The following is a 72,089-nucleotide window of genomic DNA, read 5'->3' as shown; positions in this document are numbered from 1 at the left end:
AAACATGATTAGAAAAATGAAGCCTTGTTTATAATAGGATGGGGATGCATCAAAATATCATGAGAGAAATGTGGTGGAGAAAGAAAAGCACATTATTATAGAGTTGCATTTTTGTGGGAACTATGGATAGTGTGGAGTTGGGGAGAAGGAAGGCAGTGAAGGGCAAATAGCCTGAAACGTAAATAAGGGTTAAGGCCTTGAGGAATGTGTATGCTGTGTAGTTGCAGCTATGTTGCTTTGTAGGGATGGGGTTAGATTTACCTTATAAGTAGTCAGGATACAGGCCCCAGACCCTCTTTCTAGCAGTCCTTCACAACTTCCCTCCTTGGTTTTTGTAAGGCGTTAATCTTTAGGTTGCTCATCATTAGGGTGAACAGCAGGTTCTGAGGCTTGATAAGGGTTACACAACCCATTTCCGTCCAAGGATGTTAGATTTTTTACTCCCCAGGTATGCGGCATGCTGTGCGACTATTCGTGCCTGAACCTACTGGTTTGGAGAATTTAATTGTGCACCTCAGATAGGCGGTTAGTCTGTGCCCCGGTCTGCCATCAGGAGGTAGAGTGACGGCTATTGGGAACAGGGTGAAGTCCCAGGTGCGCACCTGGAGGTCCCTGCTTATTTGATTTGCCGAGAAATTACTATGTCCAGCCACATGCAGCTGAGCTCCACTTGTTGTTGGCATTCACCGGCCCAAACCATATTCCTAGCAGGGGTTATTATTATTACTCCTAGTTAGATTGCCTACTTCTATTTACATTTTGTTTGATTGTTCAATGCGCTGTTGCTATGTTTCACAATAAATGTGGACTTCGGCTTTTCTTCCCCACTGATTATTCTGTTTATTAATGTTATTTATTTAAGATATGAGTTAAAGGTCAGTATAGAGACTGTTTTTATAATGTCCTGAAGCAACTACAGGAGGATGGGGGATTTAATCCTTTATGTATAATTACAATAAGGGTGCATGGACATTCCTGAGGCAGTCACCTCAACTTACCAAATCACTGCCATCTACAGATAAAATGTTTTCTGATTTTATTACTGTGCTGTTGCTTACATATATAAATTTGTTAAATCCCATGCAAATGAGTAAATCACATTGTTCAAGTGAGCTTCAGAGCAGCAATGAACATATTTGTCATTGCTAATTAACAAATAAAAATAAAGATTCTTTGGGACCTTGTATGCAATTTTTAATGTTTTGGGTAACTACCGTTTGTGATTTTTGATGTATAGAGATACATAAGAATTTATAGATTCTCCCATTCCTGGCAATATTTGAGTGCAACTAGGATTTCTTTAGATGTGTACTCTTAGGCATACTTGGGTACACTTTTGTTGTTGTTAATATTTCTATATATATATATATGCCTCTTATTTTACCACGTTGTAGGATCGCAGACTATCCTATCCCCAATGTCACAACATTACTGTCCGCATTATAGATGATCATTGCATAGTATGGTTCTTTGATATTTCCCCTTTTATAACATGGCAGTGCTATTGATTTATGAAGGATAGCACATTATAGAGCATACTGCTCTAACTGTCAAAGGCTATTAGCGCTCTCATTAGGACTTTAATTAACATGGTACTATCTGTGAAAGGTTATTTGAACTTTAACATTGTGCAATGTTTATGTTATGTTGCTAGAACTGTTATACAACAAGCTATATTGTATGTACCCAGATCCTTTGTACCCAGATCCTTGGGCTATTACTCACATTATGCCTTACATTACACAGCATTGTATATTTACTACTGCGTTGCGGCACTTGTCAGTATATATTTTGTTTTTAATTGTGCACTGACGCTCGCGACTTAGTGTCCGGTTGGCATGACGGCAACTTCCGGGTCACGGCCGTGAACGCTGCACGGGTGCTAGATGTGCAGGGCTATAAAGGGGGTTTATGTGATTGTGCTTATTTTGACAATGGGGAAAACCCTGAAATGTTAATAAAATACTTTGTATTTCTTTGGACCAAGACCTTGTGAGTGACTTCCTTATTACTTGGACTAAAGATATATATATATATATATATATATATATATATATATATATATATATATATATATATATTATCATTAATATGTTTATATATAAAGATATATATAGATATATCTATAGATATATAGATTTTGATATATATATATATATATATATATATATATATATATATATATATATATATATATATATATATATATATATATATATATATATAGAGAGAGAGAGAGAGAGACAGAGAGAGAGAGACTGAGAGAGAGATAGATAGAAAGCTATAGATATTCTCATTTTCTGTTATCTTACTTTTTTATTTTTTAAATTATTATTCAATAGTTATGCTATTAACAATTGAATAATCATTTATACTTTGCATATATTTATTAAGGTGCGTCATGTTTGTCGACAATTGAAGATTCTACTTCAATTAATTTCTAAGTATAATACACTGGATAAATTACACTTACATCTCCTAATCAGCGACTATATAGCGCTCCGGTTCTCTGCACCTAAGGTTGCTAAACCTGTGGAGACATTGGCGGCACGTTCTCAGGATCCCAGACACGCGCCTCATCCGGCACATCATTTCATCTAGAATCTGATCCCTGTGTTTGTGTCTTATTCCTCGCACTCCCCCGATTCTCCTGGGGAAGTACCTGTCCATGCCATAAACAAGTATGACCAACTCCCCATCTGTGAAAATTGGTGTACGCGACACAAATCGAAATATTTTTTAATGCGACACAAAAAATACAAAGTATAGAGCTATCTGATTATTTATTGACAATATCAATTTTGTTTTTGATGTTTAATTAGAGGAAAATATTAATCATGTTATATGTAACAGCAAATCAATAATCACATTATAAGCGTCATCAAAATCATAATTATATCTGCGTTACAAATTTACCATATATTCGGTAACAATATCAAATTATTATATCTGCGTCACAAAAGAACCAAATATGTTTTAAAAAAAAAAAAAAAAAAAAAGATTTTTAATACTTATATTAAATGTATATTGGTTATTAGTATTATTTTGGTGATTGTAATTTCAAAAATAGAATAAAAGGGATTGAAAAACAAAGAGACCCCATAGGCCTTTTGACTTCCAAAATCATAAAATGTATATTACATGACATATTAAAATAATTTAATAGAAACTATATGGATAATAGTATATATATATATATATATATATATATATATATATATATATATATATATATATATATATATATATATATATATATATATATATATATATAATATTCATTCTCTGGAAAAACTGGCGTCACCAATGGCGCACAAAGTATAGGAACTTATATCAAGATTTTGATGATTGGTGATTGATTAAATTACTTCCAATAGCATCTTGATTGGCTGATTTAAATGATCACGAGTCATCAATTCCCAATAAAAAATGATAGATAATTCAAAAGATTGTGGATTGTTTAGCAGCTGGAATTGTCTGTTGAGCAGTAGTTTTGAGCTTGGTAGTTGTAAAGTTGCAAAGATTCTTGAAACAGACATATATTTAGTTTTATTATAATGGCGTCTGCATAGTCTGGTAAAACTAAATCAGGCCATAATATACAGTTTAATTTTCAGCAGAACCAGATTCTTGTAACTCTGCAGCATTATGACTTCTTATATAGTGCTAAAGCACAAAAGACCACTTCTTCAAAGAAAAATGAAATCTGGAAAACAATTGCTGATGTTTCTGCTGAGTATTGCAAAAAAAGATTTTCTGATGTAAAGAGGATTTTGAAATCCAAGTTGGCCAGAGAAAAAAATGTGACACGTGAAACAGGCGATGGCACCGCATATATCGCCGAACTGTCGACATATGAAAATATGCTCATGGAGAGGTTGGGGGACAATCTGGTGCAGGGCCTTGAAGATTTTGAACACGACACTGACGCGTTGACAGGTAAGTACCATGCGTCACTCATGACGCAAATGTTATGAATGCTAATTACTTGATTTCAATTATTATATTAATCCTTGTTAATTTGTTTTAAACATTAATGTATTACAGCATCTACTAGTGCTGCTTCTGCTGTTGCCACACAGGCATTACCTGTTGTTGATCCGGTGATAATAGTTACAGACTCCAGTCACAGTTTCTCCTCAGCGGCAACACTGCCAGATATTATGTGCAGCACCCCTGAACCAGGTGTTGGAAAAAACAACAGGTATGCCAGTTAATGTTAGCTGTTGTTTAATATAAATTGGAATTGAGATTTTATTTATATTTTATATTTAATATTCACTTTTAATTTATTATCCATTTTTTTTAATTTTAGTGGAAGTCAGAAGGGATATGGGGCCAGCTCCAACCACTTCCATATCCTCCTCAGGTAATACAATTAATCCAACAGCTGAATGTTGTAAATGTGCTAACTTAAACAGACACTGAATGCCATAATCATTAATTAGTCTGACTCTATGAAATCACAGTATTAAAGGGACAGTCTACACCAGAATTTTTATTGTTTTAAAAGATAGATAATCCCTTTATTACCCATTTCCCAGTTTTGCATAACCAACACAGTTATAATAATATACTTTTAACCTCTGTGATTATCTTGTATCTAAGCCTCTGCAAACTGGCCCTTTTTTCAGTTCTTTTGACAGACTTGTAGTCTAGCCAATCAGTACCTGCTCCCAGATTACTTCACGTGCACGAGCACAGTGTTATCTATATGAAATATGTGAATTAACACCCTCTAGTGGTGAAAAACTGTTAAAATGCAATCTGAAAGAGGTGGGCTTCTAGGTCTAAGAAATTAGCATATGAACCTCCTAGGTTAAGCTTTCAACTAAGAATACCAAGAGAACAAAGCAAAATTGGTGATAAAAGTAAATTGGAAAATTGTTTAAAATTACATGCTCTATCTGAATCATGAAAGTTTATTTTGGCCTAGACTGTCCCTTTAAACAGACACTGAATGCCATAATCATTAATTAGTCTGACTCTATGGAATCACAGTATTAAACAATATTTTTTTATTTTTTTCTCTTAAAGATTGTCTGATAGCATAGTGTATTAAAGTTTGGAGATTTATAAAAGGAGAAAAAAATAGAAAATGTGACATACTTTATCTTGTGATGCAGCGTGTAATGTAAAGGGTTAATCAGTATTAGGGCACATTGAAAGTTTTTAAAATATAACTGTGTGTGGAAAATCCAATGAAGGGACGTTACCTTCAACATTTTAATGCACAATGATGAATTACATCAATTTATATAGATTATTAGTGCCACTGCATATTAAACGCCACATCTGTTCAGTGCAGAAGAGGTCATTGTATCATGTGAACAAATAACAAATGAATTCATTACAAGATGGCTCAAACGAGTGCTGTGTTTAAAATGCTACTGCACAGTGCTTATTTAACTACCCTTTCTTTAAAATGCTCTACTTTGGATTAAAAGCATTGTTGCTAATGCATGTATATTACCATTTTTTTTAATATTATAACATGAAATACATCCATATAATTTTTCTATTTTGGATGTAATATTATTTTAAAGGGACAGTGAAGTAAAAAAAAAGAAAGAACAATGTTTTAAATAGGGCATGTAATTTTAAACAATTTTCCAGTTTACTTTTATTACCATTTTTGCTTTGTCCTCTTGACATTCTTAATTGAAAGCTAAACCTAGGACGTTCATATACAGGTAGCCCTCAGTTTACGCTGGGGTTAGGTTCCAGAAGGAATGGTTGTAAATAGAAACCGTTGTAAATTGAAACCCAATTTATAATGTAAGTCAATGGGAAGTGAGGGAGTTTGGTTCCAGGCCCCTCTCAAAATTGTAATAAGTAACACCTAATACATTATTTTTAAGGCTTTTGAAATGAAGACTTTAAATGCTAAACAGCATTATAAACCTAATAAAATAATTACACAACACAGACTTTACTTGCATTTTTCTGCAAACAGTTATTTCTATGCATTCCAATCTGGACTGATTTATAGACAGGAAGATCTTGTTCCTTTGAAAGCTGCTCGACAGCTCAGGTCTGGTTACACTGATTAATTTCAGCTTGCTTGGCTTGCATATCTTTGCTGCAACACAAGCGGACAGCTCCACCTACTGGCTATTTTAATCAATGCACTGCTTCTCAATGCTTTTCAACAGCAGTCACATGACTGAAAAAAAAGGTTGTTAATCTGAAACGGCGCAAATTGAACCGTCTTAAATCGAGGGCCACCTGTACTAATTTCATAGACCTTGAAGGCTGCCTCTAATCTGAAAACATTTTGACAGTTTTTCAACACTAGAGAGCGTTAATTCATGTGTTTCATATAGATAACATTCAGCTCAGGCACGTGAAGCTCCTAGGAGTTAACACTGATTGGCTAAGAATGCAAGTCTGTCAAAGAACTGAAATAAGGGGGCAGTTTGCATAGGCTTAGATATAAGGTAATTACAGAGGTAAAACATGTATTATTATAACTGTGTTGGTTATGCAAAACTGGGGAATTGGTAATAATGGGATTATCTACCTTTTTAAACAACAAAAAACTAAATTTATGCTTACCTGATAAATGTATTTCTTTCTTGACATGATGAGTCCACGGATCATCATTAATTACTGTTGGGAATATCACTCCTGCCCAGCAGGAGGCAGCAAAGAGCACCACAGCAAAGCTGTTAAATATCACCTCCCCTCTATCCCACCCCAGTCATTCAACTGAAATAAAGGAGAGAAAGGAAGCAACAAGGTGCAGAGGTGTCTGAAGTTTATAAAATACTTACAACCTGTCTTAATAACAGGGTGGGCCGTGGACTCATCGTGTCAAGAAAGAAAGAAATTTATCAGGTAAGCATAAATTTTGTTTTCTTTCTAATCACACAATGAGTCCACAAATCATCATTAATTACTGTAGGGAATCAATACGCAAGCTAGAGTACACAGATGATAAGGGAGGGACAAGACAGGAAACCTAAACGGAAGGCACCACTGCTTGAATAACCTTTCTCACAAAAATGACCTCAGCCGAGGCTAAAAAGTCAAATTTATCGAAGTTTGAAAAAGAGAGAAGAGGGGACCAAGTTGCAGCCTTGCAAAACTGTTCCATAAAGCTTCATTTTGAATGCCCAGGAAGAGGAAAACAACCCTCGTAGAAAGAGCCGTTACATACTCGGGATGCTGCTGTCCAGCAGTTTCATAGGCAAAGCAAATGATACTCTTCAGCCACAAAGAAAGAGAAGCAGCCGTAGCTTTCTGTCCCGTACGTTAAATAGAAGACTGAAGAAAATCCTTAGTCGCCTGTAAATAGAATTTTAGTGCACGAACCACATCCAGATTGTGTAGAAGCCCCTCCTCCTGAGAAGAAGAATTAGGACACAAGTAAGGAACAACAATCTCCTGATTAATGTTCCGGTCTGGAACTACTTTAGGGAGAAACCCTAATTTAGTACATTAAAAAAGGAGACTCTGAACAGATGAAATAGTGACAAGAAACAAAACTTTCCCAGATAACAACTTAATATCGACTCAAACGAAGCCCCTAGAAGAACTTTAAGAACTAATTAAGACTCCGAGGAGTAACTGATTTGAATACAGACCTGAGCCAGAAAATATTTTTGTTAATCCTAGTATTGATGAGATTTATTTAGACTTAGAAAATTTGCTTCTTAAAGAAATTAAACTCACTTTAGAGACCAAATACATTCAGAATTACATTGATCTTAAAATTGTACCAAGGGGTCTTAGACTTAAGAAAAACTGTACCTTTCCTTTACCAGATCAATTATCTAATGACTGGTTTGAAACTCTAGAAAATGCCTCAATTAACCTAATGAAAATAATCATTAAGACTAGAAATTCACAACTAACTAATATGGAAAAAGAGATAGAAGTATCTAGAAATAGACTAAGCACCATAGAGCTAAACGAAGAACATAAATACACACAATCAGAAATTATGAAAAGAATCTCTGAATCTAAAAGTAACATCACTGCTCAAAAAAATTACAAATTTAATAGAGACCTAGCTGACTATAAAAATGAGGAAGATGATATCAATACAGATACTAAACTCATATCAAATGAGCTTGAAAATATAAGTGACAACACCACCTCACATACACACAGAAAAGAGTTAGCTTATATTTTCAGTAAAGGGAAAAACACACATACACCTAAAGCTGAAAACATGAACAAACACTTCAATTCCACTCATCAGACCTTCATTAATAGGCACCAATACCCAAATAGAGCACATAATCATCACAATCATGATTCTAAAATAGGAAGAAACTATTCCAGAACCAACTGGAGAGAAGATAATAACTCTTACTCTAATAAACCATTTAATAACAAAGAGTGGCACACACAACAATTTCATTATAGACACCCTCATAGAGAACAAAATTTCAATCATAACAGACACTGTGAGACACTCAGAGAACGATATTATACAGATACAAAACCTTACTATAAAACTTATTAGAATAGATATCATACCTCTAACCCCTCTGACAAAGATCAGTATTTTCACCACCAAGAGTACAATACTAACAATACAACTAATCAGAATCATTCATATTATTCATATAATTAGAATAAATCATACAATTATAATCGCAATTGGAGACTGCCTTTCCAAAATAGATTTTCACCACTACAACAAACACCTCGTCCCAATATGAATAGAACATATCCAAATAGGAGATATCCGGACACCATAACCTCAGAAAACTCTTTTTTGGAAACAGATTTTTTAGGCGAATCCCCCGCAAAAGCGGGGACCTCAAGAGATTTTATAGAAATAGCAAAACCACAAAAACACCAACAAGGAAAACGAAGACTAGAGGCAGAAGAGGGAGAGGAACCCGTAAACAAAACACTGAAAAGATAGACACAGATAATAAACCATCAGGAGTGTTTAATCTCAGCAAGTTTACTATTAGTGAAACCCAAGAAAAGGTACTAAATAAGGGCCTAACTTTTGCCCCTTCCTGTAAGCTTAACACATTTGAGACTCTTATTAATATTAACCAATACATTCGGAAGTTGACACTAAAGAGATATTTTTTTAAAAACCCCATACAAAATAAAATCACACACAATAGTGACAACTACATCCACACAAATCTGAAGGCAAAATCTACTTTTTTTCCAACACAAGAAAAGAGTGAACACATCAAACTCTTTGAGCAAAATATTAAAAAAAAAGATTTAGATCTTTTAGATCAAACTTAACCAAATAGAAAAAATCTAAGTAACAAAGAAATAAATACATTAAAGGAATTACAGACTAACAAAAATAGTGATAAAACAGATAAAGGTGGTGGCATAGTCATAATGGGCACCAGCTACTACATAAATGAATCATATAGGTTACTACAAGATACAACCACCTATACCAAACTCAAACAGAACCCTCTAAACCAAGAGGAACTGAAACTAGGTTCTTTACTTAAAGACGGTAGTGAGAAAGGCATCCTTAACAAATCCGAACTAGAATTCCTAACCACACCACACCCAAAGACTCCTACCTTCTATTTCTTACCGAAAATTCACAAACATTTACAAAAACCTCTGGGCCGTCCCATTATTTCAGGGATTGAGTCCCTCACATCAAATTTATCACAGTACGTAGACTATTTCCTACAGAAATATGCTATTAAGTTACTAGCATATTTATGTGACAACACATTTCCTAAATCAGATGGAAAACTTAGAATGGCACAATAACTATATTCTAGTAACGTGTGATGTTAATTCATTATACACAAATATTTTGCATCATATAGGACAAAGAGCGGTCAAAACTTACCTAGATAGAGATAAAGTCCTTCCTTTAACACAGAATAAATTTGTATTAGAGTGTATTAATTTAATTCTCCATAATAATAGTTTTCTTTTTAAAGAAGAGGTATTCTTACAAACCAAAGGTACTGCAATGGGCACAAGGTTCGCCCCCAGTTATGCTAATTTATTCATGGGACATTTCAAAGATATATATATTGGTGATGGTCCATGGGGGGCGATCCTTGTGCACTATTGTAGATATATAGATGATATATTTATTATTTGGCGAGGTGATATTGAAATTTTGGATACGTTCATGTTAGACATGAATTCCAATGAGATGGGCATTTCCTTCACCCATGAATATAGTAGCCAGAAGATCCATTTTCTGGACATAGAATTGAACATTATTGCAAACAAAATACACACTAAAACTTACTTTAAAACAATTGATGCTAATAATTATATACACTCTGACAGTTGTCACTTAGACCAATGGAAATCCAACATCCCAAAAGGCCAATTTATGAGAATTAAAAAGAACTGCTCATCAATGGAAAACTATCAATTACAATATCAAGTACTTACTAGAAGATTTATAGAGAAAGGTTACGATCCTAAGACAATAGAAAAAACACAACTAGAGGTGGCAAAGATTGAAAGAGATATACTCCTAAAAACAAACAAAAAAGTACTAACCAAAACCATGATGATCTTTTAATTCCATTCATCACTGATTACAGTTCACAACATATAGGAGTTAAAAAAAATCTTGAAAAGACATTGGAACCTAATTAAGCAAGATCATGTACTAGGTGATAAAGTAAAAAATCAACCTGAGATTATTTTTAGGAAAAAAAAAAATCTTAAAAGTATATTGTCTCCAAGTGAATTTAAAGAAAATAAACCACACATAGATAGGGACCTTAGGGAAAAATAATGAATAGGCTTTTACCCATGTAATACATGTAAAGCATGCAAATTCAGCACCAAAACTAAAGAGATAAGATCATCTAACAATAGCTATGTTACCAAGATTAAGCAATTGATTAGATGCTCAGATAAAAATATAATATACTGTATCCAATGCTCTTGCAATTTACTTTATTTTGGCCAAAGTAGTAGAATGTTACGTGATAGAATAAGAGAACATAGTCTCAAAATTGAACATGGATCTGTGGAAACCAATCTTTATTTCCATTTCAAAGAAATACACCTAGGGAACTTGAAAGACTTTAAATATTGGGGTATCAAAAAACTCCATTTAGGAGTAAGAGGTGGTAATTTGAACACACTATTATCTAAAAAAGAAGCAGAATGCATATTCAAATTTATAACCCTTCACCCCCTAGGTTTAAACTCAGAACTAGACCTTAGCTCTTTGATCTAAGCGAATTTATAACCTCTACCCTTATACTTGATAGTAAAATTTTGATATAATATACTTTATCTGTTGCCATATCTCCTATGATTCTCTTTGCTATAAGTCCAAAATGAAACCCCTTTATAGGTACTTCCATATAATCCATAAATACTTCATTATTCATAAGGTTCAATGTAATATCTTACCTTCATACCATATATACACATATAACATTTTCGAACCCTTATATATATATATATATATATATATATATATATATATATATATATATATATATATATATATATATATATGTTCCTTCATATATATTTTATATATTATTATTTATATCTTCCTTGCATCTATTATTATATCTATATCTTTTTTTTATATATATATATATATATATATATATATATATATATATATATATATATATATATCTTATATTAACTTTTATCTTTAATTATATTCTTATTTCTATTTCTATTATTATTATTTTTAATTTTTGTTTTTAATTTTTTCTATATATACCATCGATACATGTGTATTATACTTTTCTATACATACATTTTCTATGTCAATTCTTTTATCCACCAATTTCTCAGATACCAATTTTTTATATGTTAATTTGGTATATATCAATTATATATATATATATATATATATATATATATATATATATATATATATATATATATATATATATATATATATATATATATATATATATTGTATATATTAGTGTATATGCATATTCTGTATATTCTTTTAGGTCTGTGCATAAATATATATATATGTTTTATACATATTTATTATATATATATTTTTTAGAACATATATACATATATTTTATTTTATTTTTTATAACATATGTTTTTCAGATTTGCAAATATATATACATATACTTAATCAATCCCATTTATATAATCTTACATATGATATATTTTTATTTTTTCTTCTATCATATAGATTGAACAATAAATTGAATCCCCACTCCTTTAAACTGAATATCCAGATTTAACCCTTACTGCTATACATAATATCTGTTTGCATACATTTTTACGAATATATTATTTGAAACATACATCTTTCTTTATTCATTACTCTGGTATACTTTACATCCTCTTATCAATTGATCAGGACACCTTAATTATACTGTTTCACTCACACTCGTTAAGCTACTCACAAATCGTCATCAATTCCCCCTGTATTTGTCTGTAAAATTTTGTGTCTTATCGTATTGTTTCTCCACTGTACTGTTATCCTTGTACCCATGGGCAGCGCTGCGGAATCTGTCGGCGCTTTATAAATAAAGAATATTAATAATAATAATTGTATCACTTAATGTTTGTGCTAAATACTCTTGTTAATATAATTGTGTTAAAAATGTTAAACATCAAATGTGTATATATATATATATATATATATATATATGTATATATATATATATATATATATATATATGTTTACTGTTGTAAATAGTACTCTAACATTATTGTAATATGTCACGTTCATTACGGAATGGAAAATGAACACACAATCTTTTCGGGACTTTATCAGGACACAGCATTATCTATTTAAATCAGATAAAGTCCCTAGTGAGCATCTTGATAAAGGCCCAGGCGGCTGAAACGCGTTGCATTTGCTCACACAGACACTACCTATACTTTGGATTAAGATGGTAAGGACTTGTAGTAGGCCAGGTACTTTAAGCTATTTATAAATTCTTGAATAGTCTCTATAAGTGTAATTCCTGCCCCAGGATCTACTAGCCCACCAACTCTGACCATTTCCTCTTAAACAGGGATTTTACAAGGAGCTGTCAGTCACTTTACTATAATGAAGATTTCACAATGGGCTGTCAGCTATTCCTTCACATCGATTCATTCACTTTGACCCTTTGACACCAGAACTAATCTACGAACAGACCGTGAGTTGTTGCCAACACCTTGGCGCTCAAACAAAGCACTCCGGTCCCACTTATCTCTTCTAATGGCAATATAGCTACAGTTTCGATTCCAACGAGGGACTTTGTTACTAGTATTTGATACTGTAACATTACTTCCAAGAACTCAACGTCACCTCTTTCTGAGGAAGCTTCTATAACTCCGTCCTCCTTGCATATTACAGCTTTGAGAGTCCCGATCTATATTGGACTGATTTTATACTTTATCAGGTATCTATACACAGCCACAGTATCTGGCACTTAACAATTGTTATTATAACAGACAAAATATTGTACAGCACTTTTACCTTTATGTATTTTTATAATTTTCTGTAACAGATTTTATATGAATTCTTACTATGTCTTCTTAATCGTGATTCATTATTTTATTGTTTCTCCTGATGCCAGCATCTTATCTTCAATTTGTAATACATATAATTGTAATAAATATTTAATTTTATATCACACATTTTGTTCACATTTGGTTCTCATTTGTTATCATCTCATTATAGTTAAATTACTATTTTGACCCACTTTATACTACCCAATCAATTACTATTTTGACCCACTTTATACTACCCCCTCATATATACACCTCCTTAGTCGTTAGGACACCACTTATTAACACTTTTAGTTCTTTTAGAGTCTTTTTGACTCCTTATCATATCTAATTTATACTATGCCCTGTAAGATTAGCCCCTGATAATATCTTTTCTCTTTTGCTTTGTTAGCGCTATCCCAGTCCCCCATTTTCTTTCTGACTAAGGTCTGACAAGACGATTGTACGTCTGGGAGTTCGTCAGACGTTTATGTAACAATATAGACAAGGTAGATACTTGACCCTTTAGGGAACTTGTTGATAATCCCTCCTCCAAACTTCTTGGAGAAAGGACAGAATTCTAGAAATCCGAACTCTACTCAAAGAGTAGCCCTTGGATTCACACCAGAATAGATCTTCACGCCATATCTTATAGTAAATATTCCTAGTCACAGGTTTATGAACCTGAATCATGGTCTCAATGACCAATTCAGAAAATCCACACTTGGATAAAATTAAGCGACCAATCTTGAAGCGGTCAGCTTCCGAGATATTAGATTTGGATGAAAGAAGGGTCCTTGATAAGAAGGTCCTTCCTCAAGAAGTCTCCAAGGTGGAAGAAGTGACACATTCACCAGGTCTGCATACCAATCCTGCAAGGCCACGTCAGTGTAAGGAGGATTACAGACCCCCTCTCTTGCTTGATTCGAGCAATGACCAAAGGTAGAAGAGCAAACGGAGGAAATAGGTATGCAAGACTAAAATTCCAAGGTATGGTCAGAGTGTCTATCAGTACAGCCTGAGGGTTCCTTGACCTTGACCCATACCACGGAAGCTTGGCATTCTGTCAAGAAGTCATGAGATCCAATTCTGACTGACCCCATTTGAGTCAGGTTGGAAAACTGTTCCGGATGGAGTTCCCACTCCCCTGGGAGAAAGGTCTGTCTGCTTAGAAGTCCACCTGCCAGAAGTCCACTCCTGGAAAGTGGATCGTCAACAGACAGAAATTGTGGGTTTCTGTCCACTAAATGATCTTGACTACCTCTGTCATGGCCAAGGAACTCCGAGTTCCTCCCTGACGGTTGGAGTAAGCCACTGAAGTCATATTATCCGACTGGAACCTGATGAACCGGGCCAAAGCTAACTGAGGCTAGGCCAGGAGAGCATTGAAGATTGCTCACAAATCCAGAATGTTTATGGGTAGAACAGACTCCGACTGAGTCCATGTTCCCTGAGCCTTTAGAGAGCCCCAAACTGCTCCCCATCCTAGAAGGCTGGCATCTGTTGTCACGATCACCCAAGAAGATCTGCAAAAGCAGGTTCCCTGGAAGAGATGATCCTGAGACAACCATCAAAGTAGAGATCCCTTGTCTCCTGCTCCAGCTGTAATCGGAGACAGATCCGCAAAATCTCCGTTCCACTGCCTGAGCATGATTAATCGCAGAAGTCTGAGGTGAAAATGGGCGAACGGGATGATGTCCATTGCCGCTACCATCAGCCCAATTACCTCCATGCACTGAGACCGAGGAGAGGACTGAAGTGCTAGGCAAAAATTAAAAATTCCTTGATTTCCTGACTTCTGTCTGTTTTGATAAGGAGTCTATTATGGATACCAATAAAAACTACACTTGTAGTTAGAACTGAGGAACTCTTTTCCAAATTCACCTTCCATCCGAGAGTTGAGAAAATTCTGGGGACTGAGGCAAAGCCAAACGTAAGAGCCTGGAAGCGTTTGTCTAGAAATGCAAACCTTAGAAAATGTTAATGGTCCTTGTGAATGGGAACCTGCAAATAAGCGTCCTTTAAATCCACTGGTCATATTGACTGACTTTCTTGAGCCCAAGGAAGAATGGAACAAATAGTTTCCATCTGATTAGACTCATGAATAATATCAGTCTGACAGTTCCTCTTTTGAGAACCACGAACAGAATGGAATAGAAACCCAGACCTTGTTCCTGCTTTGGAACAGAAACTATCACTCCCAGGTCGGAGAAGTTCCATACAAGTGTAAGAACGTCTCTGTTTTTGTCTGGTCTGCAGAAAATCTTGAAGCCAGAACCTGCCCCTGGGAGGAAAAATCTTAAACTCCAGTTTGTATCTCAAAACCAAGTTTGAACGAAAACGGAAAGCCTGCCCCCCACAAGATCTGGTTTTGGATCGGAGGCAGGCTTGGCATGCTGCCTTTTATTCAACAGCAGGCTTTTTGAATTGCTTTCCCCTATTCCAAGACTGATTGGGTCTCCAGGAAGGCTTGGACTGCTCCCGCTTGGAAGAGGGAGTGGAACGATTTTCCTTGAAAATTTGAAAGGAAGGAAATTACTCTGACGTCCGTTTTATTTCTCTTATCCTGAGGGAGGGAATATCCCTTACCTCAAGTAATATCAGAGTTATCTCCGTCAAACCAGTCCAAACAAGGTCTTTCCCTTGTAAGGAATCGCCAAAAGTTTAGACTTAGATGAGACATCCGCATACCAGTATCTTAACCATAACGCTCTGCGGGCCAATATAGGAAGCCTGAAATCTTAGCTTTCCTGAAGGCAAGCATCTGTAAAAAAGAAGTTGGTTAACTTCAAGGCCCTTATCCAGTCCTGGATTTTTTCGAGGGGAGTGTCTGTCTGAAATAGACAACAAATTAAACCAGTATGCTGCCCCACTAGTGATGTTAACACTGCAGGTAGTAATTGTAAACCCTGGTGTACATACATTTTTTTAAGTGACCCCTCTAACTTCTTCTCATAGGATATTTAAAGAAACAACTATCCTCTATGGGAATAGTAGTCCTCTGACTAGCGTGGGATTGCACCTTCCCCCTAGGGAACCGTGCAATTAATAAAAAATAACCCAGAAAAAAACGTTACTGTCTCTTTAAATTTTAAAGAGTAACTTTTGTATTTATGTGTGCAGAAATGGCTGAATAGATACATGATCTGCAAACCCCCTCTACACCTCAGCTTAACCTAGCTGAGGTGCCTGCCAGCCCTTCTGCTCAGTAAAAATTCCAGACTCAGCTGTAGCGCTGTCCGGTCCTAAGTGCAAACACTCTGACTTAAAATCCTCTGTTCCTTCCAATAACCGGAAGTGCTAGGAAAGTGGTGTACAACTAAATTGGTGCCACACATAGCTCTGCCCATTGTGGGCATTTCAATAGCCATCTCCCGGGCCCATTATTATTTTTACTAAGTTAAACCACCGGGAGCATAATAACAGACTGATCAGCTTCAGTTTAGGCAGCTGCTTAATCTGTGTGCTATAACTTAACAGTGAAACCACCTCACACTGAGCTCGCTCTCTGCAGTACAGCTCATCGTGGTAATGTCAATATGTAATCTCCCGGTCGGCTATTATTATTTATGAAACCACTGGGAGATGAGAATCACATGTCACATTCAGCCCCAGTGCCTGCGTCCAAGCTGCCCATAGTGTCCCCTAAGACTCTAGGAGAATGTATCTCTGTAACCCTTTAACAAAGAGCCCAATTCCAATGAGGTTTGTATAAAAAATAAAGTGTCCAACCTTTTTCTGAGTTTTATTTTCTACCCCCAGAAATAAAGTCAGTACTTACTTCATCTTCTGCCTGACAGCAAGGCAGTTCCCAGGTTTCAGAGGTCCTCTCCCTCACATGAACCTGTAAATAAACGAAAGTCCTGAGTAATATCCCTCAGGTTTTCAGGGTAAGGGCAGCATTTGAATATGGGAGGCACAGTGAGAATTATGTCCCACAAGTTCAGATTGCTCTAAAGCCTCCACTGCTCTACTGAAGAGACTGATATGGACTACGGCTACAACCCAGAACAAAGCAGCACAATCTTGTATTACGTTTAAAATAATAAACTCTTGATTGAAGAATCTTTTACTAACACCTAATTTACTACCTCTTAATGTAGGCAAAGAGAATGACTGGGGTGGGTCAGAGGGGAGGTGATATTTAACAGCTTTGCTGTGGTGCACTTTGCCGCCTCCTGCTGGGCAGGAGTGATATTCCCAACAGTAATTAATGATGATCTGTGGACTCATTGTGTCATTAGAAAGAAATCTGGTGTTGACTGTCCCTTTAAAGGTGCATGTAACACAATTTTTTTTATTGCATGTTTCTAATGGAGATGACAATTTATAAAACCATGAAAAGTTACTTATATTATCTGTTTGATTTAGATTTAATAGTTATTTTTGTTAGAAATATTAATGCACATGTGTGAGGAAATCAAACGAGGCATCTTTTTTGAAAATAATTAAATATTTGAATATAACAGTGTTGTGTTTTTCAAAAAAGGGTATCAAGAGAATTTTTTTAAAAAATTGTGTTGAATTAAATAAAAAACAAACAAAAAAACAGCATATATCAGAAGATAGGTGTGTGTTAAATGTCAATTTCAATATATTATTATACTTTGAAAAATGAAAAGGAGTGCAATCCTGGCAGATGGTTGTACACTTATATTGATGAAAATCACAACAGACAAATCTGTGCAGGCAACAACTATAAAATATTTAACACTAGTGGATATCTGCATATTTAGAATTCAAAAGGAGATACCAAGAGAAGAAATCTATATTCAAAATATTATTGTATTGTATTAAAATCACAATACATTGCAGAATCATGCAACTTTCATGTATTCACTATAAAATCCATTTAATCTTAAACTTTAGATTAATTTTGATTATAATATTATTATTTCACATTTACATTAGGTACAGAACAGTGTCATCAACTGTCTGAGGAGCTAATAATTGTTGTTAGACAAATCCAAGAGAGTCTATTTGATGGCTCCCAGGAATTGCTTGGTGACATCCATTTTCAGGATGCTGAGGAGATGGAAAGCTCTCTGGAAGCTTTAGCTCCTTCTGCCCCTGGCCCTGCTGCTGCTGGCCCTGCTGCCGCCCCTGGCCCTGATGATGATGATAGAGCAATGCAGGATATGGTCAATCTGGGGAGGCAGTATAGCGATAATCAACAGGAGTAGATTAGGACATTGGGGGCATCAGGTGGAAACGGCTATGGAATTGGAAAGGGAGAGGATAGCAATAGATCGTCGCAGGGTAACCATAGAGGAGAGGGAGTTGGAGCGAAGGGAGAGGGCTGATGAAGATAATAGAAGTTTAAATAGAAATCTATTTCTATTGATGCAGGGGACACTTTCTGAATTAATATCTTCAAGAAGGGAAATATCACCTCCACAATCTCCCACTGCCTCTAAGAGGTCTAGAAATTAGTTTTTTTTTCTTTTTTTAATTATATTTTAAAAAATGTTTGTGTGTATATATATAAAGAATTTTGTTTGTATTATGCATGAAGAAATGCTTTTATTTTAATTTCAACAATAAATATATTTTGTTGATTATTTTTTTTTGAATGTTATTTAAATAAATCATGGTTTTCAAGTACTATGCATTGGCCAGATATAATTTGATTAGTTTATTAAAGGGACTATGTACACCAGAGTATTTTATCTTGGACAAAATAAATACCATTATTATACATTGACATGTTATGCATAACCAACACAACTATATTAAACGGAATAAATGAATTTCAAGGTTATAAAATAGCATGTGATTTTAAAACATTTTATAATCTACTTTAATTATATCATTTGATTCATTCTTTTGTTCTCCATTGATCAAAGATGTATGTATGTAAGCTCATGAGCAGGTAATAACCAATGTTATGGATATATATATATATATATATATATATATATATATATATATATATATATATATATATATATTTACTATATGAGTGGTTATATATATATATATATATATATATATATATATATATTATTATTATTATTATTACATTTTTTAAAATAGATATATAAACAAACCAAATGTTTTATTATTTTTTTCAACATATTACAAAACTTTTTTTTTTTATATTTTTTATTTGAGGTTCATTTAAAGGCATACAACATCACATAAATGGATTCTTATGTCACATGAAATAAGATATCAGTTTTACAGGGAGTACTCACAATAGAAATTGATTATAAGATACACAGAGCTAATAATAAATGTACCATGTGAACATTATATAAGTGGAATGCCAGTCACCCAGGAACCCTCTAAATGACACCATAGGTCACTCTTGGACCTTCAAACATAACTGAAAATATTTAAGCAAAAGAAGGTAATTTCAAACCTAGGAGACCACTTATGGATCTCAAATGATAAACCTCATTTTTATAATTTCCTAAATCATGTATAACAAATAAACTTGGAACATCTTTCATATAACTCAATAGGCCACTATTGGACCTAACCCAGATATTAACTCAAGGAAGGAAAGAAAAAAATATTTAGCATATTCAATTTGTATGTAATAGTAAAAGTTGTAAGGGTGTGGCATAGGCTAGATAAGCCGCAAATTTAACCCTCCTAGGCTAGAAGGTATATTATGGTGGGGGGGAGGAGGGGGTGGTTATATAAGTGTGGTGGGCATTAGGTACAACAGGAGTATAGATCCGACCCACACTAGACATATATCGCATACTATGAAGTGAGGCTGCACAGCCCAATATAGTAGTAGCCATACCAACAGGTCATGGGTTTAACATATGTTTCAGACAAAGAGCGAAGAACTCAATATATGCGCTTCGTCTATTCCTCTTCTATGTTTTCAAAATATCAAATGTGACAGAACTAATTTTAGTAATACACAAATAGCTAGAGGTATTCCGTGGGAGATTAGGCATACATTAAATATTAAATGTTATTATTAACATATGCAATGACAGCGACAACACTACCTGTTACATACTTTGTATACCCCCACTTAACAAAATATTGTTCAGTTATGGGAAAACAGTTAAATACATATAACACAGATTAAACAGCTCAAGTATGATCCATTGGGAAGAGAGGCCATGCACCAACAGGTAATAAGTGAAATCAATATTTAAGATAAACATATGTGGGTAACAAGGTTATAGCATTCCTGCAAATATATTCATGGGTGTGCTAAACATCAATCCTAAAATCTAGTAGTACTAATAGTATTGGGTACAGAATTGTTAGAAGTTCATCCTCTTATATGGAAGTAAAGTGACTCACCAGGAAACCGGTTACATGGAGATACATGGAGAGAGCAAAAGAACACATGTAATATTGTCATTATAGCTCCATTGTATTAGCACATCTGTTTCTATGGCAACAAGATATAACATGGTCTGCCTTTGCACTACAAACTCAGAGATATCCGGGAATACTATATAGTACATCTTATTAGCTGAGTGTGGGCCCAACACCCAGCCACATAAGTCAGCAGCTATAATAATAGAAAGCTACCAATACTAAGGGAAACCAGTAGTATAAATATGTCAATTTACATAGGAGTCATATGGTAAGTAATACGATGTAGATATTAAAAACAAGCAGATTTCTAATGTAGAAGGAGGTAATGACTGTAGTGGTTTACAAATTAGACAATACTATGAGAGTGGCCACATTATCAACCAGGAATACAAGATTAGGTGCACATTCTTAGAAGAGATGCCTTTGTCTCTAGCTATTACATATAATACACATTGAAGCTCAATGTACAAAAAGAAAAAAAAAAACAAAACAAAAAAAAAACAAAACAAAAAAAAAACAACGTTTCACACCATGACCAGTACGGCTGCCTTGCTATTTAGATAAATAGGAACAGGAGGTTCCATTATATATGACACAGCTTGTCCCCCTATATAACTTGTAAAACAGCCTGGGTGCAAAATAAACAAATGTATGCGATACCCAGCACAAAGTCCAGCATTAAAGAAATCAAAAAGGTCTCTCCCGGGGAGCTTCACTACCACCAACTGTGAAGAAATGGTTGGGCAGCTGACAGAGTCTCCAGTCCCTTTTTAGGTCTATCCAATGCCGCTCCTGGAGGCAGCTTGTCTAGAGAGTGAAGAGGTAAAATAGTACCTTAGATGGGGATGATAAATGTCCAAACTCGCTCCAGCCCTGTGTTACAAAACTTCTATAATCAGGAGAATCTTGCTCATAAAGCTTCGATGTTATGCTCGTTGTGCACAAAACACTGGCTGTTTCTTGCTCCAACCGATCCCCAGAAGGGTAAGTGAGTAGGCAAATATAGGAGGAAGACAGACCACGGGGCATCACATGTGGTGACTCTGGAGCGTTATCCTTCGTGTCTAGTAGCATCTGCTTTAACTCCTCAGACACTACATCTTGGGTGCTGCCAAGACTCTCTGGGCCAAACCCCGACCTAGGCGAGGTTGGGTGTGTGCCCCTCGGGTCCAGAGCAAAAGAGCCAAATGCTACATCTATGGAGTTTAGAAGTTGTGCATGGTTGGTATCTAGTAAATCAGCTAACGCTGTAAGAAAAGCAAAAGGCTCCATCCTCTGCTAGATGTTTGATATGCTGCAACACTAGAGTAGTTTCAAGCTCTAAAAAAATTAGTAGCATCAAGTCTACATAAGGTTTGGAAGGGCTGCGTCGCAGTTAAAAATCCGCCATTGTAGATGGTCAATCCGGTATGAATCAGTTGATAAGCAGAACACTGTGTCACAGCCTAGAACCACCTGCATAATTGGTATCCCCGTATAGCTGGGAGAGTCAGTTGTTTGTCATTCAGCTTTTCATCATCATTAAACTCTGGAATTATATGTTTTAGGCTCTTTTTCGGTCATACTTGTGCAGAGCTTTTCTCTCAAGCGGCCATCTCTGTCGGCTCTTGGCTCCGCCCCCCTCACATTACAAAACTTTTATATACACTACAGTCCCTTTCCACAGTGGGCAGAATCATTACTGCTTTTACACTCCATAATATAATTAGACTCCCTGGCTTAATATTCCCAAATATATTACTCTGTCATGAGCACACCTAAGCTTGGGTGTGATGCTTTAAACAATGGGAGATGGTCAATCTCCATGATTATCTTTTAAGACAAATTTTAATAATGTATCTACACATATAATAAGATAAACAAAATTGGTTTTATATTTTTTGAGTTATTTAAAAATAAATTATTATAACATAATCAGGGAGACTGACCATCTGCCATTGGTTAAAGTACCACCCAAGCTCAGGTGTGAAACCTGTAGTGCATTGCTGCTCATTCAACAAATTATAAAAAAGAGAATGAGGACAATTTGAGAATATTATAAAAAAAAAATCCCCTAACTAAATCATGAAAGAAGATGTTTGTGTTTCATGTACTTCTAAAATACTTTTTTTTTACTATCATTACCTTGTATGTAAGCATATTCTGAGAGCCCTATGATAACATGGACTATCATTTATAGACCAACCTATTGAAAACACTCACATGTCCAACTTTAGGGGGCGCTAAGCACAAATTATCTATGTAATAGGTGAATGTTTACCAATATTCTTTGATCAAACAAAGTGAAAATATATATACAATATAACCATTAGGAGTAATGGTATAATACAAAGAACAGTGGTATGATATTCAAAAAGTATAATCTATTGAGTATTAATTTTAAACATTTGAATAAAAAAGAGTCATGTGTGAAATAAAGAACATTTATTTTAATACATATTTAAAAAAATAAAAATAAAATATGACACCCAAAATCAACATTTTTTTGATGAATGGAAAAATAAAAATATGATAAAATAAATGAACATATGTACAATATATTTACATGATCATTGGTCAAATAGAGCATGGAAGTAATCAGATCGGGCTTGTATACCTCTAGAATCAATTTGCTCTAAAGGTGCAACATTGTCATCATACTCTACTTCAAAAAGAGATATATCATCATCTGGCATGCATAATGCTATGTTGTGGAGCATGCAACATATACGAAATATCAGGGATACTTGTCTAAACAACGCAATCTGCTCTTCAAAACCCCAAATGTGCGCTCTATCACACATCCAGTAGATGTATTAGCCTCATTATAGCGCACTTGCGCAGGACTTGTGGGGTTCAGCACAGGAGTGAAAAGCCATGGGAGGCATGAATAGCCTCCTGCGTGCAAGAAACAGACAATATATTTTAGCAATCTGAAAGAAATCATATTATAATATACATATAGGAACAATTGTAATAGATATTTACCTAGAATAATTCCCTCTGGCATTTGTCGATCCTGAAACATGTTGTAAATGGTAGAATTCCTCAGCATAAAAGAATCATGGCTTGAACCCGGGAATCCTGACCGGATGCTCATAATCCTCAATTTGGCATCAGAGATCACCTGTATATTTAAAGAGTGATTATGCTTTCGGTCATGATAGGGCTCTTCTCCTCCCTTTGGAGGCCGCACTAACACATGGGTACAGTCAATTGCACCCAAGATGTTTGTCATCCTGCCAATCGTGTAGAACTGGACCTTCACACAATGCCAATCCTCTGGTGTTTTTGGAAAATGCACATAATGCACTAGCCGTTGGTGCAAGGCATTTAGAACGACTGATAGATGCCTTGAAAAAGTAGCCTGGCTCATCCCCACAGCTAAACTGGTTACTGCTTGAAATGATCATGTGGCCAGGAAATAGAGGACAGTTGTCAGCAAGCAGTTTTAACATTCAAGGGATTGCCCGTGTCCTATATGTTATAGGTTCAAAGGGAGTCTTTGATCTCAGGATAGAGCCTCTCAATTGAAACTCTATTCAAACGGAACCTAAGGACAATCTCCCTGTCACTAAGGGCATGCAGGCCTATTCTGGGTAAAAATAGCCTGGGTCTCCTGCGTCGTTCATGACGCTGAACTAGTTCCAACAATCTCCTTCTCCTGCGTCTTTGGATAGCAAAGCAAAATATATTGACCATCTCCATCTTAGTAATAAATGCATACACCAAGCTTTCTTTGTTGTTAGACACTCCCTTTTATAATGACCATTTCACCAGCTGGAAATACAGGTGGAAGCAGCATTTTGATTGATACAATTTGAGTAATTATTTAGGTGTTAGAAGTGACAATTAAAGTATAGACATTTTTATATATTTACACACATATATATATATATATATATATATATATATATATATATATATATATATATATAAACATAATATTTATCACAAAAGATAAAAGGCACATTGATATTTTTAATTATAATTCTTGATTCTGATAATTCATGCATCATCCTTCACAGACCAAAAAGTCACGCAAATTTAGTATGTTCATTATCTATTTGCGATGGAATTTTTTTTTTTCAAAATCATTGATTCCTATGGCATTTGCGACCTTAAAGGTGTCAGTTTGAACGATAAATACACTGCGCCGGAGAAGACGCGATCCAGAAAGTTAAATATTTGATATATTTTGTAGACGTTCCAATAAAACCGAATTTGAAGACGGATCATCAGATTACGCTACAATTTTGGAAAATAAGAAGGCGGATCATCTATATTACGATTGAAGACCACAAGCATCGATATGCATCAGATTAATCTCACGGGAATGTATATTACGTTGAATATTCCAACAGTTGACAATGTTGAAACTTTATTAAATATGGCGGATCAACTTTGTGTCTACTTTGATGCAAAATACAAGCATATTCTTAGTTGTGGTATTGATAAATAGAGGCCACAAAGCATCCAAAGAGAGATCAACATACAAACACACAAGAGGACAAAGCCATCTTAATAAACACACACAGATGCCTAAAGACACCGACATGCACACATACAGACAAACACATGCCACATAAGCACACATAGGCATCCACATGCAACACAAATACCAAAATGTGACCCCTCCTAGACCTTCCATGTCTTACTGTCTTAGTTCTAAATGAAGCACCAAAGACATCCCCATGCAAACATACAGGCACCTACAGACACCTAAATGTGCAAGCACACACAAGCATCCATACAAATCCAGGGAAAACAGCGCACCTCTGATTCACGTAGTAACTTATTCAAACAAGCAATGTTTAAAAATATCATTCTTTATATGTTATGTATCCAGAAATCTAGTTAAAGCATGATTAAAAGGTTTTATGTCATAGATTGCAACAGAATGTAATCAATCTTAAAACATTGTCAATTTTTAAGTGATCATTAATGTGACAATTATAAAACATCCATATATTTATAAATACATGAACATTATAATAAAACAATTGTAATATTAAAAATGAAGAAATTGATGGCTCTAGCCCTTTGGTTTCTTGCTGAAGGGTCAATTAATGCAATGTTGGCCCCAAATGTGTTGTTATTATTATAGCTGTTATACTTATTTGCCAAATGGTTAGATGCCATATTGCCACTATTAACACTTGAAACCATGTATACCATAAACAAATTAGAAAACGGTAAATTTTAGGGCAAAAGGAGTATACCCTGTTAGTATGTGTAACAACTTTTGATAGACAGTAAACTATTATGACATAACTGACTCAATATAATAACTCGACGACCGGAAGTGACATCACTTACAATTTCGTCTGTCCGTCATCTTTGGTTCTGGTGTTCGCTAGGCTAGTTCAACGGAGTGTAGCGAGTGTCTCATACAGATACAAATTGGCATATTCTAAAATGTTTCGAATGGATCTTGACATCGTAGCGTTTATGTAGCAACCAGCAAGTTTTAGATATACGGTTTCTGTGTATATGGGAAACACATATACTTTCAATGGTAACAGTTTCTTCATTTTTAATATTAAAATTGTTTTAAAATAGTATTTATGTATTTAGAAATATATACATGTTTTATTATTATGACATTAATGATCACTTAGTTGACAATGTTTTAAGATTGATTAAATTCTTTCGCAATCTATGACATTTAACCTTTTAATCATACTTTAAATAGCCGTCTAAAAACATAACATATAAAGAATACTGTTTTCAAACATTGCTTGTATCCATACTAAACATTCTAGAATATACCAATTTGTATCTGCATGAGACACTCAGTTGAACTGGCGCACACCAGAACTAAAGATAACGAACACATGAAATTGTGACGTCACTTCTGGTTCTGGAGTTTCAAATAACGGAACAATAACGATTAACAGGATATATATACGTCTGACACCCCTAAGGAAGTCTGCACGCTTTTAGCAGATGAAACGAGTTGGATAATCGTCAGCCCATCTACCCCACACAAGAGTTTTAAGGTGATAAGACTGTATATAACACTTGTGTGCAACTTGATCCCCGGACTTACCAGAGGGATGTTTCCTATAGTCGGCACTTATGGTGCCAACACTGAGGACTCCTGATTTGGATTTCAAGAGCTTATAATGCATTGTGTTTAAGTAAGTGAATATGTTTTAGCAAGGATATGCATTTGAATAAATTACAAACGTAAATCAGAGGTGCATTGTTTTCCCTTTGTTGTTTCAGATCTTTTTTATCTTAAAAAGAAAAAATGCTCTTGTTTCAGAATTATCTGTACCAGATTCCGGTAAGAAAATGGATAAAACATATGGATAAAATCCTGACTGTGTTATCAAAGTCGTGACTTTTTAATAACTTTACAATGATGAGATTTTAACAATTTTCAAATGCTCTATTTAAACTTTAAATTCATATTATTTATTTTATGCTGAAGTGTATGATTGGAGGAAAATTGTTATGTTGATTCAGATATATGTCATAATACTGTATTTTATTGTCCATCGAAAGTTGGTACACATACTAACAGGGTATACTTATTTTGAGCTAACATGTATTGTTTTCTAATCCATACATATCCGCCTGCACCCATAGACATTCACATGTACATATACAGGCACCTAGAGACATCCATATGCATATACACAGGCAGCCCTACACATTCATACACAGTCACCCATAGAAATCCACATGTGCGTGCACACACAAAGGCTCCTGTAAACATGAGATAGCGGTAAAATAAATATTTTCTTCCACAGAAAGACTTGGCAAAGAGTACAGGAGCCAAATAAATAATTATTTTTCTTGCATCAAGACTTGGCAAAGAGAAGGGGTTAAATAAATAAGTTAAGCAGCATTGGAAATTGTAGTCCTTGCCCACCACCATGAATTACGCATCACCACACCACTCTATACTGTTCCTTATTGTACACGTTCCTGTTGCAGCTGTTACTGCTCACAGTCTAGTACTATGTATCACTTTAAGGAAGTTACTGCCCTATTCATAAAAGGAGAATGTTCAATGTGCTTTGAGGAAGGGGGCAGCACAGGAGAAGGGTGTATAAGGGGTGCTCTAGAGGAAAACCTCTTTTTCACTGAAATTAGGAAAATGGGAAAAAAAAATTATATACACACACAAAAATATATATTTTTTTATTATTCCACGTTTTATACAAACAGGCCTAATAAAACAATTGTTTGAACGTAAAATTTGTTTGCATTCAAATTTTTATTCAAAAAATATATAATAGGTTCATTTCTAAATTTGCATGGAATGCTTTTTTCATTGCAAGGCATTATTTTAAAAAGCTTATTAATATTCCTTGATATCAGTACATCATACGCTCTTTAACAAGTCCTGATGGACACATTATATTTTACTTTTTTCTCATGGTCTCCAAAGAATTTTATGTTTAAATAAATTACTTTAATTACTCAATTTCATTAATTTGTAATATAAATAGCTTCTAAATCTAGTAATGTAAAATACAAAATACTTCAGGGAGAATGAATCCTTCCCGGATTTCAAAAATATGAATGGTGATATTGTAATGTTACAAGTAAACCACTTCAAAGCAGGGAGAGAAACCCAAACATTCAAATATAAATTTGGCCAATGCTTTTATTCTTCCAATTCTTCTAAAACCAATGGAGTAGGGATATTACTAAAAACATAACATCCCTTTCCAAGAGTTTGCCACCTACAAAGATAAGATGGGTAATTCATAGCAGTAACACAGAGCTTTCCAAACTTTTCATGTTGGTGACACACTTTTTAGACCTACATCATTTTGTGACACAGTAATTCAGTTGTACTAGAAAACAGGAGGTTAAACTAACTTGTTTTAAGAGATACAGACACAAACATAAATTATATAATAATGAAATGTATTTACAAACAACAGTAAGTATGTGCAAGAATTAAAAAAGTTTAATAACACCAATAGCTACTTACTGTTTTAATGGGATGTATGAGGTTGATGTGATGAACACAGTTTCTGTGTGATGAACACAGTTTCATCATCAAGCATTTTTAAGCTTCCACTTCCTATCCATATATCAAGAGCAGGAGCAGCAATGCACTACTGGGAGCTAGCTGCAAAAACCCCCCAACACTTTGACTTCTTACTTCAGCCCAGCGTTTAAGCTTCTGCCCTCAGAGCACTGCGAGTCTGACTGACTACTGCCCGCGCTGCAAACACACTGCTATCCCACTCACTGACTAGATATGCAGTCATGAGCCAATTGAGGATACTACACGTGCAGTCAGGAGCCAATGTGCCGCCAAAGCCGCCAATGGCAATAGTTTCACTTCCCACTTAGCTGTGCCAATAGGTTAAGATGATATGTGACCCACTAGGTATCAATCACGTGTCAACCATGTGATATGCGTAGCAGGCAGGCGGAAAGTCGGAAACCAAAATTTATTTTTTTAAATTAAAAGAAATTAGTGCTGAAGCAGGGACACACCTACACACTGCCGCCGACACACTAACGTGTCACGACACACAGTTTGGAAAGCACTGCAGTAACAGGTAAACTTTATGGGACAGTGATAACACTAGTTTGCATCTATGCACCAAACATAAAACAGCATATATTTATCAAAATTATAATTGACTCTGAAATAGCAAATGGAACTTTACTGATAAGGGAGACTTTAATGTGCATAAAGAAAAAAAGGGTTTTGATGGCACCACTACAGATAAATAGAGTCTTGTCACCATACACAATTAGGGCAAATTGGCCTCAAAATATAATATTTAATTGTGGTGAGGTGCTTAGTATCTATAGTCACATTTAACTTAAATTCAACAAAGAATTGAACAAAAGGATACTATGGTAGCACTCCTAAGACTCTATGAACAATATATGTTGGAGAACTTGATAGGTCATATGAATTAAAAAATATTAATCTTTATTACAACATATTTAAAAAAATGGGTTCATTTAAAACTAAAATGTTAGCAGATATTACTGTCAGTTTAGTATCTGACTAGTAAAGGGTTGGTACTGGTAGTAAATTTAAATGTAGGCTCAAAATTGGGTATGCCCAATTATTCCTCGTATATTATCAGAATAACTGAAGTTGTCAGTCTACCAGATAATCATATATTACAAAGAGTTTTATGCAATTTCTAGTAGTTTGACACTAAAGTGTTAGTGATTTCAGGTTCTGTTACAATATTGGAGCTGAAATAATATCAGTTCTACTAAATTGCAGTTTTACCACCAATATTGGCATGAATAATTCTCTTTGTAACAGATGTTGAACAACATATGTCACCAAGTATGTTAGGTGCAAATTCTGGTACTTTTTACACCAAGGTCTCAGTGCTTACTGGATTCCATTATAGTATTGGAGCTGAGATTATATCAGTTCCCCTATTTTACAATTATAATATCAATATTAACATAAATTGTTCATATAGTAGGAAATTGTTGAACAACACATTGAAATATTTGATTATCTGATAGGTATATTTGCAGATAATATCTGATTACTGGTATAGTGTCAAGTTATAATATGGCTTATGAATTTACACTTAGCATATATTATTTGTTTTCAGCGTGATTGGTGCATACTTAGTACATTAGAATAGTTCGCCTCTTGATTCTGAATCTTTCTAAATATGGTGCTTATTGTAATTTAGTTCTAGAATTAAACCACCAATATCTCAGGTTTTAATCCTTATAATATCCCCCATAAAAGACTCAAGTATAACGGTTAATCATATGAGACCACTATTGTATTGTATCACAACAAAGAGTGCCGGTCAGTTTATAGAAAAAATCAGCCTTAACTGATATTAACAACTGTTGCCAGCCAAATAAATAGTGTTCAATATTAAAGTCTTATCAGCTTTCCTGCTAAATGCTAGTAGCTGTATAGACCGTATTATATATCTCTATTGGCTGTTATAACATGGAGACCGGTTACAGCTCACACGCTGATTATACAAATATCTGCTAAAAATTGTGCTCCAAAGAGAAGCCAACACAGGCCCCAATATTGAGTGAAAAAATACTTCTACCGCGTAACCATAATCACCCAATTAATTACTGCTAGCAAGTTTTTAAAATTAGACTATAGAGCTCCCATCAGCTCACTCCCCTCTCCCTGACATGTTTCGCCGGGTTCCCGGCTTTCTCAGAAATTCATCTAATTTATTTTGGGGGCCTCTCCACAGGAAGAACACATCATCAATAAATCTCAGCCATAGTGGAATAAATTCCACATAATCCACATTGATGTCAGAGAAGATGACATGTTGCTCCCACCAACCCAAAAATAGGTTAGCATAGGTGGGAGCACATGCCGTCCCCAAAACAAATAATAAAAAAGATATGCACATCAACTCATTAAAGGCACACATGTAATTTTACTTTATCTCATATCACAGAAGACATAAATTCTAAGAATATTAATGATAATCAATTTCACACATATTAAATCTTTTTGTATATTATTTTTAAGAATAAAGATTTTTATTAAAGCACAATACCTTGATAATTTGACAATCACATTCACTCAAAATCATGTTTGAATAAGCACACAATCATTATAAAACAAGTATCCATTATTTCTTTTTAATTTTTTTGTCACTTTAATAATGGAACCCACCACTGTTTTGGTTTTCGTTTGTATCACTGTTATTACCTATGTTAAATACAATAGGGAACACACTTATCCTTTCTGCTTTTTATCTCTGATCAGTTCATTTTATAATAGAATGAGCAGACAAGTATATAGCCACAGAACCGCTAAATATAATATGATAATATCAATGTATTGGATAGTCAGGGCTACCATTGGATGCTTCTCATGTCAATCAAACGACAATGTCTGCCTGAGTAAGCCCGATATTCTAGGGCACTGATTGGCCACAACCTAATTGAGTGGCGGAGCAAAGGTCACAAAAAGCTGCCGCGTCCGCGGCACCTCGCCTTTGAGAAAGCCGGGAACCCGGAGAAACATGTCAGGGAGAGGGGAGTGAGCTGATGGGAGCTCTATAGTCTAATTTTAAAAACTTGCTAGCAGTAATTAATTGGGTGATTATGGTTACGCGGTAGAAGTATTTTTTCACTCAATATTGGGGCCTGTGTTGGCTTCTCTTTGGAGCACAATTTGTAGCAGATATTTGTATAATCAGCGTGTGAGCTGTAACCGGTATCCATGTTATAACAGCCAATAGAGATATATAATACGGTCTATACAGCTACTAGCATTTAGCAGGAAAGCTGATAAGACTTTAATATTGAACACTATTTATTTGGCTGGCAACAGTTGTTAATATCAGTTAAGGCTGATTTTTTATATAAACGGACCGGCACTCTATGTTGTGATACAATACAATAGTGGTCTCATATGATTAACCGTTATACTTGAGTCTTTTATGGGGGATATTATAAGGATTAAAACCTGAGATATTGGTGGTTTAATTCTAGAACTAAATTACAATAAGCACCATATTTAGAAAGATTCAGAATCAAGAGGCGAACTATTCTAATGTACTAAGTATGCACCAATCACGCTGAAAACAAATAATATATGCTAACTAAGTGTAAATGCATAAGCCATATTATAACTTGACACTATACCAGTAATCAGATATTATCTGCAAATATACCTATCAGATAATCAAATATTTCAATGTGTTGTTCAACAATTTTCTACTAAATGAACAATTTATGTTAATATTGATATTATAATTGTAAAATAGGGGAACTGATATAATCTCAGCTCCAATACTATAATGGAATCCAGTAAGCACTGAGACCTTGGTGTAAAAAGTACCAGAATTTGCACCTAACATACTTGGTGACATATGTTGTTCAACATCTGTTACAAAGAGAATTATTCATGCCAATATTGGTGGTAAAACTGCAATTTAGTAGAACTGATATTATTTCAGCTCCAATATTATAACAGAACCTGAAAGCACTAACACTAGAAATTGCATAAAACTCTTTGTAATATATGATTATTATCTGGTAGACTGACAACTTCAGTTATTCTGATAATATACGAGGAATAATTGGGCATACCCAATTTTGAGCCTACATTTAATTTTACTACCAGTACCAACCCTTTACTAGTCAGATACTAAACTGACAGTAATTTCTAACATTTTAGTTTTAAATGAACCCATTTTTTAAATATGTTCTAATAAAGATTAATATTTTTTAATTCATATGACCTATCAAGTTCTCCAAGAGACTTTAATGTGCCACATGACCCCATCATTGACTGTTAATCACAATCTTCTTATATACCTGTCAAACATCTAACAGATAAAACAATATTTAAGAACCATGGCTATTCATGATGTCTGGAGACAGCTTTATCCTCTCTCTAAAGACTATACATTTTATTCTGCTCCACATAAATCCTATTATAGAATAGACTACCTGCTAATGGATTAAACTAGTTTTTCATACATTGTTAATACTAAAATTCCTCCATGTAAGTGGTCTGACCACTCAGCATTAAGTTGTTTGTTAAAGTGACCAAATTTACCTTACAGGCATTTTACTTGAAAATTTTACTATTGAAGACCCAATAATAACTGAGAAACTAGAAAAATCTCTTACCAAATATTTTGAACTTAATATAACCCCAGACATGGATACTAGAATAATATGGGAAGCCCACAAAAGTGTTATACGAGGGCAATGCTACACAAACAAAAGAGGGCTTAACTAACAGATATATTCAATCAAATTTTAATACTTGAAACCAAAAATAAACTGAACCCTGATGACACTCTTACTAGAAAAGAATTAGAAATAAAACAAGATTTAAACACTCAACTATTACACACATATAAACAAAAGGCTTAAGGCAATTATATTTTGATAGCGATAATAAAAGTGGAAGATCGTTGTCCCGCAAGTTGCGAAGACGCACTAACAAGGCCTATATTATGTCCATTAAAAGCTCCAAGGGGGATACATGTTACTCCACAGCTACAATAGCTGATGCATTTAGAGAAAACTTTAAGACCTTATATAATCTATAACCAATTCTATAATCTGAAACCAATCCCAATCATCACCCTAACAACCTATCTAGCCGCATATCACATTACTTAGTCAACCGTAAAACCCCATATCTGTCTCCCAAACAAAGAGATTACTCAAATAGCCATATTACTTTGGAAGAAATTATTAATGTTATTAAACATTTACCCAACTATTTTTTACTGTAAGAAATTCCAAAATAATTTATCCCCTGAGCTTTACAACTTGTTCAATGACATTGATGAAAACACTAACTTCCTTTCTCAATCTCTAAAGGCAACTCATCTCCTGATCAAGTTGCAAATTATAGACCAATTTTGCTTTGGCAAATAGGATCTGCCCTGTCTTACCCCAAATTTTACATGGTGATCAAGTAGGATTTATAATGGGTAGGGAAGTCAAAGACAATACAGAACATACATCTTGTACAACAGGACATGCATCTTGTACAGATTTTTTGTTTTGTTTTAAATAAACAACTATTTTGAGGGTATTTGGGAAACTTTTAGAAAATTAACCAGAGATCTAATCTCTGATAAATTTTTCGGAGTGCTAATTGCTACCGCAAGGTTGCGGTAGCAAAAACCATCCACTTTTAATGGCTGGTTAATTATTGTGCTCCTACAAACGGGTATATTTCCCCATTTGTGGGAGCACAATAATTTAGTGCTCCCTTTGTAATATAACCCTTAGTAGCATATAGTATCCATACTTAGGGCTCCATGTACGAAGCAGCGAAAGCTGCTCCGGAGCCTTTGCGGGGCAGGTTCGCATATGCGAGCCTGCTTCCCGCAATGTAAGAAGCAGCGGTCATTAGACCGCTGCTTCCTACACCCTACGCCACCTCTTAGGTGGCGAAGCAAAATCACCGAGAGCTCGCTCGCTCTCGGTGATTGACAGCCCCTTCAGTCGCGTGATTGGTCGCGCGACTGAAGGGGCGGGCATTACACACTCCGCTGAGTGTGTAATGATACATACGGGCAAGCGGATCAATAGATCCGCTGCCCGTGTGTAGCGGAGGCGGGCGGACAGCTTCGCGAGTTAAGAAGCTGTCCGCCCGCCTCTTAGTACATGGAGCCCTTATACTGAAAGCTGCTATACCTAAGTATAGGCTATTGAGAAACTATGTAAAAACAGCAAGCAGAAGAAACTACACTTACAGTGAGTGGTGAAAGAGATAAAGCTCTAAAATGATAATTTTCAATTGTTAGTTCTATGAATTGTACAGACAGAGATAAGAAAGGGAAGCATATGAGTGATAAGATCATGAGATCTGATCTGTCTGCAAGCCAAGCCTATTTGATGAGCTCTGGTTTCAAAGCGAAAATCCAGCTATTTAATTTGCAAAAAGAAGCATACATTATCAATTTCTCATACATTTTATAAGCTCCAGCTGGTATAACAAGTCATGGGGAACTCATTTAAGGAAAACATTTTTTTTTTACAGTTACCCGCCCCTTTAAGTGTGTGTTTTTGTGTGTGGGTGAGTAAAATGTGATGTGTGCCTTTATGTATGTGTGATAAATATGTTAAGTTAACTAATAAGGAAAGTGTACAGCAAAACAATTAAAGAGAGTCTACTCTAGAATTTTCTATTATTTAAAGGACAGTCAAGTCCAAAATAAACTTTAATGATTCAGATAGGGCATGTAATTTTATCACCAATTTTGCTTTATTCTCTTGGTATTCTTAGTTGAAAGCTAAATCTAGGAGGTTCATATGCTAATTAATTAGACCTTGAAGGCCACCTCTAATCTAAATGCATATTGACAGTTTTTCACCACTAGAGGGTGCTAGTTCATGTGTGTCCTATAGATAACACTTACACGTCAAGTTACCTAGGAGTCATCACTGATTTGCTAAAAAGCAAGTCTGTCAAAAGAACTGAAATAAGGGGGCAGTTTGCAGAGTCTTAGATGCAAGGTAATCACAGAGGTAAAAAGTGTAATAATATAACTGTGTTGGTTATGCAAAACTAAGGAATGGGTAATAAAGGGATTATCTATCTTTTAAAACAATAACAATTCTATTGTAGACTGTCCCTTAAAAAAGATAGATATTCCCTAGTTGTGCATAACCAGCACAGTTATATTAAAGAAACATTAAACTCTATGGGCCAGACTACAAGTGCAGCGCTAAGTTACGCTCGTGCTTGAGCATTAACTGCGCTAGAAGTAAGCTTTTTGTGCTTGACAAATTATGCTTATAGGAGCCGAGTTAACAATGTGCGGACAGACATGATCTGCTGTAGCGGATCATGTCCTCCGTATAACGATAAGTGCCGACAGCGTACACTGTCTGCATTTATCATTGCACAAGCATTTCGATGAGCGCAAAAAGTGAAAATTAAAATATTGTGTGCACGTTCCCCTATTCCCCATAGAATAGAAAAATGAATATTGCATAAATGTTTTTTTCTTGTTTTCATCTACTCAACTGCAAAGGGCTCCAATGCACTTATATATGTCTTATGTGTGTAAGAAAAAAATAAGGAAAAATATGACCACTCGCAACGACGTGTGCCCTCATGTGTGTGCCCGTGCGGGTTGCACACTCGCTGACATGAACTTTGTGAGTTTTCATTAATTCTCTGTGTTTCTTGTACATGGGCACCAATCAGCTAAGTTTTGGGTGGGGCATCGGTCTAGCACATCACAAATATGTTATTATTATTCTGTATATTAGGACTCAACTGTCAGATGTGAAGAAAGATCATCCATGGGCCATGGCTTGAGAACTACTGACGATGGGAGCAAAAAATTTGGCATGTAAACTTACTTTATAATGAAGTTTTTAAATTATAATTTTTACTTTTCTAACATCTTCGTGTTTTTAGATATAGGTATCCTCATAAATCACAAAACCCCCCCTTAAGTGGATTTTCGGGAAGTGATAAAACACGTGTTTCTTTATTTTAATGTCTGTAACATCTTTGATTTTTGAGATATAGGTGTCCTCATAAATAACCCCACACGTTTTACCCTCCTTAAGTGGATTTTTGGGAAATGGTAAAACACATGTTTCTTTATTTTTAAAAGAGAATCTAAATACCAGTTTTTCACATCTGTAACATCTTTGGGTTTTGAGATACAGGTATCCTCATAAAAAAAATTAACCCTCCCCTTTTTCACCCCCTTAGGGACATCATCTCTAAAAATCCTTCCTTAGTGGGTGCCTACATCATAAAAACAACATACCTTCCAAATTATACGTTCCCAAGTTAAACGGTTTGATGATGAGTCAGTCACGGCTTCTTTTTTTTATATATATATATATATTCACATATACATACATTTACATATTAAGACATGTATGTACTGTATCTCAATCTTAAAGTACTTTGCCTGCCTTTTTTTTTCTAACACCTGAGATCTCATATCTTATCTTGTGTGTTTTGTGCAACTTTTTAGTTTCCTGAAACAGTTAACCACAGCTCTGAAGTCACGGTAATCATTGTAGCATAAATCGCGATTGCACTCAAGCAATCGCATTTACTTTCAACTTGAGTGGTAAGCTCGGCGATAAACACCTCATCACTCGCATGCAAACATTTGCGCTCCACTAGTAATATGGCCCTAAATAAATGCTAGATTGAATAATGCATTCAAAGAAAAGATTTGTCTGAGAATAACATGTAGATGTATTTATTAAAGTTAGATTAGTTGTTTAAATATTGACAAAATAAGTGTAATGCTTTAATGTCTAAAACAATGGAAGCTGCCATGTTGTAACCTAGGTTTCCTTCTCTGCTGTCATCAATTAGGTAGTTATAAATTGTTATAATCCACACAGCCATTGGCTGCACATTCTAGTGATCGAAATTCTGCACTTCCTTTTCTAACAGGAACTGAAAAGCTCAAAAGTTTTGAATGGAAATACAGGAAAAGGGGACAAAATAAATAATAAAAGTATAGCGCAGATTTATTTTTATAAATGTGATTTGTCATTTTATATTACCATCTTAAAATGTTTAACCCCTTAACGACCAACGACGTACAGGGTACGTCCTACAAAAAAGGTCCTTAACGACCAAGGACGTACCCTGTACGTCTTTCCAAGCGGTGGAAGCGATCCTGATTGCTTCCAGCCGCTTTCATGTTATTGCAGTGATGCCTCAATATTGAGGCATTCTGCAATAACATTTTCTAGCAGTCCGATGCAGAGAGAGCCATGAGAGGCAGGTGGGCGGCCATCGGTGGCGGAAGTGCGTAGGAGGGGGGCAAGATCGCGTGCAGGGCTGTTTGGGGGGGGGGGGGGTTAGGGTGGGATCCTACACAGCAGACATGTTGTTTTTTTTTATTTGTTTTTTTAAAAAAACTTTTATTTTAGTACTGGCAGACTTTCTGCCAGTACTTAAGATGGCGGGGACAATTGCGGGGTGGGGGAGGGAAGAGAGCTGTTTGGGAGAGATCAGGGGGTAGGATGTGTCAGGTGGGAGGCTGATCTCTACACTAAAGCTAAAATTAACCCTGCAAGCTCCCTAATTAACCCCTTCACTGCATAATACACGTGTGGTGTGCAGCGAAATTTAGCGGCCTTCTAATTACCAAAAAGCATGCCAAAGCCATATATGTCTGCTATTTCTGAACAAAGGGGATCCCAGAGAAGCTTTTACAACCATTTTTTTTTTTATTTGATCGCATTTGGCGATAAAATGGTGACATGAAATATACCAAAATGGGCCTAGATTTTGGGTGGTCTACTACACTAAAGCTAAAATTAAACCTACAAGCTCTCTACATGCTCCCTAATTAACCCCTTCACTGCTGGGCATAATACACGTGTGGTGCGCAGTGGCATTTAGCGGCCTTCTAATTACCAAAAAGCAATGCCAAAGCCATATAAGTCTGCTATTTCTGAACAAAGGGGATCCCAGAGAAGTATTTACAACCATTTGTGCCATAATTGCACAAGTTGTTTGTAAATAATTTTAGTGAGAAACTTAAAGTTTGTGAAAACATTTTTTATTTGATCGCATTTGGCGGTAAAATAGTGGCATGAAATATACCAAAATGAACCTGGATCAATACTTTGGGTTGTCTTCTAAAAAAAAATATATACATGTCAAGGGATATTCAGGGATTCCTGACAGATATCAGTGTTCCAATGTAACTATCGCTAATTTTGAAAAAAAGTGGTTTGGAAATAGCAAAGTGCTACTTGTATTTATTGCCCTATAACTCGCACACAAAAAAAAAGAACATTTAAACATTGGATATTTCTAAACTCAGGACAAATTTAGAAACTATTTAGCATGGGTGTTTTTTGGTGGTTGTAGATGTGTAACAGATTTTGGGGGTCAAAATTAGAAAAAGTGTTTTTTTCCATGTTTTCATCATATTTTATAATTTGTTTATAGTAAATTATAAGATATGATGAAAATAATGGTATCTTTAGAAAGTCCATTTAATGGCGAGAAAAATGGTATATAATACGTGTGGGTACAGTAAATGAGTAAGAGGAAAATTACAGTTAAACACAAACACTGCAGAAATGTAAAAATAGCCTCTTTCTCCAGTGAAATGTTTTCCAACGTTTCTCTTCATGATGCAGAGATCCAAGAGAAAGGTGGCTCCTCCAAAAAGATTCAAGGAATCCTTGAAGATCTTACCCACTGGAAAGGAAGAAGAGCAGATAAGTATAACAGATGAGGAAGAGGTTATACCTCCAACTCCAGTGCCTTTGGGGGATGGGAAAACAGCAGAACCTCATAATCCGGCGCTGCGTAGCCCTTAGCTACAGAGAAGCATTGTTACACTGACCAGTTCCCCGTTATTACAACACCCCCAGGCCCATACAGTACTGTCCTCCCATTGGCGCCCATAGAGAGAGAGGATCCCACCCCAAGTTCATCGGGTGTCACTGTGGCAGCGTCGCTCCCTATACAGACCCATCAGGGACACTCCGGACTTCAGCCAGGGCTGCAACAGCATTGTGCGTTGGTTTTTGCAGCCGACGACATTGAGCCTCAAATCACTCCACGACCGGAAATAGATAGCGACACATCTGTAGGCAATATGGGTCGGGTCAGAAAAAAATGTTTAACATGGTAAAAAAAGGTTTTATAAGGGGGCGTGTCCGAGCTGCCATCCTGTGCGGTCGCATTTTCCAGTGGCTCCTACTGATAACTCTCTAATCCGCCGGTTTGCTGAGACATCCCACAGCATCAAATCAACATTTGTCACACATATAGTGGCACTGCTCAGAGGACCGTAAATTCTTTTAAATCTTGCTGTATTTTTGACGTTGGGGCACTGCATCGGATGATAAGGGCCTGGAGCGGCGGCTCATTAAAAGGCGGTGTTAACCCCCTCGGCTTGCCGAGGTATCTCACCTACGTTGAGCCTACAACTACTTGGTACCGATTCTATCACCTTTACATTGCTATATATACAAACATCAGGAGCTTTTAATTTGCAATATTGACTGAACACGCAGTTGGGAGCTAGACAGCACTGAGGGAAAATGGCGACTTTGGCAGCAACAGATCTATCAACCCATATAAGCCCGCATTTTGAACGTTTTGAGAGGCTCATGAATAAGCTGATGGAAAGAGCCCCATACAATATACTGATAAACAAGTTGTACATCACTACATCACTGCCTACAACTACAAAGAACACTGGGACACCAGAAATCCAAAATGGCGCTTTGAAAAATATGCGCACATTAGAAACAATTACCCAGCGACAAGAGCTTACAGAGCTTAGTCCTATCTCTGCAACAGAAAAATTAATTACCGCTACGGAGCTATCATCAAACCACATCAGCTTACTTGATATTAACATCAGCTCCAGAGAGAAACAGCTACACGCAAGAGATCTCTGCTCTGACATCATGACATCACGAGAATGCAGCAGCAGGTTTCCTTTGGACAGCCAGCAACAAGAACCTACAGAACTCAGTCCTACTTTCTCTGCACCAGAAAAAACAGATACCGCTACGGAGCTATCTCCAAATCACATTAAACTACTTGATCTCAGCATCGGCTCCAGAGAAAGGCAATTACACACAAAGGATCCATGCTCAGCTCAGACACCATGATACCACCGGAATGCAGCAGCAGACTTCCTTTGGCTCTGCACACAAGGAATACTGAACCGCTCAGTCACCTGCCATACTCCATCCTCCCGAACGGCAGGCAAAGTGATATTGTATTGTACCCACTAGATCCGGCAAGTATATACAACTTTACTCGGTCTACACCTGTGGTTCCACAGCACTTTGTCATATCAGAGACGTTGTTTACCCAAATGAACTGGCTCAATAGTATCCTACTTAGAGCATCACTGATTTTCCTAGAGACCGGTCTGTATGATCAGGCAAAAGAAGGGGGCTAGTATTGACTAAATCTTACAATTGAGACATCAGATCCTCACACAAATGGGGCTGATGCTTGTAGAAAGTTCTATTTCTGTTGGGTTGTGTTATTATTACCTTATTTTGTTCATAAGTTACTTTTTACTGCCATACATTTTCTTTATTTGCCCTGTAGTGACATTAGACCCTCTAACATGATAACTTGGCAACCCTTCACTTCTTAAATTTAAATATCCGCTTTGTGGCCTGCGGCCGGGGCTGTAGGGAATAGGATAGTAGAAAATACCCATTTGAGGGGAAGCCATTTTCTTTACAGCTCTAAAACATGTTCAATGAACCATAGCTACCCCAACAAAGCAGTATAATGTGTTTTCCTTTTTTTGTATGCCAATGTTTATTGATGATGCTGGTTAAAAACCAAAAGCCTGCACCATATCATATTTTTAGTAATCAGGGACAAGGCAAATGACAATTCAAGGTGTTCAATATGTTTACATGTTTTTTCTAATATCCACTGATGGCTCAACTTGGGTCTTTAATTCTAACTGTTTCATTATATTTGGTTTATATAATTTTACTATTGAACATTTTATGTTGATATTTTAAGGTCCCTCCAATAAGTAACCCCACATAATATTTAACTCTGCTTTCTCTAAGGACCCAAGAGAGGCCCGCTTAGATAATAGGGGTAAGATAAAGGTTTATAGAACATTGCTCGTACTTTTTAAGAAATGGATATTATATATATAAAGGACGAGGAATTATCCCTGCACCGTATCTTTAGATTTAACACTCAGCACCCGATTCCAGGATTGTTTATTTTTATTATGTATTCGCTGAGTATGGTATAACTATAACTGATGTTTGGTATCCCTATATAATAACTGCTTTGTAAAACCATTAAAGCATGCCATGTATATTTAAACTTTTCTGTAAAACCTTGTTATAACTTCAATTAAGCTTTTTGAAAACTAAAAAAAAAAAAAAAAAAAAAGGTTTTACATGATCTAAAAAAGGCAAATGAACCTTCTATTACTAGTACGAACACCCTCCCCCTCGGTACTTCACTGTCAGAACAGGTTCAAGTCGCAGTAGCCCCCTCCCCTCCAGTAGCTTCCAATAGAAAATTGGCATTGCATGGGGACTCTTAACCATGTCCTATTCATTCGCTGCATGAGCATCTTAAGCCAAAAACAATCAAAAAAATTCAGCAGGGAAAATATGTAAATGTATTTGATCTCTCGGTTGAAGCCTATCGGCAAAAAGAGAGAAGGGCTGAGGGCTCTAGCTCAAAAAGGGTAAAAAGACCAGAATCTTTTGATGAATGGCTCCAATGCTTTAGAATATTTTCTACCTGCTATTTAGCCAAATATCGGAAGCAATTAAAAAATATACTGACACTATTCATTGGATATACCGCAAATATAAAGAAGGTGCCTGGCAGGATTATGATTCTGAATACTGGAGAAAAATGGCAGGGAATGCTGTTTTGACATTTGACACCACTGATATGCAATTATGGGCAAGAATGGGTCCTGAGCGCCCTTCTTCTCCTCCTCCCATTAATAGACTGAATCCCTTTCGTAACACCAGAAATAGAAAAAAGGGTAGGGAATGTTGGTTATACCAAGAGCGACGTTGTGAGAAAGGCACATTGTGCCTTTTTCGCCATGTCTGCAAATTCTGTGGTGCCACCCACCTAGGAGCAGATTGTAAGAGGAAGAGAGAGGCAGGATTGGATAGACCTAATCAACTCCCTCAAGCAAAGGGCCCCAACACCAATCCTGAGGCATGCCCTTGAACCATGGCTTAAGATATACCCTGATCAGCAAGCGTCACAATTTCTAAGGGACAGTTTTGAGGTAGGTTTTCACATTCGACTAGGAGAGGGTGTTAAGGGTTCTCTTCAACATCACAATCTTAAATCAGAATATATGTCCCCACAGATAGTTAAAGCAAAATTACAAAAAGAAAAAGATTTGGGGAGAATAGTGGGACCTTTCATTTCTTCCCCTATTCCTAACTTAATTATTTTGCCAGTAGGAGTAGTCCCAATGAAGGAACAGGGTAAGTTCTGCATGATTCACCATTTATCATACCCTAAAGGGCAATCAGTGAACAATGCCATTGATCCGCTGTTTAGCTCAGTTAAATACCAGTCTTTCAATGGGGCGTTACAGTTAATTCAGGAGGCAGGTAAGGGAGCTTTGTTAGGAAAATTAGACATCAAATTTGCATTCAGATTACTTCCGTTACACCCGGAGTCATTTTATTTGATGGGTTTCAAGTTTGAAGGGGGGTTCTATGTTGAACGCTGCTTGCCTATGGGTTGCGCAATATCTTGCTAGTACTTTGAATGTTTTAGTACATTCTTGCACTGGACGGTCGCCCATAGCGTTGGTTTCAACAACATTGCTCATTACTTGGATGATTTCTTAGTAGTAGGTGAGAGCCATTTGAATATATGCCAACTGGTGATGACAAGAATGAATTTGATCATGTCTTCCCTTGGAGTTCCTTTAGCACATAAGAAAACTCAGTGGCCATGCACATGTTTAACCTTTTTGGGAATTGAGATAGATACAGTGAACATGCAGTGTAGACTTCCATTAGATAAAGTTCAGGCAATGGTGGTATCGATTAACCGGGCCATGCATTCTCCATTTATAACATAAAAAGGATTGCAGTCTTTACTGGGCCTGTTAAACTTTGCATGTAGAGTAATCCCTATGGGAAGGGTGTTTAACAGGAGATACTTAGAACTTAGTGGTAGAACAAGACCTTCTGATAAGATAACTCTATCCAAGGGGTTAATTGCCGACTTGCAAGTATGGCATACTTTCCTTAGAGATTTCAATGGGATATGTTACTGGCATTCAGATCCTATTCCCAACCCGGTATTGCATTTATTCATGGTTGCTGCAGGGTCTTTCGTTTAGGGGGCATACTTTCAAGGGTAATGGAGTGCAGACCCTTGGCCTCACAGTTGAAGAGACACTTCACTGATTAGAAACATGAAATTGCTAGAACTGTTTCCTATAATCCTTGCAGTTGAGTTGTGGGGTTGTCAATTTAAGAATAAATGTGTTGTTTTTTGGACAGACAACCTAAGTGTTGTATATGCAATCAATGGCTTATCTGCCTCATCTCAGTGGGTTGTGTGTTTGCTTTGACACTTGGTGTTGCGCTGTCTACAACTCAACATTCATTTTCAGGCTAGGCATATTCCAGGTGCAAATTTGTATGTCAGCCTTATCTTTCTTCTTTAAACTCATGGCATTGCCGGACCCCACTTTGTCCTTTTTAATTAGACAAATAATTAAGGGTTGGGGTAGAAGTCAACCATTTAACAAGGACATCAGAGAACCCAAAACAGGAGATCGGCTTGAGCAGCTATTATCAGTGTTACCGGTCATTTGTACATCCCCTTATGAGATTATATTGTTCAAATTGGCATTTACCTTAGCATTTGCAGCAGCTTTAAGGATAGATGAACTTGTGTTGCATGCTAAGACAAATCTGCAGGCAGGAATATTAAGAGACCATGTTCAGTTAACATCAGAGGCTGTGCTCTTATTTATACCGAGATGGAAAAAAGATCAGGAGGCAAAGGGATTTGGTAAACTTTAGCAGCTAGGCCAGACAAGATAGCTTGCCCAGTTAAGAATTTGAATCAGTATTTACAAATTCGTGCAGCTACACGGGGCACATTGTTAATACATCAAGATGGTACTGCTTTATCCAAGTTCCAATTTTTCAGGGTGTTGACACGAGCAGCAACTCAGGCAGGTCTGGAAGTTAGCAGGATTGACCCTCATTCATTTAGAATATGGGCTGCTACGTCAGCAGCAATGCAGGGCTCTGCAGGAGAGTATAAAGTTTACGTTCGTCCATTGGTTTCATAAGTGGTTAAAAAACTGTTCTTTTTTGTTCCAGTTAAATTGTTTTTCATTGCAGGTTGTAACCGTGGTCTCACCATGATTTGGATTGTGGGACACTCCTTTGTACATTAGGCCACAACTCCCGGGGGCCCTGTCAGATGCCAGAAGGAGATGAGGAATCCCTCATGTTATTATCCTTCACCTGGGAGGGAACGATGTGGGAGCAGTACCTGTTCTAGAGTTAGTCAAGATAATGAAATCAGATATTAAGTGGATCCTATCATCATTTAAAGGAGTAAAATTGGGTTGGTCCAACATAATATCCCGAGGTTTCTGGCGCTATATAACATCTGCCAGTGCCGCTTATAGAGTGCGTAAGAGCCTCAATCGGGAAGTAGGGAAGGCAGGTGGGTTTGTGGTTAAACACGAGTCCATCAGAGCTGATAAGGTGCATTTATATAGGCATGATGGAGTTCATTTATCGGATAAAGGGGTAGATTTATATTTAGAGGATCTTAGGAAAGCAATTTGCACCCTGCTATGAGACATAGGCTGGGTATCTTTAGTTCCTTTCTTTAAGTCAGGAAAGGGTGGCGTCAAGATTTAGATCTCTGGTGGCGAGAGGCATCGGCTGGTTGCGAAAAGGAAATGGAGAACAGGGGGAGTCATGGCCAGGCTGATGGGAGGGGCGGTATACCACAGGTTCGCCTGTGTGCCATTCCCCCCCGTGTAGGTAGGCCAGAAGAACTCAGAAAACCCCTAAGTATCATTCCCTACAGAGCAGAGGGCCCTCTGCAGTAGTCCAGAAGCTGCTGTCCTCTTCTCCTGGGTTTCTATAGATATTTAGATATGCCTCCATAGTTGGGCTTGTCAGCTCGAGTTATATATTTGTACTTAATAAAGTTGGCCATGACGGCCTATTTTTTATGCCCAGGAAAAGTGTGTCAGTTTCAGTTATTTACTATTATGTTAGTTATTTATTATTATTAAGTTGGTTAAGTCTTAGACTGGGGGGAGACCGTGTAGGCCTTTTACCCTTAGGGGTTAATGTCCCTTAAATATACTTTTTACTTCTGTGATTACCTTGTATCTAAGTATCTGCAGACTGCCCCCTTATTTTAGTTCTTTTGACAGATTTGCATTTTAGCTAATCAGTGATGACTCATAAGTAACTCCACGGGAGTGAGCACAATGTTATCTGAGGGGAAGTAGTACACTATTACGAGTGGCGTGCTAACAGTAAAGAGCAAGCAATATGGGGTCTATTGCGGCTGTTTATACCGTTGGATGTAGCTCTCATATTAAAAGTCAAAAGTAAACACGATCGCTTAAGCACAAATTAATTTACTGTGCCTCTGGATAGCACAACCTCAGACCTCTGGATAACTATTTCTGTTGCACTCATAACAATACCTATTAAAAAGTATTCAAAACAAATATTGCACAAAATGTTATAAGGGCTCAAAGATATGAGTCTCAGGTGTTAGGGAAATAGGCTGCAAATGGCTTCAACATAAGAGAATAAGAGATACATAAATAAGTATATATATCCCACAAATGGGATGTACAGATGCAGCTACAGCCAATGTATACCGTGTGGCTTTATTGACAGAGGAGAAATGTTTAAATCCAACATTACTTCTAAGGTTTACACAATAGAGGGTTGCGTCAACTGCAGATCAAAATATGTAATCTCTCTGGCCTGGTGTACATGTTCTGATAAACAATATGTAGGATGTACCTCTAGAGAAGCCAGAGAGAGAATCCGGCAACACCTCTCAGACATAAAGAGGTCTGATTCCAAGTCTGAATTGGCAAAACATTTTATAGACAAACATACTTGTTAAAATCATACCTTCAAATGGAAAATAATAGAGAAAATCAAAAATCCAAGAAGAGGTGGCGATTTGAACAAACTACTGTTGAAGAGAGAGGCTTTCTGGATTTTCTCCCTGGACACTAGGGTCCCAAAAGGCTTCAATTCTATTTATGACATCATAAACTTTTGGGAATAAATTGTCCCAATACAAACCAGTCACATAGAGATACCAGAAATAAATCGGATTATCACTGAATTGAGTTAATTGATACATTTGTCACTAAGGGTGACTATGAATTATGATTGAGATCATTATCTCACTAAGTTATCACTTACACACAGAAGACTTTTTCATGTTATCCTACCAATATGCTACATGTATGAATGAGACATGTGAATCTAATAATAGCACCTACATCATTACTATACAGTTCCAAATAGAACTAAACAATATAGGCTAAATAATTAACTTGATATTGAGATATTGCAATTGGACACAAAACAATATATCGTGTCTATGGTAGTTACTTTCTTTTGTATAAATATAACCACACATTGGCAATATCCTTAGAAATGTCATAGCAATCAGCAGTATTTGGTTTATAGACATTGTAGGTCCCCTTTAAACTGAGCAATAAGCTCTTGATTGTCTTATAGGATATATATGTTATATGAGTTTATGGAACTGATATGGTTCAGGCTAAAATTAAAGTGAAGGTAAAGTTTCAAGATTTGCTCAATTGCAATCAATTTAATATGTTAATTGAGTATGACTTTAATTCATGAAATCGCTTGCTTTTATTCCAAAACAAAGTTTTCCTTTTTTTATCGGCATATCGCTTGCGGCAAAATCAACCCGTTTTTCGTTTAATTTTTTACTTCCTCATGACGTATCACTTCCCTCCAATAGAGATCCTGGCCGTTAGGCGGCCGTGACACTACGTCATTCCATAAACATTCCATCTGCGCATGCGTGCTTTCTCATCGGCATATCCGACAGCATAATGCTCGTGGCCGATTCGTGCATGCGCACCTTAGTCAGTACTTAATGCGCATGATCGTCTTCGCATTACGCTCAGCATTTGAAACATTGAAGCGGATCAGAGAATACTACGGAATAGAAAGTAAGTTTGTAACTCCGTTTTTTTAAAACAAACTCTGCAATCTATTTAATATATATTTAGCTTTATGAGGATATTATATCAAACACTTTAATATATTTTAGAAATCATATATAATATACAATTTGTTAAAATTACTTTTGTTTGAAACAAGCAAAATATAATAATACAGTGCTCATTTTATATATACACCTTGAGTGGATCAGACTTTACAAAGTTTATATGTTACAAGTGTGGATCATATTATATATATAAACTTTTAGTGCATTGACCCACAGAAACTCATGAAATGGGCAGCCTTTATACCTGTAAAACACAGTTATGGGTGCAATCTTACGATACAGCTTTATTACATCCTCCACATTCAGCTGTTGTGGTGCTCATTGATATTCCTATTAATTTTTTAATACATTCTAGCACTGCATGTCCCTAAGCCCTTTGTGTTGTCCATGAGTTACTTACAACACCATCCTAATGCAGCCTTTTTAAAGGAACAGGCTGGTATGTGCTTTAACCATAGAATAATTGCCCCACATTATTACTTTCTTTTAAAAAATACGCAAATGGAAATATACTCTACAATTTTGAAACAATGACCCTATTTCTGTCAGAGGCTAATATTTGTTGAAACTACTATCGACAATATCAAAGTTTAGAAAATATTCAATTAACTATGAGGTTTAACAAAGTAAATTGACCTTCAACCACATGAATTTATTAACTTGATGGAAAGGTGCACCATTGTCTGTAAATTAGCAGCATATTTGGACTTCCGGTGGGCGGCTCTAGAAGATGGAAGCAAACTCCTGTTACTCCAAAGAAATTCTCTTTTAATTTCTACTGAATGGCCATTATTCTATGCCATCTGCATCTCCCTTGACAGATAAGCTGTCCGGGAATCTCAGGCAGATAGAAGGCATTAAATCTCTTCTTCCCCGGAAGACATCTTACTGAATTAGAGCCCACGAGGGACTTTGTAGCCACGAGGGACTTTGTATATATGGCTTTCTTGTCTACTAAACGTAAAGCAATGGAACCCGAATACAACGCTGCTGCGCAGATTCTTGCTGCTTTTCTGCCTGCATTTGATCGTCTATTCGCAAGCTATGGAAAACTATATGAGGCGGTACAAGCTACTAGGAGACCCTGCTCAATGAACACTAATCCAGCAAGCATTCAAACCTGCTCCTCAGTGCGGGACCCACAGGACTTGTTCCCCACACATCTGCAAAGGCCCACCGCAACTGACAAATCAACCATTCCCCATCCAGGCCCGGCTGAAAGATACCCAGCTTATCTCATGTTGGAGGGCTTGCTCCCTCTGCAGTTATCCACCGCGATGACTGACGATTGCCAGCTAGGTGTGTCGGGGGAGATCTTGGCTTGCACCTCGTGTATGGGGGAACAACTGGACTTGCTACGGGATCCCACTTCTACACTTGATGTGAAACCGGCCCCAGTGATTAACCGCTATTCTGCGGAGCTCCCGCTACACTCACCTTACACTTTGAGGCAAGTCCTTGGGGAAACCATCTCACAGAAAGACTTGCTGCTACATTTGGGTGGTGACGACTGCCTTTTTATCACATTGTTATACCTGCTTCTCGCCGTGGGATTAGTGCCTCTAGCTGAGACCTCTATACACTTTGCTGGGTCCATGCAGCGGCTCTACGCCCGACGGGCTACTGGCATAGGCTAAAAGTCTAATCGGACAGCAATACAGGGGATTGTCTATCACCTATTGTGTTTGATTAAATATATTATATTGCTTTTCAAACAATCACAGTATTTCCCCTAGCGTATGGGACCTTAAAAGAGTCTTACCAGTAACAGTTGCCATACTCATCTTGACATGTCTAATACATTTTGTTTTTATTTTGTTTTATATTTCTGCCGAAACTGCTTACTTTACTCCCTAGCTTTGAATCGTAGGACAGATGTTCTCCCTTATTTGCCTAGCATTTGTTTCGTTATTGCCTGTCAATGTTTCAATGTTTATGACCTGTGGACTATGTTTGCAAAGCTGGGGACACAATCTGATGGACAGTTGGAGCAGCGTAATAGCGGGCTAGTGTATTGCTCTAGAGACCTGTTATTCTCACTCCCGCTCTAGTATGTTGTTTGTTTTCACTCACTTCTCCTTTTATTTTTACTGGGGTACATTTCAAAATTTGAGCTATTGTGCATTTGCCTGCCATATGTTTATAAGCTCTACCTCCTAGGCATCATGGTGCTTTGGCAGGGCAATAGTATAGTATTTCTGTTTTCCTTTTTATTGTTAAAGATTGCACATGAGATCCTTCCCCACCCCCTTCAGCTAAGGTAAAATCAGGCAAGTCTAACTATCAAAACCCATTTTAGAAAGCTTGTTGTGCTGTGCCCTTATTATTCTGCTGACTTTATTGTTTTACATTTACACTACCCTATCCCACTCATGCCTAACATAATGTGATATTAGTGTCTATTTCTGATCCTGGGATAGGTGCAGAACCTTGCAAGGCAATTTTTTAATGGCTTCTATGGCAATGGAAAATCACACACCTGACTATTATGCTTGAGGGCTCACCCCAGTTGTACCAGCCTTTTGTTTCTGGCGATATCAAGCACAGGTTAAGTTGTCACTACCCCACTCTGAGAATACCTATGTATTCAAGTTCACTAAAAGATTCTTATTCACACAGTGCCTTTTCAATACCTGTGCAGCACAGTTCTTAGTCCTAACAAAGCTAGCTATAAATAGACAGTCAATAGTATAGTATTTATGTTCATGAGATCCCCCCTCACCCCCTTCAGCTACTGTAAAGCCAGGCAAGTCTAACTAACACAATCCACTTTAGAAAGCTTGTTGCGTTGTGCCCTTATTATTCTACCGACTTTCTTGTTTTACATTTATACTATCTTATCCCACTCAGGCCTATTATAATGTAATACTGGAGTCTTATGGCAATGGAATATCACACACTTGACTACTATGCTTAAGGGCTCACCCCAGTTGCACCAGCCTTTTTGTTTTTGACGATACCAAGCACAGGCTATCACTACTCCACTTTGGGTATATCTATATATTCAAGCTTACTAAAAGATTCTTATTCACACAGTACCTATACAACACCTGTGCAGAACAGTTCTTAGTCCTAACAAAACTGGTTATAAATATATAGGATTTTGTGTGTTTCAGGCTGATGGAAACCAGCGTAAAATTAATGCTACCATTCTACATGGCACTGAAACTCTAATTCTGAAGTCATACCATTCACTTGCTTCATATGGTGCTATAGGCCTCCATGCCCTTGGTGGGAGAAAGTGGGGGGTTTTGTTTTGTTTTGTTCTATTTTAGTTTAGTTGGTTACTATGTTAGTTTAGTTTATTTGGGTTATGTTATAAAATAAAAAACCCCAACATTGTATGCAATTACCCCGCAAAAGGTAATCACTGAATCTATAATTGAGAATTGAAGACTTTGCATCAGCATAATTTGCATATTGTTAACAATGATCTATTTGGATCTCTCCCACCCGTTTGCACATTACGAACTATTTCGCCCTGCGTGGCGTCAAGATATGAAATCTGTATGATTGTATGCATTGTTGGACATAAATAAAATTATAAAAAAAAAATTAGCAGCATATTTAAACGCCTATTTTTCTATATATATATATATATATATAAACTATATATAATTACTTAGTGTTTAAAATATGGTGTTAATAGATAACATTAATACCGTAAAACATTAGAATGATAACAAATATGAAGTGTTATGCATAATTTGTTGTAGAGCCAAATTAACATCTATAATGTACAGCTATTTCATGGATATTAATTTGGCTGTTCAGATAACAATATGACACTTTAAAGTAAACACACAGGGAAATATATTTAAAGTAAATAAGAGTAAATAATCTTGAAATAGAAAAAAAAAAACATAAAACAATATAAAATTAATAGTCAAAGAGTTTAAATTTTAAAAATGTATATCTTACTAATATATAGTGATATATAAATTCTTACAAATCCATTGGACAGAAATTTCAGGGATATAAACACATGGAGCAATATATTTAGAGTATATATCGATCCAATAAGTGCTTATTAGATAGTTCACTAAACGCTATAAATTCATATTTACAAATACTAAAAAAAAATATATTTTTATATATACTATAAACAAATACAGATATATTTGTTATTTGAAGTCATATATTATATTCAATAATAGTCAATACTTAGTAGTTGTAGATTAAAAATAATACGAACTTGCATAGCTAAATTTAGAAAATACCAAAAATAATATAGAGATCTTTTAAGATGAAAATAGTTCACAAATTTTAACGATATATTATTGATTCAGTATTGGAGATGAATTTGGAATCAATAATTTAAGAAAAGATCAGAAAAGATTGTTAATATAACTATCTTTATATTGCATGACTAACTATATCATATTTATTATAGTTAGGGACTTTCGTAGCTTGAAAAAAAAGAGATGAGAATAATAAATTAAACGTTGTTTTATAAAAACTTGATTATTGTATTATATAATTTGTTTGGCATACAATAAAATGAATGTTAAGAATAGATATTATCTTAATATTTATATAAATAACTTACTGTATGAATATATATATATGTAAGCTGTCCGATTACGATTCTTCTGGTTCAACAACGCTGCTGCTTGTTTTCGTTTTCAAATAGCATAGTAATGAATGAATACAATGTCGTGATCCATTCATTACTATGTTGCGAGTCGAGTGAGACGCATGCGCATTGGAGCCCAGCAGTTTGGTCAATCGCATGCGCATTGTGGTTAGCATACTAATATCGCACATGCGCAAATGAAGTCTATCATTGTGAACGCGCAGAGATGTTACCTATAGAGCGGGTGGGACCGCTCTATACGTAAAGAGTGAAAAACCAGGAAGAAGAAGATGGGAGGAGTCGATAAGCAAACGGCTGCATAAAACGTTAGTAAATAAAAATAAAGTTTAATATTTTTAAAGAAAAAAAAGTTAGCGATTATGTTGATATACATGTGTATAATGAGATGCTGTGTTTTCAATTGCCTAAATTAACTTTCACTTTAAACTGTGATACATATATACTAAGATTTCAACACAGCATGTTCTGCAAGGTTAAATTTCAAAGTCTTCCAATAGTTGTAAATGAATATACTTTACCTATGTGTTTAACTGTCTTTTGCTTTGTAACATTTTTTCTGCATTATGTACACAATATTATATATGGTAAATTTAGACATAGTGCCCTAAGATTTTAACTAGCATGTTTTGTAAGGTTAAATTTCATAGTCTTCAAAAAGATGTACATGAATACACTTTATCTATGTGTTTAACTGCCATTTATATTGTAACTTTTTTTTTTGCATTATGTACACAATATTATATATATATGGTAAATTTAGACATAGTGCCCTAAGATTTTAACTAGCAAGTTTTATAAGGTTAAATTTCATAGTCTTCAAAAAGATGTACATGAATACACTTTATCTATGTGTGTAACTGTCAATTAATTTGTAACATTTTTTCTGCATTATGTACACAATATTATATATATATATATATATATATATATATATATATATATATATTGTAGACATAGTGCACTAAGATTTCAACACAGCATGTTCTGCAAGGTTAAATTTCAAAGTCTTCCAAAAGATGTACATGAATATACTTTATCTATGTGTTTAACTGTCATTTATTTTGTAACATTTCTTCTGCATTATGTACACAATATTATATATATATATATTGTAAACTTAGACATAGTGCACTTAGATTTTAAAACGGCATGTTCTGTAAGGTTAAATTCTAAAGTCTTCCAAAATATGTACATGAATATACTTTACCTATGTGCTTAATTGTCATTTACTTTGTAACATTTTTTCTGCAGTATGTACACAATATTATATATATATATTGTAAATTTAGACTTAGTGCATTACTGTGACTTCAATTATATTGTTTCAAACAAAGCAAGCTAATGTTTGTATAATGTAGCCCATATAAGTGTTAATATCACTTGAGGGAGTTAATCCTAGTGATGTTCAATTGGTCAAATTCTATCCAATAAGCATTAACCTAAGGGTATATGTTTTAATCACACATTTGTTTTAACTAGGTCTATGATTAAGGCTACGGCCGAATCATGTTAGACAAGCTAGTACCTGAATAGCTATTGCACTTTACTTTGTTCTCATTTTATGGAAACTTTAATAAATTTGGACTTTTAATCAAGAAGGTGTAGTGCTGGCTTAACTTTAACTATCTTCACATGAATTTTCCCTACCGAGCTGAGCACCTTTCTGGGTCCACTACCACTGAGACACAGTTTCCATCTAACACCTGTGATTGGAAGAGGTGAATACAGAGACGGCACCTATCATTTGGTGCAGGTAATTGAGCAGGCACAGGTGAGCCGACGTGAAGCACCACAGAGCAACCCCCCGAGAAGCTAAGGAGGTAACATTCCGGCTGGAGAAGCAATACCCGTGTCACGGCTGCGGTGGCGGCCGCTGTGACATTGAAAGGTTTTGACTGCAAGAAGCTGGAAGTAAGTTTTTACCCTTACCCTGGGGGAATCCTGCTAGCAGAGGTATTTAGTGCTCCTATCACTGTTGGTAACCACACCTGTGACTGTCTACTACGTTTGGCTTGTTGTTTGAGCACCAGCTCAGAAGGGTTTTAGAATCTGTGTATACATTATATGTCCACGGGTATTAGGGAAACCCGTTAACCCTTCATGAACCTAGGGTGCTTCTCAAGCCACACAGACTCGTTACACCTAATGGAACTCTTATAAAGATTCTCTCAGAACCAGTGATTTTGAACAGTGTTTCCTGGAGAACTTTTAAATTAAACGACCAAGTTTGATCATTTATATGGACGCTCCCTGGTGTTGATCAAGTTTATCTACATTCACTATTGTGAGACTGTTGTTATTTGTTGCTTCACTTTTGTTACAAGTCACACTTATGGTTCTGGTAGTTAGTCAAATTGCTTTTGTTTTTTTGCATTTTTTACAGAGATAAGAGAAAGTTCATTTGACTTAAAGGGACATTAAACCCACATTTTTTCTTTCATGATTTAGATAGAGCATACCATTTTAAACAACTTTCTAATTTACTTCAATTCTCTAATTTGCTTCATTTTCTTGATATTCTTTCCTGAAAAGCATATCTAGATAGGCTCAGTGGCTTCTGATTGGTAGCTGTACATAGATGCCTCATGTGATTGGCTCACCAATGTGCATTGCTATTTCTTTAACAAAGGATATCTAAAGATTGCAGCAAATTAGATAATAGAAGTAAATTGGAATGTTGTTTAAAATTGTATTCTCTATCTGAATCGTGAAAGAACATTTTTGGGTTTTATGGCCCTTTAACCAGAGTGGATTTCTTTCACATATATTTACATGTTTAGTTTAACTATTTATTATTATTATTATTTAGTTATTTGAATATACCCACAAACCATTTAGCAGGTGGGGTTAACTGTAGACATTTCATTTATTTAATAGATCAAATACAGCAAATGGATTTTTATCTTACCTTTTATCATGCAGAAATATTTTGTGGAGTTTAGGATCATACTATCCTTGATTGAATCATTTCGCTATCTTGCAATTATTCAACCTTAAAGGGACACTGAACCTTGAAAAAAACTATATTTAGATTGATCTACACATCTATAATAATCATATTTATAATAGGCTTTAATTATACATATTCGATCGTTCTATCGATATTCTTATTCAAAAATTGTTTTCCAAACCTACACTTAGAAGCTCACGTATCTTCAACCAATAACTCATGATAACCTGCGTTATCAATATGGCCGTAATCCTCCCTACTGCGCATGCGCGATCTAACGCATCATCTTCTACGTCACCGTCCTGTTGAGCCGCAGACCGTCTGAATCGATACTTCTCATAACAGATGTTACAGCGGTCTCTAACAGGTAAGTTCTCAATGCTTAGCTGCAATAATTCCCCTAGTAATAACGAGCATAAAATAACTATTGATGAATGAAAGCCATACTTAAATTACGAATATGAATAATGTGGCATATAATTGTAATAATATTATGAGGACAAATATTGATATAGTTTACATTTAGATAGCGGCGCTTAGCAAATAGAATTCCCCTGCAAAAAACGAGCAGTAAAACTTTATTCTTGCAACTGTCTACAACTATTTATGAATGAAAGCAATATTTAAATAACATATCTTATTAAAGTGGGATATAATTTTAAACATATTATGAGGATAAATATTGATATCGCTTACAATTATATAGCGGCGCTTAGCAAAGAGAATTCCCCTGCAAAAAACGAGCACTAAAACTTTATTATTGCAACTGGCTACAACTATTTATGAATGAAAGACATATTTAAATTACATATCTTATTAAAGTGGGATATAATTTTAAACATATTATGAGGACAAATATTAATATCGCTTACAATTAGATAGCGGCGCTTAGCAAATAGAAATCCCCTGCAAAAAACGAGCACTAAAACTTTAGTCTTGCAACTGTCTACAACTATTAATGAATGAAAGCCATATTTAAATTACATATTTTATTAAAGTGTGATATGATTTTAAACATATTATGAGGACAAATATTGATACCGCTTACAATCAGATAGCGGCGCTTAGCAAAGAGAATTCCCTTGCAAAAAACGAGCACTAAAACTTTATTCTTGTAACTGGCTACAACTATTTATGAATGAAAGACATATTAAAATAATAAATATTATTTATGGTATTGTGTATGTTCATGAAATTATGAATGCAAATGTTTATATCACTGACAATTACATTAGCAATGCTTAGCAAACAGAGTTGTCCTGTAAATAACAAGGATTAAAACTTTATGCTTGTCACAGGCTATTACTTATTAGGAATGAAATACATATTCAAATAAGACATATTAATCGGAATTGAAGGGACGCCATCTTGGATGACGTCCCTTAAAGGAACCTTCATTCGTCGTTAATCCGTTGGGGAAGGAGGACGTTCCGCGTCGGCAGGATGAAGATGGATCCGGAAGAAAGAAGATAGAAGATGCCGCTTGGAAGAAGACATTGCCCGGATGGAAGACCTCTTCTTTGCCGCTTGGATCAAGACTTCGCCCGGATGGAGGACCTCTTATTTGCCGCTTGGATCAAGACTTCTACCGGATGGAGGATGTGACGAGACCAATCTCGCCACTGTGCCTTGGAGGTCCTGTTATGGAACATTCTTTGGGCTGGAGGTACATGGGCTTAAGGATACCCAGAGACTGCATGGAAATATGGAATTTTATATGCTGGACACCCCATGTACTTTCATAACTCTGTCTTATGCCTATGTCACCCTGTATCCATAAATACAGGATGGGTACAGGGTGTGAGTGCACCTTTTGGGAGCAATTGTGACTCTATAAACCAAGTGGGCATAAAAGACTTTATAGCTAATAAGAACTGTTCCTATATTCAGTAATAAGATGTATTCTATGTATGTTTCAGATATGATTGTGTCTCAGGAGTCTGTCTGGGTAAACTGATTGTGTCCTTGTGTAATTATGTTAACTAGACTGGCCAATATCAGATTGTCTGAGTAAACGTTCTTTCCCAGTAAATTAACTTAATGTGTTAATCTGTTTTACCTGTGAATAGACAATTGTTAGAGGTTTGATGCATTGTTCATATGTTTGCTTTACTGTTAAACCAATGCCCTCTGTAACCTGAAGCCAGGGTGTATAAATCTGTGTGCTGCCTTCAAATAAAGTAGTTATTATTTTTTAAACCTGAAAGGTGGAGCTTGGTCTCATGTTTGCAGGGAAACTGGCTGGGTTTGTGAATTGCTGATTCCCTATGCAGGACGTTGTTCCCTGGTATTAACCCTTGGTACACTGTTGGTACTGTAACATTGGTGGCAGCGACGGAATGAACCTTATCGCCCAGAAGAGCAACTACACAAGCCAGTAACCTCAGGAAGAGGGGGATTATTACAATACTGACTAAGATGGAAAAGAGAAAAGTAAATTTTGCAGCTTTTAAAAACTTCCTGGAAACAGAAGGAGAGATTGATGGGTACCTTGCGGATTTTGAGAGGCAATGTGCACTACACAAGGTACCCGCAGAGGACTGGGTCACGATATTATCTGGAAAATTATCCGGCCGGGCCAGTGAGGCTTTTCGGGCCATTCCAGATGAGGAGGTTGGGGATTATAATACTGTGAAAGAGGCTCTGCTCTCCAGGTATGCGGTTACACCAGAGGCATACCGGAGACGGTTCAGAGACACTGTTAAATTAGCTGGAGATTCCTACCTTGAGTGGGCATGTAAGGTGCACCGCACAGCAGCTCACTGGATAGCGGGGTGCCAAGCCATATCTGGGGAAGAGGTGCTGCAGCTATTCCTGTTGGAACATTGCTTCGACAAATTACCCGCAGGAGTTCGAGAGTGGGTTCGGGACCGTAAACCCTCCACCCTGCAGGAAGCGGCTCGCTTGGCAGATGAGTATACGGATGCCCGCAAACTGGACACTGCTACCACTAAGCCCCCTGCTAGAGTGGAGTACAGACCCCCAGTCACCCCAGCAGCTGCCAGTTACCAAACCCCGGCGCACCACTATACCACACGGCCTCCGGCCACGAACTACCCTCAGAGAGCCCTGCGGTGCTACTCACAACCTATTCGGTGCTTTAGATGTAAGCAACTAGGGCACAAAAGACCAGAGTGTCCCCTAAACGCAGCGAACCAAGCGCAGTCCTGGAGAAGACCCGCCGGCGGAATCCCACGTAATCCTCAGCCTGCGGCCCGCTACGTAGAGGCGCAAGAATGCTGGAGCATCCTACATGAGGCAGACCTTGTGCAAGCTGCCCTCCGGAATAACCGGCAACTGGTTAAAGTGAATGGGAAGAAGGTCAGTGGTCTACGGGATACTGGTGCTACCATGACCTTGCTTCAAAAGAACTTGGTGTCTGAGAAACAGTACACTGGAGACACTGTGGCTGTGAGGGTAGCAGGGGGCGATGTGTTCAGCCTACCTGTTGCCAGGGTACATTTGGATTGGGGAGTGGGCGCTAGACCTGTGAATGTGGGGGTCAAGAAGGACTTACCTGCTGATGTTCTTCTTGGAAATGACTTGGCCCCCCTTGTTTCTGCCTACGCTCCTATGGGTCCCGCTGATGTTAACTCTGTGACTACCCGTGCCCAGATCCGTGCAGCAGAGACTGACCCACCTGCTGCTAAGCCCCAGGACGCTGAGCGCAGTAAATCTCTATCCGCTATTGATATGTGGAGGTCCCGTTACAATGCGCTGATGAAGGAGAAGAGGAGCGCAGAGGAAAAAGCACGTTTAGAACAGGAATCTCTGCTAGACAAGCTGCACCGACAGACTGCAGAAAACACCAGCTTGAGAGTGGAACATGAAACATTAAAGAAAAACTTAGTGACACTTGAGGAGAAGCTGACGCTGGCTCATAGTGAGGTGCAGCAACTCAAGGGCACCCTATGTCAGTATGAAGGGATTGTGGATACCTATAGAGAGCAGGTACAGAAAACTCGTAAAGAAGCTGATGGGATTTTGAAGGACTGTTTGGCCCTGGTCTGGGCACTGAGGAATTTGAACCCTTGTTTGTATGGACAGGAATTCTCTCTCATAACGGGAATACAGATGGATTGTCCCAGCAAACTGACATGCCTACCAGGCGCTCTGGTGGTATATGGCACAGTACATACCCTGGATAGCCGAGCATGACAAACCAGAGGGAGAGGAGTTTGATGGTCCTGTCCCCCAGCAACACGGCTGTTTAGCCAAAGGGGAGACGATTGGTCTCCCCCTCCAGCAGCACAGCTATGTATCCAAAGGGGAGACAGTCGGTCTCCCCCTCCAGCAACCAGGCTCCCACCAGGCTACTTCCATGGTAGTACTGGCGCCTGGGCAGAGTACAGCTGGTCTCTGCCCACCTCGCAACCCACCAATTCAGCGTACCCGTCCCCCACACAGCTGTAGTGAGGCACCTGGAAATGGACAAGTTTTCCCCGTACTCAAGTGTAGTAACCATTTATTGTGGGTGGGCTGTTCTACTAATTGTGTTTTATGGGTGGGTTGCTGGACTAACCAGGGCACTGACCGGCAGGAGGTCAGATACCCTGTTAGTCTGTTTGGAAAAGGGGAGATATGTGACGAGACCAATCTCGCCACTGTGCCTTGGAGGTCCTGTTATGGAACATTCTTTGGGCTGGAGGTACATGGGCTTAAGGATACCCAGAGACTGCATGGAAATATGGAATTTTATATGCTGGACACCCCATGTACTTTCATAACTCTGTCTTATGCCTATGTCACCCTGTATCCATAAATACAGGATGGGTACAGGGTGTGAGTGCACCTTTTGGGAGCAATTGTGACTCTATAAACCAAGTGGGCATAAAAGACTTTATAGCTAATAAGAACTGTTCCTATATTCAGTAATAAGATGTATTCTATGTATGTTTCAGATATGATTGTGTCTCAGGAGTCTGTCTGGGTAAACTGATTGTGTCCTTGTGTGATTATGTTAACTAGACTGGCCAATATCAGATTGTCTGAGTAAACGTTCTTTCCCAGTAAATTAACTTAATGTGTTAATCTGTTTTACCTGTGAATAGACAATTGTTAGAGGTTTGATGCATTGTTCATATGTTTGCTTTACTGTTAAACCAATGCCCTCTGTAACCTGAAGCCAGGGTGTATAAATCTGTGTGCTGCCTTCAAATAAAGTAGTTATTCTTTTTTAAACCTGAAAGGTGGAGCTTGGTCTCATGTTTGCAGGGAAACTGGCTGGGTTTGTGAATTGCTGATTCCCTATGCAGGACGTTGTTCCCTGGTATTAACCCTTGGTACACTGTTGGTACTGTAACAGAGGACATCTTCTTGCTCCGCTTGGATGAAGAATTCGGCTCGGCTGGGTGAAGACGACTGAAGGTAGGGAGATCTTCAGGGGGTTAGTGATAGTTTTTTTTAAGGGGGGTTTGGGTGGGTTAGAGTAGGGATATGTGGGTGGTGGGTTGTAATGTTGGGGGGGGTATTGCATTTTTATTTTCATGCAAAAGAGCTGATTACTTTGGGGCAAGGCCTCGCAAAAAGCCCTTTTAAGGGCTGGTAAAAGAGCTGATTACTTTTGTATTTTAGAAAAGGGTAGGGATTTTTTTATTTTGGGGGCTTTTTTATTTTATTAGGGGGTTTAGATTAGGTGTAATTAGTTTAAACTGCTTGTAAATCTTTTTTTATTTTTTGTAATTTAGTGTTTGTTTTTTTTGTATTATAGAATAGTTTATTTTATTGTATTTTATTTTAGGTAATTGTAGGTAATTTATTTAATTAATTTAATGATAGTGTAGTGTTAGGTTTAATTGTAACTTAGGTTAGGATTTATTTTACAGGTAATTTTGTATTTATTTTAACTAGGTATCTATTAAAAAGTTATTAACTATTTAATCAACCAAAAATATATGAAGTTTAAACTCACATTTGGTGTAGCATCTCCAGTGATGCTATAGAGGCAAGCTGGGATCAATTCAGTCACCCAACAGACTTAGTACCAAGGCATACAGGATACAGCAGTCCTCCTGACTTTTCTATAGGCCAATATGGTCCTCAAAAATAACCAAAACTCGGGCAGCAAGTGTTTTGAAAAAAGTTAAAATCACTTTAATAAAAAGTTGCGACGCGTTTCTCAGTCTCAGACTGTTTCATCAGACATAATAAAATAGTTTACAAACACTTGCATTATATACCTAAACAAACCAATTACCATAATTGATAACACTTGTTGTGGGAGTGATTTATGACATCATTGGTATCATAGCAACAGATAAGCTTTGACAACAAAAATACAAACAATTTGTATGTTTTAAAACAACAAATACAAATACACATTATAACATGTAATAGATAGAATGATCAAAAATAATCGTTGTTTATAGTCATTGTATAGGGAAAATATAAATCACAAATGTTTTTAATGAATTGCCTGTTTGTCTATTTCTTTCTATTAACAGACAGATCCTAACTAAAATTAACCCATTTCACTTCCTCATTGATAGATAGCGGTATACACAAGTGTAGTGCACTTTTGTTTACCATTCCTATTCAGAAATCACTTGCTATGTGTTCTAAAATATATTAAGACCGCAGATTAGCAAACATCTAGAGTTGGTGCGCCTATCACTAACGCTTCCGTGATGTGATCTGTTCTTATTTTGAGGTGGTTCATATAAGGCGATCACTTACTTTGTTTTAATAAGGTAATCACTTACTTTGTTTTGATAGCATATTTGGACTTCTGACTGGCGTTTTTTTTTTATAGCATATTTGGACTTCTGAATGGCGTCCGTGTAGAGCTTGTACGCATGTCAATGACGTTGCCAAAGATACGCTAACACCTCTTCGGCTAGACCCTGAGCGCAAGTTGGAACTGGTATGTGATAGGGTATTGTGAGCGTGTCAGTAAAGCTGGCTAAAAGATGTGATTGGTCGCGGGGCGTGGATTTACCCGATGGTTTTATGAGTGTGTCAGTAAGGCTGTATTGTGAGCGTATCGATAACGCTGTATTATGAGTTTGTCAGTAAAGCTGGCTAATCAGTATTATTGTTCAAGGGGCATAAATTTACCCAATAGTGTTGTATGCGTGTCAATTGGGTAAGTAATATTACAATGATTAATCAAAAAAGGAGATAGATTTGCCTGACAGTTTCTAACCGCTCACATCATGTTAAATGTAGCTGAAAACAAAAATGTAACACCCATTTAGAAAGTCATATGTTGTACACTAGTCATATTTAGTGTGATAGTCTTTCCTCCATTATCTTAGATTAAATGTCCATTGATAGCAGTATGTTATAATTATATCTCATTCTATTGTATAGATTGTATCAACTTGCCAAATGTGAGTTTAAACTTCATATCTTTTTGGTTTCTTACAACTCAAGCCAAACAATACTAGGCCATATAGGCTTTTTGTGTTTTTATATTTCTCAATATTGGGCCATGTGGCGCATCTGTCTCTGTTTGTTGTTTTAGATTGCTGTATCTGGATCCTGGCCAGGACCATCACAGATTGCTGCCTCTGTATATAATCCTCAAGAGATCTACAAAAGGATTGTTTATTAATTTTTGTACCTTCAACTAATATCTATCATTAATGGGTTATATCTTAATATCTGGTTATATTTAAATATCAGACAGTTCTAGGAACTCTTATAAGTGAATTAATATATAGTAACTCCTATTAGGATTATAAGAAAATTCCTATTGTCATTGTGTGCTAATATATATTGATATAATTAATCTATCCCAGATTTACTATAGTATAATTTTACTTATTCAATAACATTCTGTGATCTCAAGGGTGCCCCCTATTCCATTTTTGTTTTTGAGTATAAACATACACCTTGTGTGTGAGGTTTCTAAGTAGGCCACTAGGGGCAGTCGACCTTATATTACTATGCTATCAGCTCTAGAGAGAAACAATAGGAGAAGAAATGGTTGTTTAGATACAACTGAGCCTAGCAATGAGGGTAATGGTGATCCCTCTATGCAATCATTGTTTCACACATTGGAGAATCTTTTGAAGACTGAGCACAGACATTGGTGGGATTATGAAACTTTACAAAAATACAAGACCAAGAATCAAATCCCAAGAGGACTTAGAGTATTTAAAAATTGTTCCTTCAAGGATAATCCGGAAGTATTAAAAGAGTGGGAAGATGCCCTTAATGTCTGTGCCCATACTTTTATGGATATTCTAATCAAATACCGTCAAAAATTGTGCTAATATATATTTATATAATTAATCTATCCCAGATTTACTATAGTATAATTTTACTTATTCAATAACATTCTGTGATCTCAAGGGCGCCCCCTATTCCATTTTTGTTTTTGAGTATTAACTATTTAATAGCTATTGTACCTAGTTAAAATGAATACAAAGTTGCCTGTAAAATAAATATACATCTTAAAATAGCTACAATGTAATAATTAATTACATTGTAGCTATATTAGGGTTTATTTTATAGGTAAGTATTTAGTTTTAAATAGGAATAATTTAGTTAGCAGTTTAGGGGTTAATAACTTTATTATAGTAGCGGCGACGGTGCAGGCGGGAGATTAGGGGTTAATAATTGTAGGTAGGTGGTGGCGATGTTAGGGAGGGCAGATTAGGGGTTAATAAATATAATATAGGGGTCGGCGGTGTTAGGGACAGCAGATTAGGGGTTCATAAGTATAATGTAGGTTGCGGCGGTGTACGGAGCAGCAGATTAGGGGTTAATAGTATAATGCAGGTGTCAGCGATAGCGGGGGCAGCAGATTAGAGGTTAATAAGTGTAAGGTTAGGGGTGTTTAGACTCGGGGTTCATGTTAGGGTGTTAGGTGCAGACTTAGAAAGTTTTTCCCCATAGGAAACAATGGGGCTGCGTTAGGAGCTGAACGCTGCTTTTTTGCAGGTGTTAGGTTTTTTTTCAGCCCAAAATGCCCCATTGTTTCCTATGGGGATATCGTGCACGAGCACATTTTGCCAGCTTACCGCTACCGTAAGCAACGCTGGTATTGAGGGTTGAAGTGGAGCTAAGTTAGGCTCAACGCTCCCTTTTTTGAGCATAACGCAGCCCCTCAGACAACTCTAAATACCAGCGTTGTTGGAAGGGTGCGTTGGCAAAAAAAGCAGCGTTAGCTACGCGGCTTTTTACCGACAAAACTCTAAATCTAGTGTATGTTTTTATAAATTTGTACATGTTAACTACATAAAAAAAAAATAATGTAATATTTATGAATAATAACTATGTTATATCAAAAGTTACATTTTTTTTTTAAATAATCATGGATTATTTATTTCCATCAGAACATCGATTAATATAATTAAATATGATATATCGATTTTTTTTTTTTATACAATATTCAAATGTATTATTAAATTGACCATTTGCTTCCATATCATGGATAGCAATGTTTCAATTTCATAATTAAAATAATATTATATAAAAAAATTATAACATTGATGTTTTTACAATTTTATTTAATAAAATTGTTATAGTTTAAATAAAATTTTTATTAATTAATTTATATATTTTTTTTCATATTCTATTAATCTTAAAAAAAAAATGTTTTCAAAATTAATATATATATATTTATTTAAGATGCCGAAATGTTTTGTAAAAGGATGTGCCTCTAAACATGACAATCGATCGAAAACACCAGAAGTTAGCCTACACTGTTTTCCAAGATCACCCAATAGGATACGTTAATGGATTGAAATTAGTGGACAAGCGTTTCCAAATCCTGAAACTATTGTACAAAAGATTATGCAGCCAAAAAGTACTGTGAATTACAGGATATGTTCTAAACATTTTTCAAATGAAAGTTATATAATGATTGGTTCACGTAAAACCCTGAAAAAGGATGCTATTCCAACTTTGCATGTACATAATGTACAAATATCAGAGTTAAATTTTGATAACGAACAACCATCAACATCAATGATCAGTAGTGAAATTGTCAATGTCTCTTCTGCACGTGTCGATTTCATACAAAGCGACAGTGAAGATATAATGGAAATAACTCCAGAACCTTCGCTTCCATCTTGGCAAGTTGATCACCATTACAGTAGCACACTGTCGAGTATGGATAGTTTTGAAACTGAAGTAGTCGAAATTTCACATAGTAATAGACATGAACTTTCTACTGAACGTCCATCTACTACACTCACAACTCAAGGTGAAACTAGAAATTTATTTAAAAAGTCACGTACTATTTTTTCAAACATTCTTCCAAAAACACCTTCAAAAATGACTGTAAGCACAGAAAGCAATGTAATAGAACATCAGATTTTAAGACAATCACCAAGAATAAAAAAGCAAAAAGTAAAAGGACATACAAAGAATGTTGCTACTACAACCAAAAATTTAATTGAAACTCGATCTATTGGTACCTGGACCGGTACTTATGATTTTTTATATCTGAAATTGCCTCATATCAAAAATGATTTGAGGAAGAAGAATCAATGTCTTCATTTCAAATTATGTCCACTCCAAGGCAAATTACTAAACAATACTTGAAGTCAACACTGACACCAATTAATGTAGTTGAATCACGAATACCAAGAATAATCCCTGATCAACATTCACCAATTTTGAGCCACAGCATTGAAGAAGATGTTCAACCACTAGATATCAGTGCATTAAGTTTGAAAAGAAGTAAGAATCAGCGCTTTTTTCTACCTAGCCAAATACAAAAATGGTCCCTCTCAAAAAGACCAACAAGTGAGGTTTAAAAAAAAACTTCTTGAAAAGGCCCCAAGGAAGGGGGGAAACGCGTTGAAGTTGGCCCACAAACTTACTGATAGATTTATTCTACATAAAGAAAGAACTACCACATCACAGGTGTGAACACCAATACGCCTGGTGAGCTCTGAACTTTGAGCGGAACATTTGGACACACTCCAACTTTGAGCCCAGCTGTTAGACGTCCGCACGTAAACTGACAAACACGTGAGCGGAGACGTCATCTACACAGTCAGGAGAATCGGAGCAGCACTAGTGACCTGTGCCGCACTTGTCAGCTTAGAAGACAGCGATCTTAACAAGCGGTCTGCGATTAGCCCGAAGGACCCAGAGGATACAAGCACAAATAAGGGAATCACCCACAGCACTCGACTACAGAGAAAAGTAAAAGGCTCCTGGTAGCCACCCCTCTACACGGACATTAAGCCGGCAACCTACAGGTACCCCTCTCATATGTTAGTGTGATCCAATACTCTCGTGAGCAAGATCAACTGCATATGAGAGTGAAACTTTGCCACTATCATCAGCTAATCTGGTATGGTATTACCAACTACGAGTCCTTTTTTGACCGGTCATTTATAAAATCGATTTGTCTGTATACCTTTGTGTAAATAGATATTTGAAAGCAAGTACCACTGTATTTTAATATTATTATATAACTGGACGTCCAGTCAGTTAGCTTTTTTATTGTATTTATTTTAATCCAATATATTAAACCAGGATTGTTTTCTTTTAGCTCTATTAAGAGCACTGCTACTGCAATCATCTGCATCTAGGATTAGCCTAGTGACATTATTGTATAGGATATTTTTCTAATACCAACCTACTGTAATTTGCTTATTCGAGCTCATCCTTAGAGTTAGGCTATTTCAACTATATCCACTACTACATTAGATACATGTTTGGTACACTTGTGCTTTTTAATATTTAGGATTTTATGACTTTAACTCCTTCTTGTATTTAATAAATGTGTGGGTTTTATATAATATTTGACCTTTGTCTTTATTTTTCATTATCTAGCATTCTTAATATATTTTTTTGGTATTTATTAACCACTGCAAGTTATTAATAATACTACTACTTGTGGTTGAATCTCAAAGAAATTTGACCACTGTTACCTATAATTTATTTCCCTTCACACAGTTGATTGTATTAACTCCATTGAAACCTTATTGAGAATTACTCATTTATTGTGATCACCATACCTCAGCTGTAAGCATCAGTGCATTAAGTGCCAGTATCAATCCATTAAAAGAATCCGCAACATCAGAACATGTGAAGGATAAATATACATCCTATGTTCCAAAATCTGATTCATCACCGTCTTCTGAAGAAGAAAAAAAAATCAAAATTTTGAAACATCCAAAAAAGCACAAAATGATCGAAAATTTATTGTATTCGAATCAAGTCTGGATGAAATTTTAAAGTTTGTAAAGTGCTCATACGGTGGTAACTGCAATTCTCCATTGGAACAAATTTTAAAAACAGTTACTGGAACCAACATTACATTATACATTGAATGCACTGCTGGCCATAAGTATAAATTTTGGGACAGCCAGCCTCATTTCGGAAAAAAAGCAATTGGAAATATTATGAGTTGTGCATCTATCATTCTGTCCGGTAACCATTATAGTAAAATTGTATATTTTTTTTAACATTATGAACATTCAATTTCTCTCCGAAACCACTTACTACAAATTTCAAAAGAGTTACTTTTTTCCAGTGATAGAGAGAACGTGGATATTGGAAAGACAACAGATAATAAACAATCTGAAAGGAAAATTTGTTACAGTTATGGGTGACGGTCAGTGCGACATTCCTGGTTTTTCAGCCAAGTACTGTACCTATACTTTAATGGAAGATACTAAAAAAAAGATAATTGATTTCAACATTATACAGGTGTCTGAAACAACGTCTTCGGTTGCAATGGAAGCAAGAGCATTCCAAAGAAGTGTCACCAATCTTGTTGCCGAAGGTCTTGATATAATGACAATTGCCACTGACCGTCACGTGTCACTTAGAAAAATAATGAGAGAGGATTACAAAGAAATAAGGCACCAATTTGATTTGTGGCATTACAACAAAAGTCTTAAAAAGAAACTTTTTGCTTGAGCCAAAAAAAGAGAAAATCAATCACAACATTGGGTTCCTCTAATTTCTAACCATCTGTGGTACAGTGCTGCTTACTGTAAAGGGGACAAGATCATATTAAGCGAACTTTGGCGCTCTGTATTACACCATGTTTTGAATGTACACTCATGGGACAACGAATCAGTGGTGAAGCAATGTCTTCACAAGGAGCTTACACCTGAAGATTGCTGAGCGTCCATAGCTTGATAAAAAATCAATGGCATACACTGAACTTTGTAAGTTCATAGAGGACCCACTAATTGAAAAGGATCTTGTGTATCTGAAGGACTACTGTCATACTGGACAGATCGAAGTATTTCACAGTATGATCCTGAAATACTGTCCAAAGAGGGTCCATCTTTCAATGGATGGGATGAATGCAAGAACACAGTTGTCAGTCATGTCACACAATGCAAATGTGGATTGTCCTCAAGCGATTGTTACCAAACCAACTAGAGTAAGTCGTCCAAAAGGAACCAAAAGATTCAAACCCTTTTACTCTAAAATGAGTAAGCAGTGGCACGTGAAAGCAGTGCATGAGAATACAAATAATGAGTTCCTTCAGCCCATCATGTTTGACATTCTTCAAATAGTCAATGGCAAATTAAAATATGACTTTTATTCTCAAGTGGCACGATTACCACCAAATATAGCACATGTTCAAAGACCCACAACATCAGAATTAGTGGATTCACATCGTTCAAGACTATCAAGGAAAAGGCTGTTTCGAGGGAATGAAAATTAATTTTCATTCTTATACATAAAAAGACTATAGTTAAATAATTATTTTCTTTTTTTTTCAATCGTCTGTTTTCTACATGCAAACATAATATATATTCATATATTTTACAGATTTTTTTTTTTTATTTGATATTTTTTGTAAATAAAAATTAATAAAAAATAAATGTCACATTGTATTTATATATATTTATGTTTATTTTCTATATTTTTTAAAAAAAATATTATATTTTCATTCCTTTAATTTTTTTTTAATCATTAATAAAGAACAGTTATTGTGAAATTGTTTTGGTTATTGAACTACTATTTATCAAAATTGCAAATTAGATAGTATAACAATTTTTAATATCTTAATTACATTTTTATTAATAAATGTGAGTTTAATAATAATAATATAATTATTAAACATAGATAACTTTTTATAATTTTTAATAAAATTATTAATTATTTAATAGCGAAAAAAATGTAATCTATTATATGAATAACAATCATTATTATTAAATGGACACTGAGCCCAAAATTTTTATTTCGTGATTCAGATAGATCATGAAATTGTAAGCAACTTTCTAATTTACTCCTAATATAACATTTTCTTAATTCTATTGGTATCTTTATTTGAAATGCAAGAATGTAAGTATTGATGACAGCACATTTTTGGTGAACAACCTGGCTTGTCCTTGCTGATTGGTGGTTAAATTCATCCACCAATAAAAAAGTGCTGTCTGGAGATATGTACTTAAAAAACTTGATAAGATGCCTTCTTTTTCAATTAAAAATAGCAAGAGAAAGAAGAAAAATTGCTAATAGGAGTAATTTAGAAAGTTGCTTAAAATTGCATTCTTTATCTGAATCACAAAAGAAAAAATTGGAGTTCAGTGTCCCTTTAAAGGGAAATAATACTCATATGCTAAATCACTTGAAACTGATGCAGTATAACTGTAAAAAGATTACAGGAAAACATCACCTGAGCATCTCTATGTAAAAAAGGAAGTTATTTTACCTCACAATCTCCTCAGCTCAGCAGAGTAAGTTTTGTGTAAAAAGTTATACTCGGCTGTTGCCGAGCTGCAGGTTAAAAAAAAATGAATAAATGAACAGCAGCCAATCAGCATCAGCAGTGCTCAGGTCATGAACTCTTTTACTGTGATCTCATGAGGTTTGACTTAACTCTCATGAGATTTCATTGTAAACTTCCTTTAAACTGAATATCGAAATAACATGAGAGTGCACGAGGCTCAACCCCTAAGCTGTCCCAGGACAGACATACTAATATGCTGCATATAAATTGTTTACAATGGGAGGTGGCTACTGATAAACTTTAGATGTAAAATATCTTTATTTTTTAGATAGAGATGTTCAGGTGATATTTTCTATTCAGCTTTTTACAGCTATACTGCATCACTTTCAAGTGATTAAACATTTGGGTATTATGGCTCTTTAACTTTAAATTTTAAAATAATTAATTTAATAATATTAAATGGACACTGGAAATAATTTATTTATTTTATGAATACAATAAAAACACATTTTTTTAATTATTATTTAGTTCTATTATCAATTTTTCGTTATTCTATTCTTCATTTTATTTTAAAATGATTAATCTACATCTTAGCAGACTGACCATTTTCTGTTCACGACCATGGATAGCACTTGCTTATTTGATTATTTAATTTAACTTCAAATAAGAAAGCATAACCCAGTTTGTAAAACCAAAAATTCTCATTGAAATATGCACCATATTCATGTTTTTTTTTTAAATATTGCAAGATAACTAATAAAATTTTATAATCGTAGTATATTATATAGTTGATTAACATATAATGCTCTATCTATATGAATGGTTTTTTTTTAAATTAAAATATATATAAAAAATGTGTACCATGTTCAAACATTATTTTAAATATTGAATAATAAAAAAATAAGTATTTAAATATATAGATATATCTTTAAAATAATTGATTGTCTAATATAATCCGTTTAGGCATATAATAATAGTTAGTCGTATTAAATTCAAAATGATAAAAAAAAAAATATTGATGAAAAAAAAATATTATAATAAATATACTTCATGATTAAAAATGTTTAAAAATGTATAGCATTATAAATAAAGATAATACAAAACTCTTAAATATTTATTTATTCTAAAAATATAGAATAAAATATTTTTTATTGGTTTAACATATTAAAATTAAAAGACCACTTCAAATATATAATTATATAACATTAAATATAAATAAATGTAATAGAAGATATATAGATAAACAAAAACATATAAAATCTAGTTTTCAAAAAATAAAACAAGTGTATAACTATGTTCAACTTAAATATTGATATAATAATTAAATAATACAATTTTAAATATTAAATAAAACAAATTTAAATTAGTCAAAAAACATTTCTTCAGCCGGTACATCAAATTCAACTCTATAAAATCCCATGAAGATTTTATCAGGTGCTGGAAATTGTCGTCGTATGGTATTTACAACGCAAGAAGGTATGGGTCTGCGATTGAAAGGACCCAGGTATCCATTAACCCATAATGTGAAATGCCTGTATGCAATTTTCCTGTAATCCCTTTAATAAAAAAATAAAATAAAAAAATATATTTTTTTAAAATTTAAACAATATATATATATATTTTTAACACAAAATAAAAAGATTGAATGTTAAAGTTAAAATATAAAATTAAAAAAACATATAATAAAGAATAAATAAGAAATGCTAATATGCATGTACATTGTTGTCAAAATATAATTTATATTATTCATATATGAATTGTAATACTCAAAAACAAATTAATTTTAATTTAGATTAAACTTTAATTTTTGTTACTGTTCTTAACTAAAAATAATTAGGCTCTTATGCTAATTTATAATCATTTGAGGCCTGAAGATTATCACATGATTTTAAAATAGCATTACCACATAATAAGAATTAAATAACATGTGGGACATATAGCTAAGACTTTTTTTATGGACAGATTTGTTAGTTAACTTTAGAACATCATAAAGAGAAATGCAAGAGAATAGATAATAATA

Source organism: Bombina bombina, chromosome 6 (genome assembly GCF_027579735.1).
Source record: "Bombina bombina isolate aBomBom1 chromosome 6, aBomBom1.pri, whole genome shotgun sequence".
NCBI lineage: Eukaryota > Metazoa > Chordata > Amphibia > Anura > Bombinatoridae > Bombina > Bombina bombina.
This window is presented reverse-complemented; position numbering follows the sequence as displayed.